We start from the raw sequence: 72,089 nt of genomic DNA, 5'->3' as shown, positions 1-72,089 counted from the left end.
CGCCCGGTGTACCTTAATTAAGGCTACGGACGTTACCTTCCCAGTCTTAGCCCTTTCCCATCCTTGCGTTGCCGAAAACCTTCGATATGTTATTGCGATAATAATAATAATAATGACGGGAGGCGTGATTAGTTCAGTGGGTTAGCTGCCGGCTTCCCACCCGGAAGGTCCGAATCCCGGTCAATCCTGGGACGAGACTTTTATCTCAGGAATCACCTGGCGTCAGGAACGGCATCCGATCTTAAACACTCGGCCAAAATCAAAATGAGCCTAGGTGGCTCCAGCGACCCCAAAAGTAACTGGGATAAGCTGAAGAAAGCTAAGGAGAAGAAGAAGAAGAAATGAAGCCTCCGTGGCTCAGGTGGCAGCGCGCCGGCCTCTCGCCGCTGGATACCGTGGTTCAAATCCTGGTCACTCCATGTGAGAATTGTGCTGGACAAAGCGGAGGCAGGACAGGCTTTTCTCCGGGTACTTCGGTTTTCCCTGTCATATTCATTCCAGCAACACTCTCCATTAACATTTTATTTCATCTGTCAGTCATTAATCATTGCCCCAGAGGAGTGCGACAGGCTTCGGCCGGCACAATTCCTATCCTCACCGTTAGATGGGGGCTTCATTCATTCCATTCCTGACGCGGTCGAATGACTGAAAACAGGCTCTAGATTATCAATAAGTGAGTTTTTTGTTTTTTGTTTTTTTAGAATTTGATAATCAGTTTAGTTCGAGCCTGCAACAAGCCTCAACTTGTATTTTTGTCACATGGCCTCTAAGATTGCATTCGGCAGATGGTTGAATTAAATTCCATCGTCGGCGGTTTTGAATTCCCATCTTGACACTATGCAAATGCTAGGGCTGTAAAACCACGACCCTTACCAATTCTATCGTCGGTGAACGCCTGGCTATGTACTTCTGTGACCCTAAACTGCTGGCAAATAAAGATTAACAATAGCGGGTAGCTATTGCATCCTTGTAGTGTAACCATAAACCTCGAGCCCGGTGATCCGAGCTAGAACGCTGACAGTTCATTTGCGGACTTAGACAGAAGATAGTATTTATGAAATGTTCTCATTCTTGATGATGATGATGATGATGATGATTGTTTTTTGTTAAAAGGGGCTAACGAGGTGCAACGAAATGAAACGATAATTAAAACTTCAAAATGTATCCACTGACTAGAATCTAAAATGAATGATGAAAAATGACTTTGAATCCAAAACAATCAGTGGATCCGATTCACAATGTCTTATTTTCTGAGATGATGCTTGTTGTCCAAATGGGTCCAAAATCCAGGTCATCGGCCAGTCATAATGGTACTAATCACTGGTAACGTACTGTAGACTCATGGTGTTCCTCGCTTGGTGGTACTAATGACAGGTAATGTAAATCCATTGTATGTCCCACATAATGGCAGCATTCAAAGGTAACACAGACCCATGGCATTCCTCACATGGGGGTACTACTCACAAGCAACCCAGACCCATGGTGTTCCTCACATTGTGGGACTAATCACGGGTGCCGGCTAGATCCGTGGTGTTCACATAGTGGTATTCATCACAGGCTACTCTTGATGTTGCTCACGTAGTGGTACTAATCATAGGCAATGTAGACCCAACTCCTCATAAAATGGGACTAATTTCAGGCAACGCAGACCCATGGTGTTCCTCACATAATGGTACTAATCACAGGGAACGCAGACCCATGGTGTTCCTCACATAATGGTACTAATCACAGGGAACGCAGACCCACGGTGTTCCTCACATAATGGTACTAATCACAGGGAACGCAGACCCACGGTGTTCCTCACATAATGGTACTAATCACAGGGAACGCAGACCCACGGTGTTCCTCAGATGGTGGTATTAATCGCAAGTAACGTCGACCTATGGTGTTCCTCACGTAATGGTACTAATCACAAGTAGTCTCATGGTTGTAAGTCCATCATCCCTTGGTCGCACCTTTTAGTCACCTCTTACGACAGGTAGGGGATACCGTGGGTGTATTCTTTGTCTGCGTCCCCCACCCGCAGGGAGCTTCATTCTTGTTCTAGTAGTTTATTCATTTTAAAGATTTAGGACATCGAGGTCGTTAGTCTTGTGTACTGCTGCAAGTAGAAATATGTTAATTGCAGGGCTAAAATATTTGAAATAGACTATAGCAATCCGGTATAATAAAGGAGACTTATCTGGAAAATGTATAAAAATGGAACTGCAGTAATCAAAGTCAGAAATGAACAAGAGAAAACGGCAGTAAGGAAAGTACAGTAGTGAGACGGATGTGTTTTGTCTCCCATACCTTATAATGCTTACATTGAAGATTCGCTGAACAGGGCCAAGGAAGAAGTGATTACGGGAGTAAAGGTAAATGAAGAAACAATAGATATGATACAATACGCAGATGGCATTGCAACAGTAGCAGAGAGTCAATAAAAATAAAAATATGGAATAAATGTTAGAAAAGACAAATATAATATATAGAAAACTAAAGTGATAATATGTGACGGAAAAGAAGACTCAAAAGTGAAAATCACTTATGAAAGGGAAAACTTTAGATGACGTGAGAGCATTTAATTACCTGGGAAGCAAGGAAACAAAAGGTGTAGAAAAAAAAGATGTAGGATCAGTCAAGCAAAAGCTATATTTAGTAAAAAAAAAAAGAAAATCTTCCTTACAATATCTTGTTTAAAACATATGTGTGGAGTGTTGCCCTCTATGGGTGGGAAACCTGGACTATAGAAAAAGAGAAGTGATTAACCGCAATCGAACAGCGGTGCTACAGAAGAATGTTAATTAAAGATCAGTTGAAGAACTTTTTTTTTTTTTGCTAGTGGCTTTACATAGCATCGACATAGATAGGTAGTAAGGCGACGATTGGACAGGAAAGAGCTAGGAGTTGGAAGGAAGTGGGCGTGGCCTTACTTAAGATACAGCCCCAGCATTTGCCAGGTGTGAAAATGGAAAACCATGGAAAACCATCTTCAGGGCTGCTAATAGTGGGATTCGAACCCACTATCTCCCGGATGTAAAGTTGAAGAACTAGGATAACAATTAACACTGAAATGAGAGGCTCAGACGGCTGAGGCGCTGGCCTTCTGACACCATCTTGGCAGGTTTGATGCTGGCTCAGTCCTGTGGTATTTCAAGGTGCTCAAATACGTCAGCTTCGTGTCGGTAGATTTACTGGCGCGTGAAAGAATTCCTGCGGGACAACATTCTGGCACCTCGGGTCTCCGAAAACCGTCAAAAGTAGTTAGTGGGATGTAAAATTAATAACTTTATTCGTCTTATTATCATTATTAGGATAACAAATGAAGATGTGTATAAGAATGTAGAGGAAAATGCTATTTAGAGGAGCATAAAAACTAGGACAAGATTAGTGGGGTATAAATAAAACATGACAGCTTACTTAAACTGATATTAGAAAGAATGATTGAAACTAAGAGGTCCGAGGAAGACCCTGTATCCAGTATACTCAGCAGATAATGGGAGATGTTCTATGCTGAACTCAAGAGGAGTGAATAAAATAGAGTCTGCTGGAGAAGTGTCGCAAACCAATCTACGGACTGAACACTTGAGAGGATTAATTGTCATTGCGGGGTCAATGGTATTGTTTGCAATTAACTTCTGTATTTAGATCTGAAATGAGGCTAGGTCCCTCAGGTATTTCACATATCGCACCCTGGGAAGAAGAGGACCACAAGTGCAAAACCGATATTTCTGTGATAATTGCAATGTAAGATTTAAATATATTTGTACATTTATTTACATTGATACAGCCAACTGTGGACTACGTTCACACAAACTACTGTACCTGCCTCTCTTGCTTGGGGTACACCTTTTGTTTTTCAACCTCGCGCACCTCTTCAGCCCTTCATTCGCCGAGATGTTCCGCGGTTTAGCAGGTTCTTTCCCTGGATCATCCCTCAACCCCGCAATTTTCTTCCTAAAGATGGTCATCTCCATTGTGTCCTCTGATCTTATATCATTTACCCGCATGTCATTGTGCACCTCCTTCAACCACCGGGAATGGGATTTCCATTTTTCCTGAAAAGTGAGCGGGGCATTGCTCTGTCCCCCAAGTGCTACTGCACACAACTACCATGATAGACGCAAAACATTCGGAAGTGTTTCTATGCTATAAATATTTGGATCCGCCTCTGTGGTGTAGTGGTTAGCGTGATTAGCTGCAACCCTCGGAGGCCCAGGTTCGATTCCCGGCTCTTCCACGAAATTTGAAAAGTGATACGAGGGCTGAAACGGGTTCACTCAGCCTCGAGAGGTCAACTGAATAGAGGGTGTTCGATTCCCACCTCAGCCATTCTCGAAGTGTTTTTCCGTGGTTTCTCACTTCTCCTCCAGGCAAAGGCCGGGATGGTATCTAACTTAAGGCACGGCCGCTTTCTTCCCTCTTCTTTGTCTATCCCTTCCCACATTCCCATCCCTCCACAAAGCCCCTGTTCAGCAGAGCAGGTGAGGCCGCCAGGGAGAGGTACTGTTCCTCCTCCTCAGTTGTATTTCCAGACTCAGTCTAACACTCCAGGACACTGTCCTTGAAGTGGCAGAGATGGGATCCCTCACTGAGTACGACGGAAAAACCAACCCTGGAGAGTAAACATATTAAGAAAGAAAGAAACAAAGAAAGAAAGAAAGAAAGAAAGAAAGAAAGAAAGAAAGATACCTACATATTTTGGTATATTTTTATATGTTTTTACTTTCTTGCGTTACAAATTATTTCAGAAGTATAATCTTTTCACTTATGACCCTCTTCTTCTCAAGGTGCGATATATTTTTGGGGGGTAGTTACAACATTTGTAGGGAGAAGTCCATCACAGGAGCGAAAGCTTCTTCTTGTATTGGTTCATCCACTCCATTCTCCATCGTCTTGCGACACAAATTGTTGGCTACTCACAGTACAACTGTTGTTGAGATAGGTAAGGGACTAGCGCAATCAGAGGTATACCGCAGAGTGCACATTTCTCCTGCCAGCATGTGCTAACGCCATGAATATCCTGGCGATTGGATCATCGAGTAGCGAGTGGCTTGAGATGCACTGCCAAGCCTAGTAGGATACAGGGAATATTTACTGCACGAATGGTTTATTATTTTCTTTGAATGCATTTACAGATACCCCTTTATACACACGCAAGTTAACTCCCATAGCATCGTTCTAGGGTTATAATACTCCGTATATGAATACCGAGTGTCGCGGGTCACTTATAAAAGGGTGAATCAAAAAGTAAGTTACACTTCCAAGTTATGGCCATTTGTGAAACCACCCACACATAGGCAACAAGGCTATGGCAACATACAATGTAAGTTCACTTTTCCACGTGTCCCCAAGTGACTGTAAACGTTTCTTGGAACGGTCAACCAAAGTTTCGATTCCGGATGAGTAGAAATCATCTCTAGTGTTATGTGACCACCTGGAGACAGCTGCTTCCACCTCCTCATCGTTTCGGAATCGTCGTCCACCGACATCCTTTCTCAGCTTACCGAACACATGATGATCGCTTGACGATAAGTCTGGACTGTATGGGGGATGTTGCCATACCTCCCATTTGTATCGCTGCAGCAGTTCGGACGTTTGGCGGGCCCTGTGAGTTGTTGCGTCATCGTGCAACAAAATCACACCGGCGCTCAATTTTCATTCCCGTTTTTCTTCAATTGCCTTAGGCAACCGGTTCAACGTTTGACAATGCGAAGCCGAGTTGATTGGCGTGCCTTTCGGCATAAATTCCACGTGCACCACACCCTCCATGTCAAAGAACACTGTCACCATTACCTTTCCTGCTGAACGTTGGAGCTTGGCCTTCTTTCATGGTGGTGATATAGTGTGCACCCATTCCATCGATATTTTCTTTGTTTCGGGGGTGAAGTGGTGGACCCACCACTTTCATTCCCTGTAATGATTCGCCGCGGAAACTCGTGGCCCTCCACAGAATACCATTGGGAAAATGCCAGTGTCGATTGGAAACGTTGTCCCTTGTGAACATCGGTGAGCAGGCGTGGGACTCATTTTTGACACAGTTTACGAAATCCAAGGTGCTGGTGAACGATGGAGAATACACTGCCATACGAAATGTTCAGCACGCTGGTAGTTTCCTGCAGAATTATGCTCCGATTCTCTCTAATGATCCCATACACACGGTCAATAATTGCAACGGTACTGGAAGTTGCGGGTCTGCCTTCGTGATATTCGTCTGTGAGATCCGTGCGTCCGTCATCAAATTGGTTACACCACTTTACATTACCTGAGGGAGAAATCGCACGCTCACCATATACATCAGTGATTTCACGATGAATGTCCGTGCAATTGAGCCGCTTATCCCATAGAAATCTGATCGTTGCACTCACCTCCGACTTGGAGTGGAGCTCGCTCTGCATACACAACACGACGGAATACCACACCAACCTTCCTATCGGACGTGTCAGCAGGTACTGTAGCTTGCTCCGCATTGGCCACGGTCACAACACACACCGTGCGCTCGCGGCTAGCTAGTGTAACATACTTTTTGATTCTCCCACGTATATTTCCATACCTTTCAATGACGGGGCTGTACCTGAATTGGGTTCACAGTCCTTACCTTCCCAGTCTTAACCGTCACCTATCCCAACGACACCGAACACCTTCTGCGATAGGGCTGATCAGTTAGCAGAGAGAAATAATACTAGAAAATCTATGACTGGATGGGAATCAATACGATGAGAGGATGAAAATCGATCATCGTTCCAATGTATGCACCTTTTCGTACGTAACCGTAAACTGTTTATAATTGCGTTCAGGTTCTCACTTTTCACGAACAGTAAGTACTACGCTTGCGGATAGCGCAGATTGTAACGCTTAATTAATTTCTCCAGAATTCATGTTTACAGGCACACGCCCCATTTCTCTTAATCATGCTTAATGGAAACTTGTCAAGATATAGTTCGTCTCTGAAGGTATTTTCGGTAGCTTCGAGTTCTTACGCCTACTTCGAACCGGTAAATCTACCGACACGAAACAAACGTTTTAAATACAATCGAACTGAGTCGGGATCAAACCCACCACCTTGAACGTTCTATAATCTGAGCCACTCAGACCCACGGGTCTACTTTAAAGTAGTAGTAGTAGTTTTATTGAACCTCACAGGTTTCCACACAATACATGATTCAAATTTGGAATAGCCTAAGCCAATTACAGGATGCAAAAGAACAGTAAATTAGAATCTAGTAAAACGACATAAAATTTAAAAAACATAAAAATAAATTAAAATAAAAATAAAAGGCAAACAATCCCCATATGCACTGCCATATAGCCCATGATCAACCCTTATTAGTGATCCACAGGCCTTGGTATGCAATGGACATAAACGGACAAATAAACAGAATAAGGGAACAAAACAATATAATAATAATAATAATAATAATAATAATAATAATAATAATAATAATAATAATAATAATAATAATAATAATAATAATAATAATAATAATCAAACGAAAGGAAACACGATTCTCCTTGGACATGCCATGAGGTCCATCGGTTACTCCGGAAACGTGACCCCCAAGGTGAGGGTCACCACAGTAGCGATCCTCAGTCCCTGGATATTCATATTGCCTATTCCACCCATTCTCCAACTCTACACTTAAATTCTGCCATTATGTATACCATACACCTCCAAAACACATTTTACCATGAACTTCACTATACAAACACATACCTCCATATACCATCAACTCCATCTCTTACTCATACATTTCAATTACAACATCAGCAATAAATAAACACACTTCATTACCTACCAAAAACTCCATCCAACTCCACAACCATTCACTTACACTTAACACTCCAAAACATTCTAAATTACCTTACTACATACCCATTACAACTTTCTCCATTAATTCACTATACCTACTATACCAACACATACCATCATCACCATTAAATTCACTCACCAATTTACTCTTCCAAATTACCGTACTTACAGAGAGTCCAATACACTCTACCCTAATCCAGATATACTCACAATCAAACTCCACATTAAATTCACTAATCATAAAATTTATATCCCTCCACATACCATTTCACCACTTACACTTAACACTCAAACAAACACCCCTTTTCAATTCTCATCCCTCTCAACACTTAAATTCGGCCATTACGTATTCCACCATTTCTCCATCTCCATACGTCAGCAATAAATAAACACACTTCATTACTTACCAAAAACTCCATCCAACTCCATAATCATTCAGTTACCCGTAACACTCCAAATCAATTCCAAATTACCTTACTACATACCAATTACAACTTACTCCATTAATTCACTATACCTATTATACGAACACATACCACCATCACCATCAAATTCACTATACAGACACCTACCTCCAACTCCACCTCATAAACACACCTCCAAGACATTACAAATAACATAAAGATCCCACTCTATTTCCTTATATCATCACCATGTCTTCGACAACCATGCCCTTACTTACTTACTTACTTACTTACTCACTTACTTACTTACCTACTTACTTACTTACTTACTTACTTACTTTATTAGAGTTTTTGCTTCTTGTTTCAATACTGTCACCATTTTTTTAACTCCCCACAGGTCCCTTAATCTTTTTTTCCTCCCTCTGCTCATACCCAGTTCGAGTCTGCCAGGTTGCCTCAGACCTTACCTTTTTATCCTGCGCTCCCATTACTTTACTGCTTTCACTTCTCTGCCTTCCCTCTTCTCTGTCCGCAGCACTTTTATTTTCACTGTTTATGATCACACTTTCACTATGCTCCTCTCCCTGCCTTTCTTCATTCAGTTTCCTGCTTCCCTTGGTATTTTCCTATTGCCCGTCTTCCCTCTAATTGATTTCTATAACTTGTCCTTCCACTCTTTTCCCCATACTCATTACCGTGCCTTCCTCCTGTTTCATATTTTCTTCTAGGTCCAGTAACTTAGTCACGGACCAGATTCTTCTCCAGATGCCATTTGTCACTATTATTTTTTGTCCCCTGATAAAGGCTCTCAGTCCTTCATCTCTAGCTCGTACCATATGTTTCTTAAGAATTTTAGCATTCCTGATCCCTTCACTTCCCATGTCTCTCTTGATCCATATTTTCTCTCTGTATATTACCCGCATTTCAATCACTATATCGGCCATCAACGTGGATAACAGTTGCACTTTAATAGGTATATTTCCTTTACCTTTCCCTATTCTCTCCACATCGTCTATGTCTACTTCACTAAAATTAATTTTCATTTTCCCCTGAATTAAGTCCACCATTTTGTAAATTGTAAGCACTTTGTCCTCCCTCTTCTCCTCTGGCACACCATATATAAACAAGCATTTCTTTCTACGGATTTGACTGCTGGTTTCTACTTCTAATTTGAGCTTCGGCACTTTCTCTTCTAATCGTTCTATTTTCTCCCTTAATGTTGCCACTTCTTCAGCGTTGTTTATCACTTTGGATGTTGTGTCTTCGGCCTTTTCCCGGAACCATTTCTTCATTTTGTCGAACTCGTTTGCTCTTGTATCATATTTTTTATTTGCTCAAAGGGACACACTTCTTCAACCACCTCTTTTACTACCCTTCTGATTACTTCTACGTCTCCCCGCCTCATGCTTCCACTGGAGGTCGGCCCGGGATTCAATTCAACACCCCCGATCCATAGCATTACTATAATCACCGCCGCTGTCAACATCATCCCTTCCTTCATTCCCATTTCCATTCTATACCCTCCTATTTTCACTTCTTTCTTCTTTCTTCCCTGCCACCTTCATATAATTGCCCTGTATTGCTCCACACCGACCGTCTTCTATAAACTCTTCACTTCTTACTTGCCCTCCATTCCGGTGCTCCTCTCTCTCTCTACCGGGACCCTCTACTCAACACTTCCGCGCTTGTCAGTCGCTCAGGCTATACTGCCTACTTTAAAGAAAATTTCAGAAAATGGATAGAAATGATGTCTCAGAGGACTGTGGGCTTTTAGAAAACAGCACTGATAAGGCTTATTCATCAATTTAAAACAAATTCGTAATAATGCCGCCTCCGTAGCTCAGGCAGCAGCGCGCCGGCCTCTCACAGCTGGGCTCCGTGGTTCAAATCTCGGTCACACCATGTGAGATTTGTGCTGGAAAAAGTGGAGGCGGGACAGGTTTTTCTCCGGATACTCCAGTTTTCCCTGTCATCCTTCATTCCAGCAACACTCTCCAATACCATTTCATCTGTTAGTCATTAATCATTGCCCCGGAAGAGTACGACAGACTTCGGCAGCCGGCACAGTTCCTTTCCTCGCCACTAGATGGGGGCTTTATTCCTTTCATTCCTGACCCGGTCGAATGACTGGAAACAGGCTGTGGACTTTCATTTCAATGAGCTAGATGGTATCAAATATTTCCTTGATGAATATTCAGAACTTCGAAAGGGGTTTATAGTTGTCAGTCCTACTGATAATGTTTAACATAATGCAGTATAGTGAGGATCATTTCACCATTTACCACTAGTCCACATATAAGGCTGTTCCCCAGGTGGCAGATTCTCTATCAAATGTTTACCCTTTTCTCAAATGATTTCAAAGAAGTTGGAAATTTATCGAACATCTCCCTCTTCATTCCAACTTTATCTGTATATCTGTATATTATTGAACATACCTCTTAATCGAGCAACTTGTCCCCTTACTCCCTAGTCTTTTCCACCCCAATTATTGCAACATTTTCGTAACATTACTCCTTCGTCGTAAAACACCCAAAACAAATCGTGCTGCAGTCTTTTGGATTTTTTCAGTTCTCTGATCAAATAACCTTTGTGAGGATTCGCATACACTGGAACCATAATTTTATTGTGGGTCTTGCCAGTGACTTATACGCCCTCTCCTTTACATTCTTGCTACAACTCTTGAATACCTTACGGGTGTTTAGGGGTTGTAGTAAAGATGTAAAGGAGAGGGCATTTAAGTCTCTGGTAAGACCCCAACTAGAGTATGGTTCCAGTGTATGGAACCCTCATCAGGATTACTTGATTCAAGAACTGGAAAAAATGCAAAGAAAAGCATCTCGATTTGTTCTCCAGACAACCTCGTTCATGTGATTACCCATTTAAGATATTTCCTTGTATTAACACCTAAGTATCAACAGTCCCCATGAGGTTCGTTCACTCCACCAACACAGTAAACAACAATGAGAGGAACTTTCCCCGTAGTGAAACTTACAACTTGCGAATGATGCCATACTAAAGAATAATGTTACAGCATCGTGAACAACTGCAATAAAGACCTCACCGTTTTCATCCCGTTTATCGGCATACCATTGTCAGCTGAACGTCCCACAGTTTCAGCAAGATTTTTTGTTGTTGTTGCAATAACGGTATTCATAGCCTGTAACTTATTTAGTACTCTATGCAGTATATTTCCATCCGCAAGAAGCCTTATCTGTGATTCTATATTGTTTATATAAAAAACATGTGTATCTTTAGTCCTCAGCCTGAAGGCTGGTTGGATCCTCAACAGCTCCACCATCAGCTGTCGCAGGTGGTCTAGGCATCACTGAAGAGGCGTACTAGGGAAATGAGGAGTGAGGTAGTTTCCCGTTGTTTTCCTCACCGAGCCAGAAGTTGCTATTACATATCAGTCTGCCAAGCCCACTGAAATGCATGCATCAACCGACCCTATGAGCGACATTTTCTTACCATTCATAGCAGGGACTGGCTGCATAAGGAATGGCATTACTAACATCGCTCATACCGCAGCCACTTTCATATTGTCAAAGCCAAGGATAAGACAGAGACAGGTCAATGAAAGTAACAAAATTGCTCTAGCCCATAACAGAATACATAGTGCACTGTAAACACTCGGTCCCACCAGCAATCACCGACATCGATAGGTCTTATGGCGACGATGAGACAGGGAAGGGCTAGGACTGGGAAGGAAGTGGCCGTGGCTTTAATTAAGGTACAGCCCCAGCATTTACCTGGTGTGAAAATGGGAAACCACGGAAAACCATCTTCAGGCCTGCCGACAGTGGGGTTTGAACCCACTATCTCCCGAATACTGTATACTGGCCGCACTTAAGCGACTGCAGCTATCGAGCTCGGTGGAAGAAGTAAAGTCTTGAGTAAATTAAAACTAATATTACGCTTTAAAATCTTCTACCGTACCTGATTCGTTTCTCTCATTTTTATTTTTATCTTTGCTTCTCGGTTCTGCGTTCTCTCCGTTCGCTCCATTATTCCCTTCTCCTTTTCGACGTCGTAAACCACGAGTTAGTACTACAGCGCCGCTATTGTATGTAGGAGTAGTTAAAAAAAGCAGGCTGAAAAAAATAAACTACGTGACTTTCTTCTCACACTACGCAATTACACAGCTAACTGCATGCGCTGTTTGACTGGCAGACGTAAAAGACTTCTGGCAAGAAAAGTCGAGTGGACTTATCTTGCAAAGATCTCCGTCTATGATGATTCATTCCCACTACCTCATTCATACAAACACAGTATGGGTTTGGACTTGTGCGGTGAAGAGGATTTAATTTTTATTTCTTAATTTTTGGAGTCAATATTAGGCCAAAAATTAAATATGTTTTCGGGAGGATTCGGAAATTCGCTCCCAGGATCCTACATAGCGAGGAAAAGAGCCAAAGTCACTACGCGTAGGAACATGTATCTACGGTTGGCAATGCTGGTAAGGCCACCCTCAAATAAATACACACATAACGAATATGTTTATTTTAGTTTTGGGACAATGACAGAAACTCATGGATCCTAAATAACTTTCTCTTCCCGGGCCTTAGGAAGAGCGTCTGTCTTATGTGTTGGTTCTTTTCCTAGTGGTTTAACGTAATATATTGAAGCTTTTCGGCGACGCAAGGATGGCGAAAGGGAAGGAAGCGGCCGTGGCCTTACTTGGCACCAGCATTTTCCTGGTGTGAAGATGGGAAACCACGGAAAACCACCTTCAGAGCTACCGACGGTGGAATTTAAACCCACCGTCTCCCGAATGCAAGCTCATAGCTATGCGGCTAGGGTTGCCAGGGTTTTTAAATGCCAACAAGGGACAGGTCCTGTCGACACGACATAACGACATTTACTCAAGAAAACTCTGAGATATAAATTACTCTACTATAATTACATTGTAGGCAAAAACTTTGCCACAGTATTTTGCTGTTTCATTTTCTACAGCCGGGCTGAGTGGCTCAGACGGTTAAGGCGCTGGCCTTCTAACCCCAACTTGGCAGGTTCGAACCTGGCTCAGTCCGGTGGTATTTGAAGGTGCTCAAATACGACAGCCTCGTGTCGGTAGATTTACTGGCACGTAAAAGAACTCCTGCGGGACTAAATTCTGGCACCTCGGCGTCTCCGAAGACCGTAAAAGTAGTTAGTGGGACGTAAAGCAAATAACGTTACGTCATTTTCTACACGAAAAGTTTTAAATCCGTACTTTTCTTCACATGGTTAGGAGTGCGCAGCTGTTAGCTCGCATCCGGGAGATAGTGGGTTCGAATCCCACTGTCGGCAGCCCTGAAGATGGTTTTCCGTGGTTTCCCATTTTCACAACAGGCAAATGCTGGAGCTGTACCTTAATTAAGGCCACGGCTGCTTCCTTCCTATTTCCTAGGACTTTCCTATCCCATTGTCTCCATAAGAGCTATCTGTGTCGGTGCGACGTGAAGTAAATAGAAAAAAAAAGCACTTTTCTTCACTTTTAGCTTGTTTTCAATAATACCGAACCTCTCTTAAACGTCAACAAATTTCCGACAACAATGATCAAACTTAAGTGAGACTTGAATTTCTGACTTTACCGCAGTTGCTGAACATCTATTTCTTTCATTATTCCATTTGTTTTTAAGAACTCAAAAAATTATTTCAGCATACACATTTGAAGCACCTGTACTTAAAACATAAGATAAGTATATTTGGAACAGCGTCTAAATTAACTTTAGAGAAGAAAAATCACCAATAGTGTAGAATCCTGCCTGCTGTCATTTCTTGATGGTTACAGTACTTTTGCATCCATCTCTTTGTACAGGCCAGAGTAAAGTGTAGCTTCCACTGAAGTCCCAGTCTCATCCACGGCTGTGACAATATGGAAGCTGCTGGGGTATGGGTGGTGCTGATTAATGACATTCAGAGCACAACCAGTGTGTCTGAGTGTCATGAAAGGTGTTGCTCATAGGGTCAGTTGTGCTGCAGTAGCACTGTCTGGCCCAGTGAGGAAAGCAATGGCAAACTACCTCACTCCTCATCATGCCTAGTACGCCTCATTTTGGTACTGCCATTGGTTTTTGTGGTTTCCCTACAACTGCATAGCCTTTGGTGATGCTATTTGAGGATCCAACCAGCCTCTGGGCTGATGACTTAACAGACAGACAGTGTAGATTCGCTAAATGAAGAATGATGATCTGAAATGCTGGATCAGTAAATGCTAGTCTACTGTAAATAGCTACGTTTAACCATGGCAGAAGTGAGTTGTTTAAACAAGATACAAAAAGGGCGTCCCGTATGCTGTTAACGGGACAGTACTTCCGACCCTCAAATACGAAAAGTCCCGTATAATATGGGACACCCGGCAACCCTATACGCAACCCTAACCGTCTGGCCAACTGGCTCGATAGAGAAGTTTTATATTCATTGTGTTGCCAATGAGAAATGATATGGATTGATGACGATACATTCCTGTGTTAAGAGTCCTAATGATTAGGATTATCTGATCTTGTCGTCTAACAATTTTTGGCATTTGAAGGCACTAGTGCAGGAGAAGAAGAAGAGTGTTGGCACGCGACCTGGAGAAAGTGCATCCCCTGATCTGTACACGAGCCACGTCTGAGCAAGCTTTATATATAAGGTTGAGTGAGTCTCCCTCATTCTGTTAGTGTTGCTTCCTTCCGCCACTGCTACACCATGGTTAAGGTGAGTACACTGCGCCTTCTTACGACGTGGTTCTGTTTTATGTTTTTTTGTTTGTTATTTTTTTACTTTTGTCTTAGCCTTACATTTATTAATTTTTCCATCTTTTTCCGTTTTCTTATTTTCTTTGCTTATATTTCCTTTTATTTTCTAAGGACGACACACACACGCAATCCCCGAGCCAATGGTAATAACCAATAAAGTTTAAAATCCCTGACCCGGCCAGGGAATCGAACCCGAGACCCCTAGAACCAAAGGCCAGTACGCTAGCCAGTTAACCATGGAGCTGGACTTATGTTCAACCATTCAATAGAAATTATCATATTTGAAAAACCATACAGAAGGATACTTCTCTCTTTTCTTCCTCCCACACCTCGGTGGGGTCACAGGTGCCAACTGTGTAACACATGCCAGTTCGGCCCTGTTTTACGGCCCGAGCCCTTTCAGACTCCAACCCTGTGTGGAAGAATTTATTCACTGTCACGTGTTTCTCTGGTGATTCGTAGTGTGTTTAAGAAGAGTGCCAGCCCGAGTAGCTCAGACGGTAGAGCGCTGGCCTTCTGGTGGGATCGATCCCGGCTCAATCCGGTGGTATTAGAAGGTGTTCAAGTAAGTCAGTCTCGGGTCGGTAGATTTACTGGTGGTACAAAATTTCAGCACTTCGGCGTCTCCGAATGCCACCAAAGCAGTTAGTGAGACGTACTGTAATACCATTATTATTATTTTTCTTCTTTTTCCACCGACACAGATAGGTCTTATGGCGACGATGGAATAGGAAAGGGCTAGGAGTGGAAAGTAAGCGACCGTGGCCTTAATTTACAGCCCCAGCATTTTCCTGGTGTGAAAATAGGAAACCGCGGCAAGCAATCTTCAGGGCTGCAGACAGTGTAGCTGAAGCTACATAACCCAAACCTCACGGTTACTCGCTTGGTCATTATTAAATAATAATAATAATAATAATAATAATAATAATAATAATAATAATAATAATAATAATAATAATAATAATAATAATAATAATAATACTTGTTCTTCTTCTTGATCTGTTTACCCTTCAGGGTTGGTTTTTCCCTCGGACCCAGCGAGGGATCCCACCTCTACTGCCTCAAGGACAGTGTCCTGGAGCGTGAGACATTGGGTAGGGGATACAACTGAGGAGAATGACCAGTACCTCGCCCAGGCGGCCTCACCTGTTATGCTGAACAGGTGCCGTGTGGGGGGATGGGAAGATCGGAAGGGATAGACAAGGAAGAGGGAAGGAAACGGCCGTGGTCTTAAGTTAGGTACCATCCCGGCATTTGACTGGTGGAAAAGTGAGAAATCACGGAAAACCACTTCCAGGATGGTTACGGTGGGAATCGAACCCACCCCTACTCAGTTGAACTCCCGAAGCTGAGTGGACCCCGTTCCAGCCCTCGTATCACTTTTCAAATTTTGTGGCAGAGCCGGGAAACGAACCCGGGCCTCCGGGGGTGGCAGCTAATCACACTAACCACTACCCCACAGAGGCGGACATAATAATGTTTAAGAAAAGAGTCAGAGGAAAAAACAAGACGCAGTTAAAATCACTGGGAATCGAACCCGATACCCTCTGACCATTCATCCAAGGAGCCAGACTAGACAGTTTTATCTTTTATCATTTCATGAATTTGTAATTTTAATGTGTTTTATTTTAAATTGTTGTACAATGTGATTTTAGGCCCGTGAGTTATACATTTTCCGTACCGAGACTTTCTTTATACATAAAAACAGAAAGCTTGGAGTTTTTGTAAATATTAATCTTAAGCCATAAGCTACGAGGCCTATAATCTTATATAGAAACGGAATATTAAAATGGACCTTTCTCTTTCTAAAATCTCACTTGGAATGACTAGAATTTGAACCAAGCTAGCTATGCATCCGGAATATTGTCCCACGGGAGTTCGTTTACGTGTCAGTTAATCTGCCGACACGAGACCAGCGTCTTTGAGGATCTTCAAATACCACCGAACTGAGCTGCGTTCGAACCCGCCAACCTGAGCTTAGAAAGCCAGCACTCTACTGTTAGCGCTATTCAGCCGGCAGTCTTATAGACATATCATGTATCTCTCGCCTCTCCTATGTGTCTTTCCGGTATTATTTTGACAGAAAGTACTAGTTCTTTTCTCAAAACAAGCTAATATTTTTCGAGGTATAGTTTAATGTTAGTTTTCAATCCCTGCTGTCTTATTCTTTCTATTACAGTTAGTCCACTTAACAGGAATGTACCTGTAGCCTGAATTTCCTTTGATTTCATTCTTGAACAGTGGGATAGCAATACCCTTTACCCAGACATCTAGGATTTTCTCTTTCTTCCGTTTGGTATCAATTATTCCAAATAATACTGAAGTGTATTATTGTTAAGAAGGGCGAGGTTTAGGAAGAAGGGACAGAGGCCGGCATGTTGTGACAACATTGCAAATATATGCCATTTTGTGAATGAATTTATAATGTACAGACAACTACTTGTAGGATGGCCGAGAATAGAATTTGAAAAGTCTTCTTTGTCAAACTATTTTCACGAGAGTAGACGTCACAGCTGAGTAGCTTAACTGCTATTTTCTCACCCAGCCGGCCGTTGTTGAAATCCCAGTCAATGCAAGTGAACCTCGATGATTAGGATTCCACGTAAATCAACCGATCCCGCAACTTACGATTTAAGTTTATTATTATTATTGATAACAGTAATGTTATTGGTTTTACATTACATTAATTATTTTTACGGGTCTTTGGAGAGGCAGAGATGCTGGAGTTCCTTTATGTCCGGTAAATATACTGACTCGAGGCTAGCGTATTTGAGCGCCTCCAAATACCACCGAAATGAGTCGGGATCGAACCCGCAATCAACATGTGCTCCGAACAGATTTACGACCGTCTGGGCCATTCACCCTTGCAACGTTATTTTGTTTCGTGTGTCTCGTATTACTATATATTTTAATAGACGCTAAGGTGACGGAATTTTGTATCGTAGTAGTTCCTGAACGTGTTCGAAACCAACTGGAACATTTTAGACGTACGTGTGCCTCGTCCTTATCCACTAGGTCCTCCACGTTAGTTTTCAGAATTTTGGCAAGTAAATATACTAATACAAACGTTATGGTCTTGTTGATTTTAAGCACCCAAATTTGGCACTGACTGCTGGTAGGATTGAATCTGTCCTCTTGTGAAATGAAAGACACGACTAACCGACTATGCCACTAACCTCGGTGATTTAGGATTGTCACGTAAGAACTTTAAACTTGGTTTCTTTTCCATTCAAAGTTGGTGCTTTTCCTTCCATTCTGAGCGTCAGTACATACGCCCCCGACTCGTTGGCTGAACGGTCAGCGTACTGGCCTTCGGTTCAGAGGGACCCGGGTTCGATTCCAGGCCGGGTCGGGGATTTTAACCTTAATTAGTTAATTCCTACGGCACGGGGGCTGGGTGTATCTGTTGTCTTCATCATCATTTCATCCTCATCACGAGGCACAGGTCGCCTACGGGCGTCAAATAGAAAGACGTGCAGCTGGCGAGCCGAACCCGTCCTGGGATATCCCGGCACTAAAAGCCATACATTTCATTGAGTCGGAAGTCGCATCCAACTCAAACGAACACAAAGTAAATACGCTAATTCCTGTACTAAATGAACGAAGAACGTAACCTATTTTTGATCGGCCATCCTCAGAAATGTTTTCCTCTACTTTCTTTTTTGCTGTCTAAAATTGTAGTATTATGGCGGTATCATGCTTTTCCGATTGTGAAAATTTTAAAAGCGGTTTGTTTACGCAAATGAGGCCCTCTAGCTCGATTTTATGTAAACTAAACTATATGCAAGCCAAGTTCATTTCCTTATTTTTTGCGCCCGTGACATTCCCTAATTTGTTTGCAGATATTGAATTCGAATACCAAAGTAGTAGTGAATGGAGTGATAACACAGAAAAATGATTTATTGAATTTGTCAAGGGAGAGATGTAACAGCATCGTAATTAGCCACATGCTTTGATGATATGAAATTTCAGAACAAGTTTTAGAAGTTCGGAATTTAAATGCCCCATGAAGCCATCCTAGTATAAAATACCGTGGAAGCTTCAACACGAAGATTTAGGCTGTTGTTTAGCATTTGTCAGACCGAGAACGTAGCTGTGTGGTTTGTGCCCTGTAGATGTTAACTTGCATTTGGGAGATGGTAGGCTCGAACCCCACTGCTGGCAGCCCTGAAGATGGTTTTCCGTGGTTTCCCATTGTCACACCAGGAAAATGCAGAGACTGTGCCATAATTAGCCGGCCCCGCGGTGTAGGGGTAGCGTGCCTGCCTCTTACCTGGAGGTCCCGGGTTCGATTCCCGGCCAGGTCAGGGAAATTTACCTGCATCTGAGGGCTGGTTCGAGGTCCACTCAACCTACGTCATTACAATTGAGGTTCTATCCGACGATGTGGTGGCAGTCCCTGTCTATAAAGCCAAGAATAACGGCCGAGAGGATCTGTCGTGCTGACCACACGACACCTCGTAATCTGCAAGGCCTTCTGACTGAGCAGCGATCGCTTGGTAGGCCGTGGCCCTTCGGGGCTGTTGCGCCATGGGATTTGGTTTGGTGCCTTAATTAAGGCCAATTACTTCCCTCCCGCTCTTAGACCTTTCCTGTTCCACTATCGCCATAAGACCTATCTGTGAAGCAGATTGTAAATAATAAAAAAAAAAAAAAGGATACGAGTGAGCTGTGCATTTCTGGTGTTTAGTTGATCGTGCTATTATAGTATTGATACCCACAATCTGTTTTCCAGTCAATGAGCGGGTCAGGGATGGGATGAATGAAGCCCCCAACTTGCGGCGAGGATAGGAATTGTGCCGGCTGCCGAGGCCTGTCGCACTTCTCTGGGGGCAATGATTAATGACTGACAGATGAAATGAAATGATAGTGGAGAGAGTTGCTCGAATGAAAGATGGCAGGGAAAACCGGAGTACCCGGAGAAAAACTTGTCCTGCCTCCGCGTTGTCCAGCACAAATCTCACATGGAGTGATCGCGATTTGAACCACGGTATCCAGTGGTGAGAGGCCGGCGCGCTGCCACCTGAGCCACGGAGGTTATCGCTATTATATTATTTTTTCTTGTTTCGTTTCGGCCAACTAAGGACCACGTCATTTCAACTGTTTCCCTTGAGCTTTAATGTTGGTCCAGTATTCCTTCATTCGTATACGGTTTTGCTCGTTTCGCTCTTTCGTCCATGCCTTTCCAGTTTTCATCTTCGGCTTTGGTTGGAAACTCTGATGTTCTTGGAGTTTTTTCTTAAGTGGGACACGCTCCTGGATATCTTCAAACGAGATCCTAGTCTCCTGCAGATCATTCTGTACCTCACTGAACCATGTCCCCTTTGCCTTTTTCTCTTGGAGGAATGTGAAAATGCGGTTGGTTAACCGTGTTGAATTCATTCGGGCCATGTGTCCATAAAAAGTAATCCTCCTTTTTCGCATCACATCGGTTATTTTCTCCACATGCGAGTACAACTCCTGGTTGTGCCGTCTCCTAAACTCGCCGTTGTCTTTGACTGGACCTAAGATTTTTCTCAAAATCTTTCTTTCCTTGGCCTCCAATTTCTCCATCATGCCTTTTTTGTTCATGGCGAGACATTCCGCTGCATACAGAGCCTCTGGCCGAATGACAGTACAATAGTGTTTGATTTTTGCATTCAGAGATATAGATCTTCTGTTATAGACATTTTTAGTCAGATGGTAAGCCATTTCCATTTTATTTTATTATTATTATTATTATTATTATTATTATTATTATTATTATTATTATTATTATTATTATTATTATTATTATTGCCGTTGTAAAAATATATATCTTACTGGAGTGAAATCCTATTTCAGTTATAATAAATGTTGATTGTGTTCAATTGTGCTTTATCTAGTATTAATAAGGTTAGTATTAATTATGATTCTAATGTAAATACTAATTGCTTGAGTGTAAAAGAAGGCCTAATGGCCTTAACTACGCCAATAAAGACGTTTTTTCCTATCTATCTATCTATCTATCTATCTATCTATGTATTAGGTAGCATTCCGGCATTCGGCCTCATTTGACGCAGAGAACCACCCAAGTCGTCTTCAATAGGAAGTCATGTTTAAATCAATTTCCTTCATAAATTATTCTCACTAGATAGAATACAGTCATCCTCCCCCAAGATTTAAATATTCCACGACAGAACCGGGAATTGGAATCTAATAGACCTACGTCATTGTCTAGACCACGATGTTAGTGTAACATCTTTCTCAATGGTAATTATGGAGTGTCCCGCTGCTACTAAGACTCGGAAGCAACATGGACACATACTGTAGAATATTACTGCATACCTCCTTATCCTCAGATCCCTGATATTGAAACTCGTTATAAATAACTGATCAATTGTACGGGTCCACGGCTAAATGTTTAGTGTGCTGGCATTTGGTCCAGAAGGTGCCGGGTTCGATTCCCGGCCGGATCTGAGATTTTAACCTTAAATAGTTAATTCCGTTGGCTCGGGGTGTTTGTGCTGTCCCGAACATCACTGCAACTCACACACCACACATAACACTACCCTCCACCATGCAGTTACCTACACATAGCAGGTGCCGCCCACCCTCATCGGAGGGTCTGCCTTACAAGGGCTGCACTCGGCTATAAATAGCTGCACGAAATTAAAATTATTATTAAACTGATCAATTTACCTTGTTCCAGATTACGTCGTTGAGTGCTGTGCTTCTTGTACTGTCACAAGCTAGCGCCCAGTTTCCAGGATCCAATCAACAAGCACCTTCTTTCAATGGACTCCAGTATTCGCAGCAAGGTGGTGCTTTCGCTCATTACCAGCAGCAGGCTAATTCTATCCCTACTTTCGGAACACCAGGTGTATACAATGGCCATTATGCTACTCCAGAAGCCTTCCCTCAACCCAGTAGCGCAGGGCAATACAGCGGCCCCAGTCCTCAGCAGGCGCAGCAACCTTACAACAATCACATCACCGTCGCTCAGCCTCAACCACAGGCTCAACCTGCCAGCATACCTCAGCAGCATCAGCAACAAATAGCATCTGCTTTCCCCAACTTTCCCAGGGAGAGTGCCAATGCCATCGCCAGCCCTCCAGCTGGAAAGTCTGGCGCCAGTCAACTGGGCATCAACTTCTCATCGGCAGCGCAAGTGTCTCAGCTGAGGTTTAGTGGGCCGGGAATTAACTTCTCTTACTAAACTTTAAGATTGCAACATTGAAACGCGTGCTTCGGAACAGTGTTGTACCTTATATCCGAGTATAACTTCCAAGTTTAAAATTACTGTATGCTTGTAGCCACGAATAGCTCCGATCCTTCCTTTATACGGATTCTGTCCAATAGAATTTCAAGCCCAAATGTATTAAATTCTGCTCTTTAAACATGTTCTCTTTTCTCATAAATTTGAACGTAAATGAATGTATCTGTGGCATCAGAAATCCTCTAATAATATTATGTACCTCTTTGAGCTTTTCTGCCTGTATCACTCTATTATTATTATTATTATTATTATTATTATTATTATTATTATTATTATTATTATTATTATTATTATTATTATTATTATTTTGACCAGAGCCAGGTTTCTCTCCAAGCCATGTGATATTACTAATCTCAGTTGTTGCACTAAATCATTCACAAATTAATTCACTTTCCCCGAAATGATTGATCTCAATTGGGCCTGCTTCTGTGTGAAGGCTCAGTCTCATGGCCCTTGGTCCATATTAGGTGTTTTGGTTTAAGGGATATGCATCGAAGTTGTATACTTAATTAATGATGGGGGGGCAAAAAGATAGCACGATACCTCTCTCGGACACATTGAATCGAGAAATAACAAGAGGGAAGGTGAAAGAAAAACTTTTCATAACCATACAGATTAACCTAAGGCCTTGTGCTTGTCACCAATTGGTAGTTAGATTCATCAAAATACACACAATAAGAAACGACAGCAAATATTATTATCATCATCATAATCATATCAGGGCCATGCCATGTCGATGCTATTTGCTTCCTGCTCTTGATAGCTTTTGCACCCTGTTATATGTTTTATTTCATCCAGCATTTTTTGTTGGTCTCCCTCTGGTTTTCTTCCTCAAGCTCTTGCCTTCAACTATGTTTGTGATAAACGCATTGTGCTCTAGCAAAAGACCAAAAATTGTTTTCTTTCCCTGAATTGTGTCTATGAAATGCCTGCATTCTCTGACTATGCTGAGACATTTTCGTTAGTTTTGCTTTCTGTCTAAGAAGTTCTGGCCAGTTTCCCCCAAATCCGCGACTCCATGGACTCTAAAAACTTGTGGTCTGTTTTTTTAATAATGCCCCGCTCTCACAGCCCTATACAAGCTCTGGAATTTAGGATGCCTCCTGGTTACTGCTTTAGCGCTTGTGGACTCACTCTTAATAGCATACGTAACGGTAAACGTCATTATCATGCATTTTGCATTCATGAAAAAACGTGAAAGCATTGAATTATATATAATCATTTTTTAAACCTTCAGCATAGTCATTGTAATAATTTCTCTCTTCTTGTTTACTTTCCAGTTTGAATCCTAAATTATTCATAATTTTAATTTATTTCTAAACATAATTCGGTTGGATATTATTTTCAAACTTCCTTCGTATTAAATATCTAACATTCCTTAATCGTAATCGAATTTATTCTTATCTTACTGTTTGTATGAAATTAATCCCAAAAATCGAGTAATTTATAATGCTATAAAGTTATCTTTATGTCCACCAACTCGAATATTAGTAATCGACAATAAGTTCTCAAACAATAACCTTAGCAGCTCACGGTACTACAGTGTTTACTTTTCTGTTATTTATATTTCAACAAAATTAGCACAAATAAGCAAATATCATAACCACTGAAGGAAAAGAGCACAGCCATCTGAGAGAATTGAAAGACCTTAGCATTTGAATTATGTACATACAGAGTGAAACAGAACTTCACCGACAATCTTTTGGAGGTTGTTCAGGGATACTTTCTGAGTATATTGATAAAAACGGACCCGTGGTCTCCGGTGGCTCATTACAGAATAACTGCATTTCGTTTGGTTTGTTGTCCCAGTTAGCTTTGTATCTGTATTGCACTGAAAATAACAGCAAAGTTTTTTTAATCCGTCCTAAATGCTAGTTCTTGACAGACGCCTGGGTGTCGGAATTTTGTCCCGCAGGAGTTGTTTAACGTGCCGGGAGCCAACGGCACGGAGTTGTTACATTTAAAACACCTTTTAGAGGCATACTACAGGCCTTTTTAACTGTTGTGAAAGTATTTTCATAGAAACAAGGATGATCGAGGTAACATATCGAACACATAATTATATTATTACCCTGTACCGAGCCAACGGTGACCACGGGTTCCTGATACCAACATACTCAGAATGTATCGATGAACAACCTCCGAAAGTTCGGTGGAGTTCAAATCCACCCTGTATAGAGGCGGTAGTCCTTTAAACAACTCCCAAGTATAATCATGGCTATAGTACAACATAAAAGTAGAAAATATCAGTAAGTTATTACACTAAATTGTTTTTGAATGTTATATTATTTTTATTTTATTTTTTTGAAACTTTCAAGCGAAATTCTTCTCGGTTGTAAGGTACTCTATGTCTTAATTTATTGTTACTTGTATTTTATTATATTATTGGATTATGTTTAATTATACCTACATTTGTATATAGTTTATGTGATCCGAATAAAATACGTTAAATGTTTTTAGAGAATATTCCTTTAATGTTCCCACAGTAATGTTAATTTTACTGTAACTGAATCTGAGTTAAAATTAATCCTTACCACTGCTTTAGGAAAATAACTCTATACGCACATGTTAAGGAGGTGCATGGTAACATAGTACCTTTATTTCCTCCTGACCCATACAGAATTCTCCCAGTTAGATCATTATCGCTGGAGATAATATTAAAAAACACAAACAAACAAGGTGTAAAGAACTAGTCTACTTCTTGCTGCACGTGTGCCTGCATGGGTGAACTCTCCATTAACCCTCCCTACCCCAGTCCCATCGCGGATAACCAACAACCTGGGTGCGAAGCCCCTCTTACAAGCCACCGATCTCCTGCCCAACAATCACCCTAGCCAGCCCTCTTCCCTTCTCTCTATGGAATCCAGTAGCATAGGAGGCTATCATAAAAAAAGCATGCTTCCTTAAGGATACGCACATATTATCGTATACATTTCGAGAAAGGATCTTGTAAAGCAACTCACTCATTAGTGTGACCAGATACACTTCGAGTTAAGTACCCTGCACTTGTATTAATTTTCATGCTGAGTTAAATTCCAGTTTCAAAGAAGCAAGTTTGTAGTTTCATATGACTTTTGATAACATTATCATAGCTATGGGACATCTAATTTAGTGCGAAATCCGATCCACAGGAATGTGGCTTTCATCTCAAATATCTCGCAGTATTGGCCGGCATTCGAACTACTGGCGCTTTGGTGAGAAGCCGATGATGATACCACTGGGCTATCACGCCCTCATTTCCTTATTTTATTGGGATTGAAAAATAAACAATGTAATATGTGTATGACGTGGAGTTATATCAAGTTTGATTGAAATCAATCATCCATAAACCATCTTTGGGACCACACAAAAGCGTATCGTGAACGGGTGTTATCGAACCCCAAACACAAAATATAGTAACCGAGCTCGATAGCTGCAGTCGCTTAAGTGCGGCCAGTATCCAGTATTCGGGAGATAGTAGGTTCGAACCCCACTGTCGGCAGCCCTGAAGGTAGTTTTCCGTGGTTTCACATTTTCACACCAGGCAAATGCTGGGGCTGTACCTTAATTAAGGCCACGGCGGCTTCCTTCCCAGTCCTAGCCCTTTCCCGTCCTATCGTCGCCATAAGACATATCTGTGTCGGTGCGACGTAAAGCCAATAGCAAAAAAAATATAGTACCTCAGTATAAAATTCACCACAATTACCACAAAATTATCGCTAAATTTACAATGATAAGAAAATATTGTATGCTTTAAATGATCATCTCTATTCGCGTTATTGCTTGCAAGATATTTGGACCAAGTGAGTTGGCTGTATGGTTAGGGTCGCAGCTGTGAGCTTCCTTTCTGGAGATGGTGGGTTCGTACTCCACTGTCGGCATCCCTGAAGTTGGTTTTTCGTGTTTTCCTATTTTCACACCAGGCAAATATTCTAGGGCACGGCCGGTTCCTTCCCATTCCTAGGCCTTTCCTATCCTATCATCGCCAAAAGACCTTTCTGTGTCGGTGCGATGTAAAGCAAATTGTAAAATTGATACCAGATGGCCCTCCAGCCCCGAACTTTCTACTTATGTGTTCAGTACGCACTAATGATGAACGGGATGCCTGCTCACTGGTTTACAAAGGAGCACTACAACATGCTATATTTCGGATCTTAAACAAATAGCAGTCATTTTACTACACACGTTCTGTAACAGGATGCGTTGGAAAATACGCAGAAGGTGCAGGAAATCAAGTATAATAACTCATATAATAATAACAGAGTGTCAAAAGGAAGGCATGGGTGGTGTACAGCTAGGTTACAAGAAAGACAACCTGAACATCGATTGTTTGGCTTTTACCGAAGATATGGTGATCTTAAGCGAAACAGCAGATCAAGGTAAGAAGATGTTACACAAGCTCGAAGAAAGGCAGTACTGAAAGTATCATATGATAAGACTCGAGTAGTGAACACACTGACAGACTGAGAAATGGAACACGGTAAGACAAAGAAAGTATCCAAATTCAAATATCCCGGTGATTGGGTACAGTTCAATATTGTTGGTGATGAAGCGAATGAGAGTAGGATCAGGAAAATGGAATTAGCTTACAAACTCACACAAAACGTATACAACAAAAAATCATTGTCGATAAGAACAAAATTAAGACACTACAATACAATAAAAAGGCCAGAAGCACTGTGTGCATCGGAATGTCTAACCCAAAACAGAAAAACAGAAGGTGAGGAGATGAGGAAGATAGAAAGGAAAATCTTACGTAAGATATTAGGTCCTAGGAAAACAGGTGACATCTAGAAGAAAAGAAGGAATGAAGAACTGTACAAAATATTCATGAACTGACTGATGAAATGAGAAAGAGACGACTGACGTTTGCTGGACTCATTCATCGGATGAGTAACGACAGATTGGCAAGAGCATATGGGAGTACACTAGGAAATTCAAGAGCATAACAACCTGGACGAAAGAAGTTATCAAAGGTCTTACTGAACTAGGTTTAAATACCGAAAGCATGTTGAATAGAAGCAAGTTCCGGAAAATAGTTGACAGACACAGGGAATTTCAGAAACCAGAGAAGCAACAACGAACATTGACAGACCAACAGAGGGAGGCTAGAAGTCAAAATATGAAGAGGTTTTGGGAGCAGAAGAGACAGGAAGCCGTGAAGCGTGGTCCATAGAAGGCAAAAACGAATGTAAAAACTCACATCTATATACACGTACAGACACTCCCCTCCATGAAAGGTACGCTTGCAGATTATGCCTTAAACGATCCACTAGCTCTTCATTGCAATTCTGTTCGCAATAATAGACCTGCATGTATAGGCAGGTGCTATTTGGAAACTGCTGCGTATAACATCTGCGACGTTCTGCTGCATTCCGACCAGATTCTCCATAGATTAAAATTATCCCTGTGTATTCGTTGTTGCTCAATACACCAGCCATTGTCGATATGTTGACGGCAACTGTAATGCTACTGTACCAAATACCAGCGTACAATGCGTTCGAAAATGAGGTTTACTAACGCAAGGGGGTGCATTAGATGGGTAGCGCTGAGGAACATGTAGCGAGAGGCTGTCCAGTTGTTATCTCGTCGTATACTGACTTCACCTACCTGCAGGCAGTAATACCCCTGTGAAAATCAGTTATTAGACATTCCATGCATCATTAGTGCATGCGGGACACTCATAAGTAGAAAGTAAGGCGCCGACGGGGCAACTGGTATATATTTTATATTTGGAAGGCTGTATATTTGAGGTAACCCTTGGCCAAGAACATCTGCCCATTCTACCCTGTTATTATTATTATTATTATTATTATTATTATTATTATTATTATTATTATTATTATTATTATTATTATTATTATTATTATTATTATTATTAAACAGCTCTTAAATAGCATATTGGCGTTGTGTGGATCTTGATTGTTTTCTTTCTTTGACTTTATTCGTGGTGATTATCAAACGTGTACTGAGCTCGAACTGTATACAATTTAGTACGCATTCCGCATTGAATATTGTGGTAGGAACAGTGCTCGAATGTAATTTCGATCACTTTATGAGGAGAAGCAGCAGAAACACCAGCGGTAAACAGACTGGTAAGATTAAGAAACAGTATAACACATGCTTGGGAAGAATCCGAGGGTATGAACTCGAGGTAAACATCCACCGCTGTTGACTAGGCATTAGCTCTTTGATTTATAACTTAGTTCTGGTTAAATTAAGTGAAGAAGAATCAACTCCCAGTAATGGATTCATTAAAATTATCACATGATTGTAAGTGGAAGGTAAAAAGTAAGTGTGTGGTTAAGTTAATTATGGAGTGAAAATAAGCGTGAAGAAAAGTAACACAGTGGTTATGACTAGGAAAGAAAGAGAAGGAAAATGTACAGTAAAATTGGAGGAAAAGAACTGGAAATTTTGGAAAGCTTCTAGAACTTGAGGAGAGAACTGATGTAGGATGTAACGTTAGACATGGAGATCATAAAAATTATACAACAGGGAAGTACATTTTACCATAGTGTGAGGAACTTAATCTTGAAGAAAGAAGTAGCAAGGAAGTGTAAAGTGCAGCAGGGACCTGTACCCTGATAAAAAGATCGGAGAGTAAAATCCAGGTCGATTTTTAAGATAATACAAAAGTCAAAAAATTACAGAGTAAGAAATGAGTGTGTCAGGAAGAAAATCGGAGTAGATAAGCTGCCAGACTAAATGAAAAGAAACAAACTGAGATGGTTTGAATATGTTAAGGGCATGGAAGAAGAAAGGATTCCCAAGCCGATGATGGAGGCTAAGATTGAAGGAAAAGAACCTACACTAGGATACTTGGACTCGATCAGGAATAGCATAATAATAAGGAACCTGGTTTGGAACAGAATTGAGAAGCAGCAATGATGGTTGGATAAAGGAAGATGGAAAGGTTCCGTAAACATCCCAACCTAGCTGGAGCTAGAAATGGAAAACATGGTGTTGATTGTTGGCAGCATTGTCATAAAACATCCTTTAATATGTAAGTAAGCAGAACTGTTTCTTCTTTTCAACCCTTTATTAATTTATTCATTTCTCACATACGTTGACATTATTCTACTGTACATAACATCTTGATATTTTGTAGATGAACACCATAAGAAGAACTAGTTTACGTTACACACCTTTAAATACACAAGCCATGTTTTATTAATTATTCAAATCTCTGTTTGTAGTTATACGTTCACAGATGAAAGCCCGCTCGGCATCGCAGTCCCAATTGTAGAGAAGGGAGTCATGGAGTGCCGTACCACAAGAACCCCTCGAGGTGCTGGGTGCTCCAAGGTACCATCTACTGCTGTTCACCCGATCACCTATTCAGACACAGAGAGGAATAAAAATGCGTAATAAATTGTAAAGTTCAACAAAGATGGTTCCTCCATATGACGAAATAGAGCACTCCGGGTATCGTCAAATGATTTCATAGTAATCCGGAACTTGCTCAATTAAATTAAATATAATTAGGTTGTTTCTTTTTCAGGTATAATACCATTATGTTTTATTTTGCAGGTCGTTTGTAAATGTATTACTCAAAATTAGTTTCTGCAGACTGAAGAACATAACAGTTATAAAATAACTGAGTCTAAACTAAAAGGAAATAGCTTCAGATAAAAAAAAAGGTAGGTTGATGGGACATATCTTGACACATTCAGTAGCTGTTCAGTCTTTTTGAGGGAAATAACATCAAATAAAAGCCAAGCAAAAAGCAAAGTCATCTCCATGCAGGCCATGAAGGCCCTTGGAGGGGTAGAAGGTAAAGGTTTCCACTATCCTTAACCTCGGCACTTACTGGGGTAGAGTGGTTAGCTCTATGCCCGGCCGCCTTTGCCGCCAGGAATTAACCTGGTACTCATTTTTGGTGTAGGCTGAGTGAACCTCAGGGCCATGTGCACCGCCGGAAGTGGAAATCTTGTTTCTTAAATTTTACCACTTCGTGACGGGGATTCGAACCCACGTCCTTCCGGGCGAACCGAGCACGCCTTTACCGCCTCGGCCAAGCAGCCCCTACATCAAATAAAAAGTGGTGTCAAATTTCCCTTCGGAAAAATAAATTATATAAATATGTATTTCAATAAATTAAACTCAAATTAATGAACACTGAATTTTCACGACCGCAACCGACGCGAAATCGGGAGATTATGAGTTCAGACAGCACTGGTGTCCGGTTGGCCACTTTTGTTCTGTAGGTAACATCTTTTCACTATTTACTATATGTACTGAACATGACCTAATGCGCGGAAGTGTATTTCTGGGACTAAAATTGATAACGATTGGTTTTCTTGCATCTAACGAATAATTTTCGAGAGACATGTGTTTGTAATTTGGAGTCAACAAGTGCATCGGTAGGGTAAAACTGAGACAGACCCTGTGGAACTACTACGAATGAAATAATTTCTCTAGAACATGATGAGATGAGATCACTTTGATAAAAAGAGGCTTGTTCATGCATCTCAGTCATGGCCATCCATCAATACTCCACATCACAGCCTGCATGGTTGCTACGTAACACCGCGTCACAGATTTTGTATCGCAAATTTCATGACGCAAATTTTCAGATGACCCCCAACCGTACGACATATTTATGTGGAAAAGTATGTTCTAGGTTAGGCACAGCGTTAGGGCACACAATGGGCACTACAAAATAAACTGACTATCCCAACAACATGCCGCGTGCTTCAGGTACATACACATCAGTAAGTAAGGTGGCCTAAGGTAGCAGGTGTTTCGGCGTGGCAGATTATCAGTCCGAACTCCCGATGTGGCTGCAACCTCCCTGCTTCATCTGCACAGCGGGACGATCTACTCTAAAGGAGAGAGCCTCAAGCAATGTAATACAAACTCGTGTCTTCATCCCGAGTGGTGCAGCTCTTGTCAGGCACACCTTCACCATTTCAACCACATACCAGCCCTCCTGCCATTCTTAAGTTTCTGTCTGTACCGGGAAACGAACCCGGGCCCCCGAGGATGGCAGCTAATAACACTAACCGTTACGCTACGGAGGCGGACGAGCAATGTAATGAATAACGTAAATAAACAGTGCTGCAATACCATTTTATTTACAAAAAAATGTTCAGATTCTCCCACCCTACTGTTCAGTACAAAGCGCCATACGCCCCACAGTGATTTCTCGCATTCTCGACGGCATGAATACGTGACACTTTCACTTGTTGCCCTAAACCTTTCCACAACATCTGCTGATGAGATTATGTTGCTTAAATTTTGTGCCTCACAACAACAACAAATCCATTTCTTTGACTTTTCCAATACAATAACAGCCCATCCACTAACTCGACTTTACCATAACGTCCCTTCATCATCCAATAACAAACAACGTGCAACCGAAGAAACATGCTCTAATATGAGCGAAGTCATAACGTTGACAAATACTGCTCACCTCGAGCTCAGTGCTTTACCCCCCATCTAATGAGCCCCAGAAAGACTCGTTTGCTTGTAGCAATGTATGGTAACGCTTTTATTTTTCATCTTTGATGTATTAATTTATTTTGTTCTTTAAATTTACATCGATCGAGTGAAAAAATCACATTCTCACCGCCAACAAGTCAGTACTGGAAAGCATGATTTCTAACCACTCAGATCACTGAGAACAGCGACGAGCTAATCATTGGTCTTGTGGACACAGGTCTTTACATTACTGAGAAAAGTGACGAGCTGATCACTGTTCTTGTGGTCACAGGTTTTTACATTATTGAGAAAAGTGACGAGCTGGTCATTGTTCTTGTAGTCACTGGTCTTCACTTACTGAGAACAGTGACGAGCTGGTCATTATTCTTTAGTCACAGGTTCTTGAGTTACTAAGAAAAGTGACGAGCTGAGCTGGTCGTTAGTAAGAAATATATTTCATCCGTATTGACACAGTATTCAGGAGAATAGGAGAGGAATTATCCACTTTTCAATACAAAATTAAATAGAAGAACTAAAAATCCCAACACTTCATATGTATGAGACCAGTTTCGACCCTTATTCTAATGAGATAACATTCACGAAATTTGACAGAGCTTTTATCGGCTCGCATTTAGTAATTTAAAGTGCTTTTAAGCCCTGTGTAAGTAGTATTTTAACGTGTTTTATGTTTTAGGGCGTTTATTTAGTTTTAAATATTTTGTATACTTTTATTAAATAGCCGATTTTGAATTACGTGGCTGAAGATGACCCTACGCAAGGGTCGAAACCGGTCCCATACATATGAATTGGTATAATTTTTAGTTATTCCATTTAGTTTTGTATTGAATGGTGGATAATTCCTCTCCTATTCTCCTGAGCAGGTCGTTGTTCTTGCTGTCACTTGTCTTCATTTACTGAGAATGGTGACGAGCTGCTCATTGCTCTTGAGGACACAGGTTCCTATGTTACTGAGAGCAGTGACAAACTGGTCGTTGTTCTTGTGGTGACAGGTTCTTACATTACTGAGAACGATGACAACCTGGTCATTGTTCACATAGTCACAGATTCATACATTACAGAGAACAGTGACAAGTTGGTCATTGTTCTTCTGGTCACAGGTTCCGAGAACAGTAACGAGCTGGTCATTGTTCTTGAGGACACAGGTTCCTATGTTACTGAGAGCAGTGACAAACTGGTCGTTGTTCTTGTGGTGACAGGTTCTTACATTACTGAGAACGATGACAACCTGGTCATTGTTCACATAGTCACAGATTCATACATTACAGAGAACAGTGACAAGTTGGTCATTGTTCTTCTGGTCACAGGTTCCGAGAACAGTAACGAGCTGGTCATTGTTCTTGCGGTCACAGGTTCCTACCTTACTGAAAGCAATAAACAGATGATCATTGTTCTTGAGGTCACAGTTTCCTACATTACTGAGAACAAGGTGGTGGCCGTTATCACAGTCATAGATACGCACACATCTTTACTTACCGAGAACGGTGACGAACTGGCCGCTGTTGTCAGGATCATAGACCCCTATCTGAACGTTGTTCCAGCCAGTGCTCTCTATCGCGTCTCTGTGATGTTCGTGTAGTTTTCTGAATATTTCTGCTTCCACTTCAGAATCGATCACCATGAGATGAGCACCTTCTTCTTCACACGTCTCCTTAGCTCTCTGCCAGGTCATCTTTTCGGTGTGCACCTTGTAGTAGCCCACGCCGGGAAGTCCAACGTAGCCACCTACCGACCCTGATGGTAACAGTAACATGATGTCATTAATCAGGAACAAAGGCTGGACACCTAGAAGCGGCTATAGGTTTAAACATGTTTTTTGTGTTGCTGTTTTACGTCGCACTGACACAGAGAGGTCTTGTGACAACGATGGATTAGGACAGAGCTAGGAATGGGAACAAGTGTAGCCTGGTGGGAAACTACGAAAAAACCCATATTCAGGGGTGTGTGATTCGAACCCACTATATTCCAAATGCAAGCTCATAGCCACGTGACCCAAACCGCTAGGCAACTCACTGGGTGTCAGTTATTAATGTTATCTCATGTTCGTACGTAAAACGAAAGACGTGAAATGAAGCAGCCGGTGATCATTGGAAGTTTAATGTACACAGAGCTGTATATTACAACAAAATTAGTGAAAGTTCAAGATTTATTTATTTATTTATTTATTTATTTATTTATTTATTTATTTATTTATTTATTTATTTATTTATTTATTTATTTATTTATTTATTGATTTATTTATGTATTTATTTATTTATTTATTTATTTTGCTGGTGGTTTCACCTCCCGCTCACAATCAAAGGTTTTCGGCGACGCAAGTATATGAAAGGGCTAGGATGGAAAGGTAACGTCCGTAGCCTTAATTAAAATACAGTACATCACCATCATTTACCTGATGTAAAAATGGGAAACTACAGAAAACAATCTTCAGGGCTGCCGACGGTAGGATTCAACCCACCAACTCCCGAATGCGAGCTCACAACTACACAACCCTAACCACACAGCCAACTCGCTCGGTAACAGTTAAAGTATATTTATTCATTCTTATTTAAGTCTACTTGCTGTATCTGTCATTGACGCGTTAGTTTCATACAATTGCAAAAACACTCCCATCTGGCGGAGATGAGTAGCAGGAGTGGAGACGCAGCATACTCCAACTAACAGCCTTCATTCACCGTAATGTTATTGTTGATTGGTTTTAGAGGATTTGAAAGACTCACTTCAACACGCAAAGGCATAATTTCTTGAGAATCATTAAAGCTGAAAAGGAAATGAAATACATGCGAGCTTTTCTGAAGAAAACTGAATTTTAAACACACAGGTTAGGCTTTGTTTTGTGAAGAACTAAATATTAGCCTTTTAGAATGTTCAGTTCAGTCCATTAAGGGCCGGTATTATAATGAGGGTTTAAACTGAAGATTCAGTTAAACTGAAACTGGAGTTTAAACCGATGTTGAGTCTTATAATGACCGGCCTAAGTTAAACTGAGGTGAAGAAGGAAATATACGATCTTGGTAACAGTGACTTGCTAGAAAAAAATGACTGTCGATAATGTTTTGCAGTGACTTGCAAGAAAAGATGACTATCGATAATGTTTTGTTTACTTCTTGTAGGTAAAATGGCGGATAAAAGCAATAGTTTTTGTCCGAATTTTACTTATAAGGAAATAGAATTGCTTGTGCAATTAGTACAGAAATATTTATATAGTCCGTGAAACAGTGGCCTTATGAATTCCTCCGAAATCTCCCATTTTAATAAACACACTGCGGGAGGCAAAAAACCGCAATGCTATTAGTAGTTGACTGAGGGGTTCTAACAGCATGATTTCTGAAATAGAAGGAAATTACTTTATTTTCTAAATTTTACATTTTTGACGTTCAAACAGTTCAAAACATTTTAACATTCTTGCCTTTTCGTTGCATATTTTATTCTAGCACCAATTTGCTGAAATAGGGTTATGAAAGTCTGTTTTGTAAGCCTAAACCTATTTAAAATTATTTTTCATTCCATATATGAAAGTGACGACCCCTTGCTTGGAAAACTCGTAGTGCCCATGGTCGTTAAATAATTTGAACCACTTCGTCATCGCGTAGTATTTCTTCAAACACCTCAAAAGTATCTTCGAGTTCCATTCGTTCTGCCATGTTGTAAGGTTATGTGTTCCTAATCTTCGGTTTAAACGGTAGATGAGTGGCAGTAAAATTAATCTCTAGTTAAACTTAAGTTTTATAATACGCCACTAACAGATAAACCGATGTTTAAACTGAACCCACAGTTTAAACCTCTATTATAATACCAGCCCTTAGTCATTCATTCACTCAGTCAATCACTCATTCATCAATGAATGCTCTCTACCCAGTTAGTGGCTATCCGTGACAACCACAATTCAACCATGGAATCATCCATTCACTAATTAATGCAGTCATTCTCTTATTCAATTCAGTCAAAAGTATGTTGTAATTGGAGGATAATTCTATAAGACCTGTGACACAAAAGTAAGCAGTACATAAGCTAAGGAAGGGGAAGATACACATGTTGTCCTAGACTATATAACATTGTTAACGCCTAGGATAAAATATTTAGTGTATTAATAGTCAAATAACTGTAAGACCGAGCGGAGTGGCTCAGACTGTTGAGGCGCTGGCCTTCTGACCTCAGACCGGTGGTATTTGAAGGTGCTCAAACACGCTTCGTGTCGATAGATTTACTGGCACATAAAATATCTCCAACGGGACTAAATTTAGGCACGTCGGCGTCTCCGAAAACCGTAAAAGTAGTTAGTGGGACGTAACGAAAATAACATTATTATTATTATTATTATTATTATTATTATTATTATTATTATTATTATTATTATTATTCATTTTTCTGCTATCCCTCTTGAGTGACTACCTCCGGAGAAGAGAAAATGATTATGCTTATGATATTGATGACGATGAATATATCCCTCGAATTATTTTCCACAACATTCAGCATCTTTCACATGATTATCATCCGGCAATACGTGTATTATTATCTATAATTGATGAGAAAAGCGAATAAATAAAATCTATGTAATAATAATTGAACGAACCCGTGGTTTGCAATATGGTTAGTAATCTCATATCATGTATCTCAACATACACAATAGTGCTTAGCTCCTTTGATATCACAAGGGAACAAGAACCAGAAAGGAACTATTACTCCAATTATGAATGATTCCTCGTATGTAATATAGGATTATATTTTATTAGTAAATATAAATCTATCGTATAGTAATCATCACATACTTTACCTTCTGTCGGTTCCGGTGAAGATATTTCAGAAATATTTGTCGATTCCTGAGCTAGGCTAACACTTACGTCTGAACGATTGGTAAAATGGGTTCCTGAAACACATGGACCATGTTGAATATATCAGACTTTCATACCGTAAAACATAACATTGCATTTCTCGAATAAATGCATACATATGTTTTCATGTTACAGGAGTTACCTGTCAGAGGTTCAACAGAAGTTATGGCCATGAGTTCCACCACATCTGAGTCTTCACCACACGAGGATGCCAGTTGAGCCGTCTCAACAGTTATCCCCCCCTGGCCACTCTGGGAAAGTGCCCTCTTCGCATCTACCTAAATAGTAAGAAAAAATAGCTTGTAAAATATTTTGAGCTATTGACAGAATTTTAAACTCAGATTATGATTATTAAACAATATTAAATGATTGTTGTTGTTTGACTCATCAGTCCATAGACTGGTTTGATGCAGCGCTCTATGCCACCCTATCCTGTGCTAACCTTTTCATTTCTACGTAACTATTGCATCCTACATCTGCTCTAATCTGCTTGTCATATTCATACCTTGGTATACCCCTACCGTTCTTACCACCTACACTTCCTTCAAAAACCAACTGAACAAGTCCTGGGTGTCTTAAGCTGTGTCCTATCATTCTATCTCTTCTCGTCAAATTTAGCCAAATCGATCTCCTCTCGCCAATTCGATCCAGTATCTCTTCATTCGTGATTCGATCTGTCCATCTCACCTTCAGTATTCTTCTGTAATACCACATTTCAAAAGCTTCTATCCTCTTTCTTTCTGAGCTCGTTATCGTCCATTATTAAAACATAATTCCTAGCAACGCCTGGGTGTACACATATACAGTACATCAGACATTCTCCAGTTCGAACTCATTGGAATTGAGAGAGAAGTATATTTACGTATTAGCCTATCGCAGTGTCGATTGTAAGGGACTAGCATATTCTTTAACAAATATTTCAGTCATATCGTACTGGAACAATATGGAGGTTCCAGAACATGTTACTTAACGCGTTCCCTGCATATCTCGTTTTCCCTGCCGTACTGCACACAGTTTCAAAGCACTTCCCATTAACAAATAGTTCTAAACGGTGTTTTTTTTGTTTGCTTTTTTTGTTTTCTTTTTGCTAGTTGCTTTACGTTGCACCGACACAGATAGGTCTTATGGCGACGATCGGACAGGAAAGGGCTAGGACTTGGAAAGAAGCGGCCGTGGCCTTAATTAAGGTACAGCCCCAGCATTTGTCTGGTGTGAAAATGGGAAACCACGAAAAACCATCTTCAGGGCTGCCGACAGTGGGATTCGAACCTACTATCTCCCGAATACTGGATACTGGCCGCACTTAAGCGACTGCAGCTATCGAGCTCGGTTCTAAACGCTTATTGTTCACGAAAATTGCAATGATATCCCGTATATGTCATCCTCGAGAAGAGCTTAAAAGTTACATCATCAGCACAATGATTGTGAATCTAGAAATACATTTTCTTTTTTCTCCAGAACTAATGATATACAGATATGCAGTACAATGTCAAGTTTACTGTAAGAAAGTACCTTAACTTCGTCACAAATTCAGGTATTGTCTACCTTAAAAACGGAGACAATATTTCTAGAAGTTAGATCTACTTCCTTTATATAAGCACTAATGGCATACCGTCAATGTCCAGTGTCCAGTGAGGTTCCGGCGGCTGGCGATCATAACACTGAAGCTTGCTGCAGGATTTATCCGACACTGGTCAGCAGTAACTCCACCCAGTGCTCCAACAAGTGTCGAAAGAATCTGTAAAGAACCCAAAAGTAATTTGCACGGACTTGTGGAAATTTCTCATGCCCCTGTATGAGATACAGAGGACTGCAGTTACTGAAAACTTACGCTGTAAATGCGGATCATATGACTTCAACTTAAAACATCACAGAACTACTGCATATACCGCACAGCGTGCCTTGGGCATTTGACTTGAGGACGTCTTTCCCTTGTTACAAGTTGGATGATTCTTCGCTCACTTACCTCGGTCAGATATGAAATCTCTCCGGACCTGTCATCAGCAAAAGCCAGACACGCTATGAGAATGAACATGGTCTCCCTTGTTTATTGGTCTCCACTTGGTACGTGAGGTGTGACTCCCATATGCAGTGTGTATATAGTATATTTATGTAAAGTTTAAATGAATCCCTGTTTGTAATTAAGTTTATTTTTCTATATTGTGATATATTGATCTGTTATATGTTAACTCAAGATAGTATCAGTGGATTTTAGCTTTCGTGTCTCGTCGAGTGGCGGACACTCTCGCAGACCGACAGTGGATCTACTGGTTGCCATAGCAACGTCTCTGCTTGCCAGCAGGTAAACACCGTAATGTCATTCTCGTCGTCATTCCTGTAAACACGTGGTTGTTCATTTGGTATAAGACGAGAGAGACGTCAAGCTGCCATTCTGCGGAACATTTGCGGAATACCGGTGGTGGTTACAATCGTCTTCGAATAGTACTAAGAGTGGCTGTCAATATTTGAACAATACCGTGGAGTGTAGCCCATCATTTCACATTTTAAGAAGGGTGGTTTTTTCGACATAATTATTACTGTATTTCTTTTTTATTTCCGTTTTCTGCTTTAACTTATTGCCTTTGCCTTGCCCCTTTAGGCTTAAATAATAACTATAAGCCGTTTTATTTTCTGAACACCTACCAATCCCTGCGCCTAAGTTTCTCCCCTTTTACCGCTTTCATAAATCGGTAATTCATACGATCATAATTTAGTGAGGGGCATTACATTTTCCAACCCATCCACATGGTATCCGGCTGTCCTCAATGATTGTCAACTTTCTTAACTGTCTTCATTCCTCCGTATGTATGGGAGTGATAATCCCGAAACCTGGACTCTCCTTCCTTTGCATTTTTTCCTTCGCATTCTATAATTTTTCTCCCGATTAATTCTCATAATGTACCGGTAACTGGAACTTATTTAAGAGTCAGTGGGCGGACTGTGATACTGTTGAGAGTTGGTGTCTTTTGCTATGGTAACTATAAACTAGCTCCCATTGGAAAATCATCGTTCAAGGCTTAAAAACACCATTCCACGTCTAGGGTGTCTGAGGATTCTTCTGAACGTGAGGCCGGTTTGAATACGGACAAATTTACGAAGACATTTGGAGAGCGATGCTGATAGCAGGCCAGGTCATCACACATCAGACCTGACTTTTAATAAAAAGGCAACTCGGCAGCACAAATCCCAAGGGGAAACAAAATGAGACATTGGGTCATGATAACCAAGTGGTATCGTCACTGATTTCTCATTAAGGCGGTCATAATCCGAATCTCGGCCAACGAATGTGGAAGGGTGAAGTTCATCCATGGTATCCCCTGCCTGCCATAAGAGATAACTGAAATGGAAACCGGCGGCTCTCAACTTGGGAGCGTAGTGCAACTGCGGTTCCCCAGCTGAGTCTGGCATTGCTTCCACTTGTCAGGCTCCTCGCTTTCGTCGTTCCTATCCGCTCTCCCTTGGTAAATTCTTGTCCTCTTCCGATCGCCACGGTATTCGGTTTGTGGAGTCTACGGGGTCTTTAATTTTTACGCTCTTTCTTTTGCTGACTCATTCATTCTTCGAAGTGTTATTTTCTCTCTTTCTTCCCTCTGATTAGTGTTAATAGAGGACAGTTATAGAGTTTTTTTTTTTTTTTTTTTTTTGCTGGTTGCTTTACGTCGCACCGAAACAGATAGGTCTTATGGCGACGAGCGGATAGGAAAGGCCTAGGAATTGGAAGGAAGCGACCGTGGCCTTAATTAAGGTACAGCCTGGTGTCAAAATGGGAAACCATGCTAAACCATCTTCAGGGCTGCCGACAGTGGGGTTCGAACCCACTATCTCCCGGATGCAAGCTCACAGCCGTGCACTTCTAACCGCACGTCCAACTCGCCCGGTGGTTGCAGCGTTAAATTCATCTTAAAAATATAATCAACTGGACCCGCGGTGTAGAGGAAGCGTATCTACCTCTTACCGGAAGGCCCCGGACTCGAATCCCAGCCAGGTCAGAGATTTTTTACCAGGATCTGAAGACTGGTTTGAGGTCCACTCAACCTATGTGATTACAATTGAGGAGCTATCTGACGGTGAGATAGCGGCCCCGGTCTAGAAAGAAAAGAATAACGGCCGAGAGGGTTCGCCGTGCTGACCACATGACACCTCGTAATCTGCAGGGATTCAGGCTGAGCAGCAGTCGCTGGGTAGGCCATGGCCTTTCGGAGCTGCTGCACCATAGGGGATTGATTTGGTTTAAAACAATAACCACCTCCACCAATGCCCGCGGAATTTTTTAAATAAAAATGTAAGTGCCTGTGAGGCGAATTCCGTGTAAAACTGGAGGTACCGACACTATTATCACATCAGCAGTCAAGTTTGCTTATGCATAAAACGAGATTCTATAGACTGCATACAGTGTACGCCAAAACAAACACTGAAAATGGGCCAATGGCCTAGATGTTAGGTTTCTTTAAATAACAAGCATCAACAAACATTAAAGTTGTTGCTGATCTGCTGTCCACGCTTCCCTAGCAACGAAGTATTTATTAATTGTATATAATAGTTTGACCCGCCCACGATGTTGTGTTGCAATTATATTTCTTACAACAAAGAAGAAGACAGAAACTTTCAAGCACTTAAGGCCTTTTCAATCGTGAAATTACCGGCGTTTCGCCCCAGTGTGGCAGTGGGCTCATTAGTTAGACGACGCTGGCGGCGAGTGAGCCGTGAGATACCACTGTAAGGCTTCTTGTGACGGTGTTCTAGGGGAAGTACACATGTACTTCCACTTTTATAAATACCTGCCTTCAGCAGAGAAGGTGTTTATTTTAACTTCGTTTCTTTTTCTTGTTTGTTTGTTTAACGTCGCACTAGCACATCGAAGGTTTTCGGCGACGCAAGGAGGGAAGGGTAAGGATTGGGAAGGTGGCGCCCGAGGTCTTAATTAAGGTACAGATTCAGCTTTTGCATGGCGTGAAAATGGGAAACCACGGAAACCTATCTTCAGGACTGCCGACGATGGGATTCCAACGTGCTATCTCCCGAATGCAAGCTCAAGGCTACGCGACCCTAACCGCACGACCAACTCACTTTGTAACGTTCCAGACGTTACAGTGTAATTATATTAATTTTATTACGTGTAATTAATTCAGGAATTTAACGTCATGATATTTATCTTAGTATGTAATGGTATTATAATTCATGTTTAATCATTTGCTCATTATCATTTCATTACTTTGTAACTACGACTTATAAACGAGGGCTGAATATCCTAATATTCACTTAGATTCTTGCGACAGTCGGTTAAAATTAACTTGCAGTAGATTTCCTCTATCTTGCCACATCACCGAGGAGGAAGAAAGGACAAATTTAGACATCAAGTTCTGAGAAAAGCGAGCACGTGTTCAAGCGTGGTAACGTAAGCTACCGTATTTCGACCAGAATTATTCAAACTGATCAACGCCTATATTTTCAAAGGAGCGTCATGTTGCCATGGATACTGAGTGAAAGGACGAATAGAAGAACAGTTGATATCTTGGTTATGGCCCGTCAACTCTAATATCTGGAGTGGGGAGAGACGTATCATCTGATTGGACCACGTGTAGCGACCTGTAATTAGCGCGAGTGAAGGTTATAAAAGGGCGTGTTGGAGCTCGTGGCTTCATCTTCTTATGATCTTATGATCTTCTACTGATCTTCTGATCTTCTACGTATTCATTCGCTACTTGATCTTCTACGTGATAATCTACTTGATTCTTCGTCTCGATACTTAGAAATTCTGAATGAGGGGTGTATAGCCACTCTCATCAGGAATTACGTACAGCACGGCTACAAGACCGGTTTGAACCAGTCTAAGTCAATAGATAGTTTTAATCTAGATAGAAATGAAACTTCAGAGAACATTTTCAGTAAAGTTGGAAGGATTCTTAATTGAGTATCCTCTCCATATAACCCAAGGTGGTTCTTCTAACTATGACTTAGGGCTTATCTCCAATATATGGGATAAAGCATAATAGGGAGTGTCAGTTTTGAAGTCATTTTCCAATTAGTGGTGGGTGCAATTGGCAAGGCAGGAATGGTACTTAGCTGCAGATGAAGAGATCTCAAAGACGACCGATGATGTTCCCGCTACGAGGATGGAAACTTTCCCAGGACCAGCAGAACAAGACTACATGGTGAGCAAGCGAGTTAAAGATATTGCAAGTTTTCGTGAAGTAGAGTCATTCAATTTTTTGTTAAATTCATTTTCTATTTTAAATTCAGTTCTCGTTAAACCGTCGTCATTTATATTAAATATAATAAATAGTATTTTTCTAGTTCATTTTAATCAATCTGCCTTAATTAGCCTTTTGATTTTTAATTCTCCTGCTTAATGATTAGTGCACTATCACCCCACCCCTGTGATAAGAGTCCGTCCAAGCTTGATTATAAATTTTTATCTTTAAGTCCTCAACTTAAAGATTGGCGCCCTTTGCTTGCTTGGTTGCATTTCTCGTTTGATGATTGTTCTCCGAGAGGGGAAGTCACAACTTGGTGTGCGTATCTAAACGAAACCACAGATTCAGTTGCAAGCAAGTAAAAATGTTGCTACTTAAATTCAAATGGAAATAATAATTCTCGTTATGCATGAAGCATCCCAGCAGGTGTATAGAAATTTGTAATTTACTGCACAAATTATTTTCTTGTCATTTCCATTCTAAAATTGTTTTTGGAAGACCGAAACAAAGTGCTAGTTCTAGTCGCACCAGCATTTCTAAACAGCATGTACTTAGCATTTTGTTATTTCTAACACTGAACCCCAATTTGCAATTAAATACTTAGGCCATTTAACTCTATTCGAACGTATTCCTGTCATCCCTCATAAATTTTTTTACAATATCCATGATTTCTGTATTAGCGTTGCAAATTATTGACTAAGGGAACGCCAACCATTACCTTGGCTTCACTAAGAATTTCAAACTAATTGGAAAGAAGTTCGTGTAGTCTCAAGACGACAATTGACGAGTTATCGTGAATACCTTGGGAATCTTTATGCAAACCGCAGAACATCCCGTTCGGAAGCCGGCCAATAGGCAAAAGGCTCGTAAGAGTCGCAGTGTGCTGTATTTTCTACATATCATACTGAGACTGAAAATAATTTATAATATCGAATAAGTGTACTCTTCCATAGATTCCTGAATAATATAACAGAGTGAGTTCGCCGTGCGGTTCGGTTCGCCTAGCTGTGAGCTTGGATTCGGGAGATGGTGGCTCGAATTCCACAGTCGGTAGCCCTGAAGATGGTTTTCTGTGGTTTTCCATTTACACGCCAGGTGCAGGGGCTGTATCTGAATTAAGGCCACGGCCGCTTCCTTCCAAATATGTTCTTTCCCATCTTTCCGTCACCGAAAACCTTCGATGTGTGTTTTTTTTTGTTTGCTTTTTTTTTGCTAGCGGCTTTACGTCGCACCGACACAGATAGGTCTTATGGCGACAATGGGATAGGAAAGGCCTAGGAATTGGAAGGAAGCGGCCGTGGCCTTAATTAAGGTACAGCCCCAGCATTTGCCTGGTGTGAAAATGGGAATCCACGGAAAACTATATTCAGGGCTGCCGATAGTGGGATTCGAACGTACTATCTCCCGAATGCAAGCTCACAGCCGCACCTCTACGCGCACGGCCAACTCGCCCGATGTGTGTTAGTGCGACGTTAAACCACTAGCAAAAGTAAAGTAAAAGAATAATATGGCAACTTGAAAGATATATTTTAACTTGGTTTAGGCTGAGGCAAGGTTGAGTACGGTGCGAGGCTGTGCTGCTCTCTGGCCATCAACCAACAGTACTTCTTCCTCAGTCAAGTGACTATCAATAACGAAGAATGCACATTATGCCATCTATGGTTGAAAGACTGAACTTACTGGAATCTAGATTCATTCAGCACCCACTGCAGGTGTTTGGCGGTACTGCTCGGGTTCTTCATAGAGAGCGGGCATTATAAATTTCATTTAAAGAACAGGGCCGCATCCGGTCCACCAAGTCCTTTTCTGTGACCCACCTGAACTGAAGTTATTTTACTACTATGCATTTTGCGGGGTGGGGGGGCGGGTATTTCGAGTGACTATAATAAACAACTTCAATTCAAGTTCAACTTTAACTTCACCATCGATAAGTTTGTCTTTACCTTATAATACTAGGTTCAAGTCATGTTGGTCACTTCACCCAGAAAGGCTAGGCTGGCCGAACAGTCGAGGTCTTCTAACAATTCAAGTGGGTAAATTTTCTCCTTTAGAAATCTGCGGATTTTCTCTCGCAGAACAAAAATATCGAGCTTATTAAGTTCAGAACACCAGTTCCACACTTCTCAACGGATGTGTAATTTTGATTACGCTTGTATTCATCGATTGCACCATCCTTTGTAAAACTGGATAAAATAGGCCTATTTTATAAAATCAATAAATTTTAATAATTAAAACCTCTCGTCACTTTGAACGTCAGTGACCCTGCATGTAAAAAAAATGTTTAGGCGGCCCTAATGTACGGTAGAAACTGGAAAATGTTCTGACAATGGTAGGAAACTGTAGTATAACGATAATTGAATAATAATAATAATAATAATAATAATAATAATAATAATAATAATAATAATAATAATAATAATAATAATAAGTCCGCCTCTGTGGTGTAGTGGTTAGCGTGATTAGCTGCCACCCCCGGAGGCCCGGGTTCGATTCCCGGCTCTGCCACGAAATTTGAAAAGTGGTACGAGGGCTGGAACGGGGTCCACTCAGCCTCGGAAGGTCAACTGAGTAGAGGTGGGTTCGATTCCCACCTCAGCCATCCTGGAAGTGGTTTTCCGTGGTTTCCCACTTCTCCTCCAGGCGAATGCCGGGATGGTACCTAACTTAAGGCCACGGCCGCTTCCTTCCCTCTTCCTTGCCTATCCCTTCCAATCTTCCCATCCCTCCACAAGGCCCCTGTTCAGCATAGCAGGTGAGGTCGCCTGGGCGAGGTACTGGTCATACTCCCCAGTTGTATCCCCCGACCAAGAGTCTGAAGCTCCAGGACACTGCCCTTGAGGCGGTAGAGGTGGGATCCCTCGCTAAGTCCGAGGTAAAAACCGAACCTGGAGGGTAAACAGATGAATAATAATAATAATAATAATAATAATAATAATAATAATAATAATAATAATAATAATAATAATAATAATAATAATAATAATAATAATAATAATCTTAGATGAGATATAGTATTTACAGAACATTCTGGCTTTTGGCAGGTGGCAAATATATTTTTACTTTCATCAACTTGCCTTAGTCTGATTTTAGTCTGATGCTAGTTATATCGCTCCTTATGCAGCCAGTCCCTGTTATAAATGGTGAGAAGTTATGGGTTGTAGGGTCGGTTGCGGTTTTGGTGTATATCTCACGATTCAGTGGGCTTAGCAGGTTGGTATGTGGTAAAACTGCCGGTTAAGTGAGTAAAGCAACGGGAAATTATATCACTCCTCCTTTCCCTGGAGGTACCTGGACTTTCTATGACAGCTGATGGTGGAACTGTTGGAGAACCGACCAGCCTTCGGGCTGAGGACTCAATATACTACAATCTTCTTCATCTTCTTCTCCTTATTATTCTTCTTCTCCTTCTTCTTCTTCGACTCTCCTCACACTTTGGTAGGTTCGCGGGTGTGAACTGTGTCGCACATTTGGACTTGGCCAACCTGACGCCAATCGTATATGTAATGTAATTGGTTTTTACGTCCCGCTAACTACTTTTTTAAGTTTTTCGGAGACACCGAGGTGCCGGAATTTAGTTCTTTTACGTTCCAGTAAATCTACTGTCACGAGGCTCACGTATTTGAGCACCCTCAAATACCACCGAACTGAGCCAGGATTGAACCTGCCAAGTTGGGGTCAGAAGGCCAGCGCCTCAACCGTCTGAGCCACTCAGTCCGGCAAACAACCGTATATGAAGGGATACATTCACATTGCGTGTTTCTATGGTGTTTGGTAGTGTGATGTGGAATGTGAATATGAAGAGAACTGTGTTGGAAAAAACATGAACACACAGACCCCAAAACGGAGGAATTAACCAGATGTGATTAAAATTCCTCACCCGGCCGGGAATCGAACCTGGGTTCCTCTCAAGCTGACCATTCAGCCAAGACGCCGGACTCAGCATATAATAATACTCTTCATTCAGTTCCGTCTATCTCAATGAGACTTCACTCTCTTCAGGTGTTCCCTGTCTCTACGGAGAGGCCTTAATAATGGTACAATTATTATTATTATTATTATTATTATTATTATTATTATTATTATTATTATTATTATTATTATTATTATTATTATTATTGTTGTTGTTGTTGTTGTTGTTGTACCGGCGGTACACCTCCTCCGTCCAATTAAAATGCTCGCCTCCTATCAGGCCATCTATGTAATTGAACTTGAACTAATTTTATGCAAGGTACTTGAATTCTCGACCGCTAGGTGTCTCTATCATCGGTTCGATTGCTCCTCCTAGCGGGTCGAACTCTAATTAATTTATTAAAAACACGGCCGACTGGATCCCTCGCTGCGCTTCTTATACCGGCCTTGACAATCGCTTGTGAAGCCCAGCATAAAGCTGTAATTGGAAAGTTTCACCGTAATGCCGCTGGAGCGCTGGCCTACTACCCACTGACAGGAAGCTGCATATCGCAAATTGCCGCATTTCCAATTTTATTTATATGGTTTTGCTGTCGTAAATGTTGGCAATGTGTTTGCAATGAGGTGCTTGTTGGCTTGATGTTGAGATCTGTTAGTTATGCGCTAGTGAGTTTATTTTTTATTGTGTAGTGTGATGATTATAGTTTTTAAATTGTGTTTACAAATCTTGGAATTTGTGACATTCTTGTGCACCTTTTCGTACTTCGAGCAGAAATGTTATGGAAACAAGAACAAAGTGATTTCTCGCTGTAACTTCGTCCTGAACAAGGATTTTAATTTATGCGCTAATTCGTTTTTTAATGGTGTGGTGATTTGCTTGTCTTAAACTGTGTTAGGAAATATTCGAATATATATTGCTGTGTGCCTTTTTGTATTCCGAACAGGAAAAAAGAGCAAAGGGACACTATCATTTCACGAATTCTCTGTAGACCAGGACAAAACTACGGAGTGGCTAAAAGCAGGTAGCACTCTCATCTTAGTTTTCCTTTTCTATATCGGGTATTTATCTTCTTTCTTTCTTTCTTTCTTTTTCTTTCTTTCTTTCTTTCTTTCTTTCTTTCTTTCTTGCTCTCTTTACCCCTCCAGGGTTGGCTTTTCTCTCGGACTCAGTGAGGGATTCCACCTCAAGGGTAGTGTCCTGGAGCGTGAAACTGCGGGTCGGGGATACAACTGGGAAGGATGACCAGTACCTCGCCCAGGCGGCCGCAACTTCTATGCTGAACAGGGGCCTTGTGTTGGGGATGGGAAGATTTGAAGACATAGACAAGGAAGAGGGAAGGAAGCAGCCGTGGCCTTAAGTTAGTTACCATCCCGGCATTTGCTTGGAGGAGAAGTGGGAAGCTATGGAAAACCACTTCGAGGATATCTGAGGTGGGAATCGATACCCCTCTCTACACAGTTGACCTCCCAAGGCTGAGTGGACCCCGTTCCAGCCGTCGTACCACTTTTGAAATTTCGTGGCAGGGTCAGGAATCGAACCCGGGCCTTCGGGAGTGGCAGCTAATCACGCCTGTCAGGTATTTTTATCCATGAATTTTCTTTTATAGAATAATCCTTTAGGCGGTGTCGTATTTGCCATATGACAGCAACACAACACTTTTTTAATCCAAGATAATCTGAACTTTAACATTTAAACATCGACTCACTACTGGGTTCGAACCCACTATCTCCCGGATGCAAGTTCACAGCTCACAGCTGCACGCCGCGCGGCCAACTTGCCCGGTATTTAATATTCTAGTGAAAGGTATGAATGAAATGTAATCTGAAACTATATATATTGAAATTAAAATTTAAACATGTTTGAGTCAAAATATTTATGTTATGCATACAACGAGTATGGAAAAAGTAATACTTTTATGTTTTGTCCAGCCCCCTTCCTGAGAGGAGCGCTTGAAGAATTTTAAAACTCTAATTGAACACTGACTCAGTATTAACATCAGAAGACAAAAGTATTGTGGTAAGTTCTGCTATGTATCTAAATGCCATGATAATAAAAACGATTACTATTATTCCTCACAATTAAGGAACGTCAGTTGGACTACTCCATCCTCCGCAGTTTCATTTCACGACGTTATTTTGGCACATATCAATGAAAGTAGCCTTTATTTTTTTATTTTTTTTTTGCTAGTTGTTTTACGTCGCACCGACACAGATAGGTCTTACGGCGACGATGGGACAGGAAAGGGCTAGGAGTGGGAAGGAAGCGGCCGTGGCCTTAATTAAGGTACAGCCCCAGCATTTGCCTGGTGTGAAAATGGGAAACCACGGAAAACCATTTTTAGGGCTGCCGACAGTGGGGTTCGAACCTACTATCTCCCGAATACTGGATAGAAAGTAGCCTTTAGGTTTAATCATTCTAACAATATTAGTCAATATAACATACTATTTTATTCCCTAAATTAAGATACATCGGCAATCATAGACAATATCAGAACGTCAGCTGGACTAAGTCATCTCCCCGCAGTTTCATTTCACGACATCATTTTGGCAAATATCAAAGAAAGTAACCTTTAGGATTAATCATTTTAACAGTATTAACCTATGTAACCTTCTTCATAACTCTAAATTACGATAAATCGGCAATCAAAGTCAATTTATTTTCCATAAAGAAGTATGCATTTCTACTGCAAATAGGTCGGCCGCCAGCGCCACATGTCGAGCTGTGTAACTACTCCGATTACAGTGCGTGGACCCCGATTGTCAAGGCCGGTAAGGAGCTAGCTAGAGCGACGCATCAAGTCGGCCATGTTAAAAAATATATATTTCCACAGCTGGCTAACCTTAGTTTTTGAAGATTGTTTCGTTCTTGTGTCAAGGTTGTCAATACTTCTGCCCTCTCAATCTCCTGTATCTAGCAACCAATCAGAAATTATGTGAATATTTTCTCTAGCCAATGAAAATTGGGGCTGTGTACAGGCATCCAGCTTATCTGTAAAGAGTTCTGGAAACTTCCCCTCGAAATGCTATAAAAGCTGGGCACCTTAGGGTTGTATCGTGATCTTCATCGCTCCAGTTTAGTGAGTGCAGCGTGTTCTTCGGGGATAGGGGCTGCAGATCGGCGTTCGGAAGGCCCAGCAACTCAAAGTAATGACAGAATTTTCTTAATATGTGATAGCTCCAGGCAGAAAGCTTGATGGAAAGGTTTCAGACTTCTTTTATTCATGTAAAGTTCTAATTTCCTGGTTTGAAAGTAGGTTTTTGGCAAGTCTGAGGACTCTGTTCAAATCCCTGCTGGGAAATATGTACTGTAAGGGAACAAAGAGTGATTACCCTCTGTTGATTCCCATTCAGTTTGGTGTGGGGTGACTAAAGTTTTCTGAACCTCTAAATTCTTAACACTTTTAGCATGTAACATTTCTCGTTTTGTCACCCCTTTGTAGAATATGCTTAACCTCTGTAACTTCGGGCCATAAGCCCACTTAGGGTTTTAAGAGTTTTCTAGAGGGAGTGCAGGTTTCGCCACCTTGCATTTTGTTTATGGACAATCATAATCAACCTTTTTTCTTTTTGCATTAAGGCCATTTGGTATGGGCCCTCATTGGTCCTGTTGATGTTTCTGGAAAAGGAAGTGAAAAACTCTTGAGCAGTAAATAAGCCAAACCAGGGCTGCGTGACGGTAAATATATTTTAAGTTTGTCAGGTATAACCTTGTGCGCTGTAAGAAAACTTGTACCTCTGAGAGGCTGGAATATATTAACTTTTGGAGCTCAGACTCCTAGGCTATGTAAATTGTGGAGCAAACATGCTGCTATAAAATAGTGTACCTGTTCAGAGCTACAATGCTCATCCCCTTGTATAGTCTCTCTCTCCAGTCGTTCCACTCATGACTGAGTATCGTGACCTAAGGACTTTGTTGTTTCTTTTATAAGCTGATACCATTCTGTACGTACTTGAGTTTTCGGGACAGTAACTCTCCATGGTAAGCCCATGATCTCTCTTGATCAATCCATCCTTTTGCGACCCGTCCTCGTGTCCTTGTACCAGAAACTTTTCCTTGGACAGTTCATTTTTCCAGGTTGTCATCCTCTCTTCTCATAATGTGACCAAAGAATTGCAGGATTCTCTGGTACACAGCTTGGCATAAACTTTCTTGTATTCCAATTTCCCGGATGACAGAATCACTTGTTCGCCTGGCTGTCCACGGTATTCGCAACATCCTTCTCCAACACCACATTTCAAAGGCGTTGATTCGGTTCCTGTCCTTAGCTTTTATGGTCCAAGCTTCGCATCCATACAGGAAGATCGAGAACACAAGCGAATGGACTAATCTTTTCTTCGTATTCATAGATATTGCTCTATCTTGCCAGATCTTCTTTAATTTTGCCATAGCTGTACGTCCTAGAATGATGCGACGTTTGATTTCTTTTTCGCAGCTACTTTTATCCTCGATTATTGAACCAAGATAAGGAAACTGACAGACTCTTTGGAGATTGTTAAGGTGCTGTGGCAGCTGAATCTCTGCACCTTTGTTGACAATCATTAGTTTTGTCTTGCTCCTTGTATAGTATCATGTTGATAATTTTCTAAAGTTTCGTACCTGATGTTTTGGACTTTAAGTCATTGTTGTTGGAGCTGACGAGCACATTATAAGTTGTTATTGTTCATTCAAATCTTCTATTTATAAAAAAATTAAATTCAAAAAGGGAAAGAAATAAAATTTCAAAATATAGTGCATTAACTTAAGCTCTGGTCAATTCCTTGTACGCCCATTCACCCCATCATCTTCTTACACCTCTGTGATCTTCAAAAATCCCGCAACAATTATTTTAGTTGGAGTTGTAGTAGTAGCATTATCAGAGCTTCCGTGACTCAGGTGGGAACGCGCCGCCCTCTCATCGCTGTGTTCCGTGGTTCAAATCCCTGTCACTCCACGTGAGATTTGTGCTGGCCAAAGCGAGGACAGGACAAGTTTTTCTTCAGATATTCCGGTTTTCTCTGTCATCTTTTTTTTTTTCAGCAACACTCTCCAGTATAATTTTATTTCATCTGTCAGTCATTAATCATCGCCCCAGGGGAGAGCGACAAGCTTTGACAGTCGGCACAAAACATATACTCGCAGCTTCAAAATGAAAAGAGGCTGTGGATTTTCATTTTATTATTATTATTATTATTGTTATTATTATTTCTTCAACATCATCATCATCATCATCATCTGTTTACCCTCCAGGTTCGGTTTTTCCCTTGCACTTCGCGAGGGATCCCACCTCTACCGCCTCAAGGGCAGTGTCCTGGAGCTTCAGACTCTTGATCGGGGGGTACAACTGGGGAGTATGACCAGTACCTCGCCCAGGCGGCCTCACCTGCTATGCTGAACAGGGGCCTTGTGGAGGGATGGGAAGAATGGAAGGGATAGGCAAGGAAGAGGGAAGGAAGCGGCCGTGGCCTTAAGTTAGGTACCATCCCGGCATTCGCCTGGAGGAGAAGTGGGAAACCACGGAAAACCACTTCCAGGATGGCTGAGATGGGAATCGAACCCACCTCTACTCAGTTGACCTCCCGAGGCTGAGTGGACCCCGTTCCAGCCCTCGTACCACTTTTCAAATTTCGTGGCAGAGCCGGGAATCGAACCCGGGCCTCCGGGGGTGGCAGCTAATCACGCTAACCACTACACCACAGAGGCGGCTTTCTTCAACATACTCAGCGTAACACCTCGTAGAGAGGTTCATAACGCTATAGTAGTCTACTGTACTATAAGACAAATAACATTTACCGACACAGTGTACTCTCCATGCCGGACCACGGCAGCTTAATATTTAATTACTCCTCTGTGGATGCAGTCAGGCGATGGAACACATTACCTGAGTTGCCAGTACCTTCTGCGTTGGGTCGTTCAGATTAATTAAAGTTTTCAAAGGAAATTCTCAGCCGCTTGGGAAATTAAATATGATATTACTTACTGACCTTAAAGTTAATAACTCAGCCACCTTCCAAATTAATAATAATAATAATAATAATAATAATAATAATAATAATAATAATAATAATAATGGCTTCCTCTATAGATCAGTGGTAATGCCGATCTCCAGATCCCCAGGTAGCGTGTTCAGATCTGGTAGAACTGATCTGTTTCTTTTTAAGAGTGGGGGAAAAGGCCATTTGGCCTTTCGACAAAGTTAACTGAAACTTCTAAATCGTCTGACAGAGATCCGTTTCATCTCGTAGAGTAAAGAGAAACGTCGAAATTAGCATGCAGCAGCCTAAGCTAGTTAATTTATTTTAGCCTTATATTTGAATAAGTTTTTCCTTAAGCTAGTTGTAGATATATTCTTTAGGTTATAAGTTGATATATTTTTTTGTTATTATCCACTCTCTATTTATCCTATAATTTTTCATCAGTAGTAACCTTAATTAATTGTATTATTGTAATTCCTTATCTGACATACATATCTCAATAACAGTGATTGATTACAATGATGCTTTAGATGAATACTGTAAAAATAAAAAAATTGTATGTGGTTAAGTGTAAGAGAGGGCCAAGAGCCCTAACTTCGCCACTTAATAAAGACACAAATAAATAAATAAATAGCGTCAAATCAGATTCCCTGTTGCGGCCAAACAATTATTATTATTATTATTATTATTATTATTATTATTATTATTATTATTATTATTATTATTATTATTATTATTATGTTGTTGTTGTTTCTGCTGATTTTATTTTTGTATGGGTCATTTGTTCATGAACAGCTCACCGTCACTCTGTCCTGTGCTAACCTATTAATTTCTACGTAACTACTGCATCTTACCTCTTCTCTAATCTACTTGTCATACTCATGTCTTGGACTCTCCTTATCATGTACCAAACGTTGGTCCCTCGATATGTGTCTTCTCTATCTTTATCCTGGTCATAATTCTTCTTCTTCTTAATCTGTTTACCCTCCAGGGTCGGTTTTTCCCTCGGACTCAGCAGCGAGGGATCCCACCTCTACCGCCTCAAGGGCAGTGTCCTGGAGCTTCAGACTTTGGGTCAGGGGATACAACTGGGGAGAATGACCAGTAACTCGCCCAGGCTGCCTCACCTGCTATGCTGAACAGGGGCCTTGTGGCGGGATGGGAAGATTGGATGGGGCAGGCAAGGAACAGGGAAGGAAGCGGCCGTGGCCTTAAGTTAGGTACCATCCCGGCATTTGTCTGGAGGAGAAGTGATAAACCACGGAAAACCACTTCCAGGATGGCTGAGGTGGGAATCGAACCCACCTCTACTCAGTTGACCTCCCGAGGCTGAGTGGACCCGTTCCAGCCCTCGTACCACTTTTCAAATTTCGTGGCAAAGCCGGGAATCGAAGTCGGACCTCCGGGGGTGGCAGCTAATCACTACACCAAAGAGGCGGACGGTCATAATTCTACTAAGTCAATTTCAATAAGTATCTCTTCATTTGCGATTTGGTCTACCTTCCACACAGTCTTGTGTAACACCACATCTCAAAGGCTTCTTTCTTCCTGTGCCAGTTATTGTGTATCGTTCCCTTCATTACAAATTCACGTTCGATACCATAATCTTCAACTTCTTTCTGGTACGCATATGTAGAGCATGGTTGAGGTGAGCAATTTTATTTTCTGATGAATAACCTTCCTAGTTTCGGTTAGTCTACATTTTATACCATTGTTTCTGCCAACGTAGGTTCCTTTACGACCCTGATAGCAATATTTAAGACTAACTACCTGTTACCCGCGGCTTCGCTCACATGGAATTCGTAATTTGATAAAAGTAATCGTTCGTCGGTACTGCACCAAGATGTTATACAAAAATTTCTGAGGTATAAAAACTACCGAAAAATTGAGTTTACGAGCTAACTCTGTAACATGGGACATAGAACTGTCAATGTAAGAAAAAAATCGAAAAAATACGTGTTTTCATTTCAAAGGAGATTCCAAATACCAATTTTCACGTCTGTAACACTTCAGTCTTTTTAAATATAAGTATCCTCACAAACAGAATTAAACTCTTTTCTTCACTTATTTGACCCCACCCCGTGTCTTAAGTCGATTTTCCGAAAACGAAAAATACGTGTTTCTTATTTCTAAATGAGTTACCAAGTATCAATTTCCATGTCTGTAACATGTATCCTCATAAAATTATTCAACCGCATTTTTTGGTCTTTTGCAATCCCTTAAATGGATTTTCCGAAAATAGGAAATTACATGTTTCTTTATTTTTAAAGGAGATTCCAAATACCAATCTTCACGTCTATACCATACTCAGTTTTTGAGATGTAAGTATCCCAATTAAAGGATTTAATCACTTTTCTAGTCCTTTTCACTCCCTTTAGTGGATTTCCAATTACAAAAGATACGTGTTTCTCTATTTTCACGTCTGCAACATGTTAAATATTCATCCCCTTTTTCATTTGTTTCAAATCCCCCTTACGTGTTTTTCCCTAAAAACAAAAAATACGTGCTTCTTTATTTTTAAAGGAGATACAATGTACCAATTTTCACGCCTGTAACCTATTCAATTTTTGAGATATAAGTATCCTCACGAAAAGGATTCAACCCCCTTTTCACTTATTTTAAATCCCCATAAGTGGATATTCCGAAATCAAAAAATACCTGTTTGTTCATTTTTAAAGGAGATTCCAAATACGAATTTTTATGTCTTTAAATTGTTATGTTTTTCAGATATTTGACAGAACAATTGGTGCCTCGAAAAGCTGGATCGGACTGACGTTTAAAGAAAGTGAGTGAGTGGAGCAAATATGCTCTTTGAAATACTGTAACTGAAAAGCTAGCATGCTCATTCATTTGTAAAATATTGTATCATAAACCTTCTCCATTCTACCTGATTTTTGACTTTAAGTCATTGTTGTGGTCAGAGCTAACGAGATCATCGTTATTCCGTTTAACTGTTAGTTGTTGTTGTTCATTCAGATTATTTATGAAATTTTAAAGTCAGAAAAAAGGAAAGAAATAAAATTTCAAAATTTAGTGTTTTAAATTATGCTCTTATGTTTTCTGTGTCCATCCATTCACGCCCGCACCTTCTTAAACCTCTGCGTTCCACAAAATCCCCGGAACAATCAGTATGACCAACTATCTAATGGTTCACGTTGTTTCCGACCACCCTCACATACAGTATATAAAATTCATATCTTAGCGGTTTCCGTGGTTTTCTTTTCTTTTTATGTGGCCTAGTCCAGACACTCCGACGAGAGTAGGTGGTATCTGCCAAATATGCCGTGTTGGAGGATAGTGTTCTGTGTGGTGAATAAGTTGCACGGATGGTGGGAACAGCACAAATGCTAGTCCCCGAGCCAGAGGAATTCAATATTTCAGATTAAAATCCCCGATCCGGCCGGGAATCGAACATGGGCTTTCTAAACCGGAGGCTACTACACTGATCATTCAACCAAGTATTAAAGGGACGATTTTTTGCCAAGTTATTAAAACAAAACAGTTCTTTCATCCTAATCCTTCTATTGTTCCCGGAAACCAGAAATGGAAGGGGGCAACTCCTATGTTTAGTAACAACGCTGGGCTTGGTAATCCGAGCAGATCTTCGACAACCAGGTTATCTAATTGGTGATGACCACATTTATAACGTAATTATCACAGCCCACGCATTCGTGCCGCACTTTTACATGGTAAAGAATCATTATCAATTATTATTAGTGGCTGTGGCACTGGAGAAATGTTTTGATTCGAAAGATACCACTCATATCGCATCAAATCTGACCTTGCAGTTACAAACGCCTGTAATTGGCTTTGACGCTTTCCTTCACCGTGACAGTAAATGACTCACAAGGTCAGTGCTGAAGGTGACACAAATTGACTTACACTGTCCTCAATTTACACTGTATGTTACATGTTCACGCGATAGTTCCGGTAGCAGCCTCATATTCTAACTGCAATGTCAAAACCAAGAATGTTTTCTTTTTTTGCTAGTTGTTTTACGTCGCACCGACACAGATAGGTCTTATGGTGCCGATGGGACAGGAAAGGCCTAGGAATGGGAAGGAAGCGGCCGTGGCCTTAATTAAGGTACAGCCCCAGCATTTGCCTGGTGTGAAAATGGGAAACCACAGGAAACCATCTTCAGAGCTACCGACAGTGGGGCTCGAACCCACTATCTCCCGGATGCGAGCTCACAGCTGCGCGCTCCTAACCGCATGGCCAACTCGCCCGGTGACCAAGAATGTTGTGTAGAAAGAAGTTCTCTGTTAAAATAAATAAAAAAAATATTTTTTAAAACTAGCACTCCTAATGCCCGTGACATTTCACAGCTGACCACGACTGTCGTCTGCTCATGTTCTGGAGAGATCCGTCATATTTTACCTGCTATTAGTGATGGGTAGAGGCATGATTTTTTCTCATTAAAGATAAACGCGACAAAAAATATTTTGAAGCGATTTTGCGATATATTTACGAATCATATGTTTCTGTTTAAGAAAATATGGATATTATGTTCGCGAATTAAAGCGAATTAAAGCGATAAGGCCATTATAAAGCAAAATTCAATTATTTCGCGATAAACGCGATATTACAGCGAAATCTGTAGTGAATAACGAACTTGACATTTTGTTCCAAGATTATGTGTGAAAAGAAAAGGAAGAGCGAAAAAAGATTCATCAACAGATTAATGTTCTGGAAAATCTCTTTAAGACATGGCATCAAAGAAAAGGGGTTGGCTCCAGGTTTCTTCATCATCATCTGTTTACCTTCCAGGTTCGGCTTCTCCCTCGGACTCAGCGAGGGATCCCACCTCTACCGCCTCAAGGGCAGTGTCCTGGAGTTTCAGACACTTGGTCGGGGATACAACTGGGGAGAATGACCAGTACCTCGCCCAGGCGGCCTCACCTGCTATGCTGAACAGGGGAGGGATGGGATGACTGGAAGGGATAGGCAAGGAAGAGGGAAGGAAGCGGCCGTGGCCTTAAGTTAGGTACCATCCCGGCATTCGCCTGGAGGAGAAGTGGGAAACCACGGAAAACCACTTCCAGGATGGCTGAGGTGGGAATCGAACCCACCTCTACTCAGTTGACCTCCCGAGGCTGAGTGGACCCCGTTCCAGCCCTCATACCACTTTTCAAATTTCGTGGCAGAGCCGGAAATCGAACCCGGACCTCCGGGGGTGGCAGCTAATCACACTAACCACTACACCACAGAGGCGGACTCCAGGTTTCTTACCAAACGAAATGTTTGGAATGTTGTTCTTGTGTTGGCTGGTAATCCACCCCAGCCTGTCTCCTCACGGCATTGTGCAATCCTAATGACGTCTACAAGCAGCACAACTGGCTTCGACTTCGTGGTCAGGTAAAATTAAGAAAGTCATCACACACAGTAGTGAAGATGGGTCGCTCGACAAGTGTTACGGTGCACAGCAGAGCTAAACAGTTCGCGGGTGAAGGTTTATACGTTTCGGAAAGCAATATTTTAATGTGTAAATTTTGTAATGTTCGTATCGAGTGGAAGAAAGAAGATACTGTCTCAAAACATTGTTTCAAAAATAAGGAACATTCAGAACGTAAATTTAGCACTCCAACAGTGAAAGGGTAGGCACCAATAGAACTCTCATTAGATATGCAAAGGAAAGCTAAGAGTGAAAAAAATAGAATTTATTCACGAAACAACAGCGATGCTACTCAAAGCCAACATCCCGCTGGAGAAGTCCGGAAATGGCTTCAAAAGTATGTACCAGGTATGTACAGTCTATCAATTAAACCTCCACAATCAACGATCAGTGATAGTAATTAAACCTTTAATGATTAATTTTAAAATTTCATTAAATCGAAATTAAAGCGATACAGCAATATCTATTTCGCGAAATAACGCGAAAATTAGTATCCTTCTCGCGAAATCGTTCAAAAATTAATGCGAAAAAATCATGCCTCTAGTGATGGGCAAAGCAATTGATTTTACACAACGGTTGTCGCTGAAACAGTTATATGTTTGGCATTCATCCCGAAGGCTGGTTTGATCCTCTGCAGCTCCACCAACAGCTGTCATAGTTAGCCTAGGTGCCATTGAAGAGGCATACTACGGAAATGAGAAGTGAGGTAGTTTCCCGTTGCTTCCCTCACCGAGCCAGAAGTTGCTATTACATGACAGTCTGCCAACCCCACAGAAATGCATGCAAGGTGACCCTGCGAGCAATATTTTCACACCATTCATAACCAGGACCGGCTGCATAAGGAATAGTGTTCCTAGCATCGCTCATACCTCGGTCACTTCCATATTGTCAAAGCCAGGGATGAGACTGAGGCAGGGCAATCAAAGTAACAAATTTGTTCTAGCCCATACTAAAAGACATAGTGAACGGTAAACGCTGCATCTCGTCAGCAAAGGCATTCGAATCAGTTTCGGTTGCAAAAATAACTATTTCTCTTACCGATACAGGAAGTTCTGTTTGGACAATTTATTCTTTTCATCCCCTATACATCGTTCCATATTGGGACAACCTGTAAGCATGGTTTAGAGGAATTTAAAATTAAAATGTGCTTTAAACATAACGTCTTTTATTTTATAGTGCGCACACATTGCACATTTATCGGCAAGGTCTGCCTCTGTGTTGTAGCGGTTATCTCGGGAGGTCAACTGAGTAGAAGGGGATTCGATTCCTACCTCAGTCATCCTTGAAGAGGTTTTCCGTGGTTTCCCACTTCTCCACCAAATAAATGCCGGGATGGTACCTAAGTTAAGGCCATGGCCACTTCCTTCCCTCTTCCTTGTCTATCCCATCCAATCTTCCCATCCCCTACAAGGCTTCTGTTCAGCATAGCAAGTGAGGCCGCCTGGGCGAGGTACTGGTCATCTTCCCCCGTTGTATCTCTCGATCCAATGTCTCACGCTCCAGGACATTGCCCTTGAGGCGGTAGAGGTGGGATCCCTCGCTGAGTCCGAGGGAGAAACCAAACCTGGAGGGTAAACGGATTGAGAAAGAAAGAAAGAAAACATGACTCAATGGCGTGTGGCCTCCGAAGAGGCCTGGTGCAGGTCTTTCAAGTTGACGCCGTGTAGGTGACCTGCGCGTCTATGAGGATGGGGTCTATCTGTGATGAATTCTAATGATGAAAATGGCACGCACACTCGACCCCCGAGCCATCGGAAGTAACCAATGAAGGTTAAAATCCCCGACCCGGCCGGGAATCGAACTCAGGACCCTCTGGACCAAAGGCTAATACGCTAACCATTTAGCCATGGAGCCGGCCAAAGAAAACATAGAACACTAGTTTAAGAGAATCTTACTAGTGCAGTGTATGTCTACCCCCTCATACCCGTTTCCTGATACGGGGTCGGGGATGAACTGAGATGGAATTATTTGGTACATTTTACGGCCGGATGCCCTTTCTGTCGCCAGCATCAGTTGAGGAGCTAATGATGGTGAATGGTTCTGGGTAAGGACGTGGAAGAAATCGGCTGTGGCCTATGAATAGGAACCGGCGCGGAATTTGCCTGGAAGTGTAAATGGGAAAAATTATTCTCAGTACAGCTGACGGTGGGGTTCGAACCCACTCGTCTCCTGAATGTAGAGCTTGGCTCCATAACCATTCCACTCGGCCCCTCTCGTATAAGAAACATGCGTTAATTTGATAAAATCATCCTTCCAATGTTAACACACAACAGCCAGCAACGCGATAGCAACAGTGGTAACTGCATGCAGCTGTAAAAAATATCGGTTTCATCCCGCTAGTGCAGCTATAAGCTGATGAAAAGTCCAGTGTCAAGAAATGTAACGAATACGAACGACGATTTGTATACGCACAGATTTTGAATTGGAAAACATCACTTCACTCAGTGAAGAATGCAACAGCAGAGCAGCACAGGAACAACTAAACCTGTTATTTTCTTGAAACTGCTATTTTCTTGCAACGGTTTCATTATACAACGGTTGTGTTCCTGAAACGGTTGCATTGTATCTCTGTCAGCTCTATCTGCTGTCACACGCGGAATTCCTGCATATGAGACGGGTTCGAGTCTGAATTGATCGTACGTGTACGTACGGCGTTGTAAAGCTTTCACTAACCTTTGATATGCGCACTAATCCGCTCAAAGATAACAAAGTGAGAGAATTCGATTTCGTGCTAAAACTTGGAAAAGGAGGCTGAAAGAAACCTCAGTTGATACTGAACACCTCGCGGTTTTGTACGTTCTTTTGTATTATAGCCTACCGCTTTTCCCACATCTCAGGGGTTTTGGATGCGCACTGTGTCGCACATGTGGATTTGGCCCTGTTTTACGGCTGGATGCCCATCCTGACTTCAACCCTATGTGGAGGGATGTAATCACTATTGCGTGTGTTATGGTGGTTGTTAGTGAGGTGTGTTCTCTGAATAGGAAGAGTAGAGTATTGGGACAAACGCAAACTTCTAGTCCCCGAGCTAGAAGAATTAATCAGAAATGATTAAAATCCCCGACCCGGCTGAGAATCGAACCTGGGACCTTCTGATCTGAAAGTCTCAGCGCAAGGGTCGGAAGAGAATGAAGACGTCAGTTTCAACGAGGGCGTTCGCTGTTGTTGGAAGTCTGTAGAACATGGAGCGTTGCTGGAGAGTTAGGTGTACTCGAGGAGTATGGACTAGTGGTCTGTTTCGGGTTCTACATGGATGAACATGCAACGGGAAATGAGGTAACAGAGATATGCATTTAAAAGTACCGTTAACAATATTGTTTGAAGAAAGCAGAGATCTGTGTACTAAAGAAATTTACTCCAAGATGTTGAATGCGACAGAATTTCTTTGATAATGTCAATGTGCGCAAATAATGAGAATACGTGGTTAGTTTTATTGACATTTGTGGGGACAGTTGATGGGCAAATGGGGCAGCAGAAATCAATGATAGGAAGAACATACTATCTGAGTGTGTCGAGAAGTCGCGGCAGGTTGTAGTACGGCAGGAGTTACAGATACTACACTAAGCTACAAACATCAGTCGTCATAGACATTGTTTATTTATTCTGAGAACTTACATCAATCAAACCCATAGATCCGTACATAGCGATAAACTAACATAAAAAAACAAAATTAAGCTCTTATTCGGAGACCTCGGCAAAACTGCAACGCTGCCTACGAGTTCTTTGAAACTGATGCTTGTTCATTATTGAACTATACATTGTGCGGTACATACAGTAAATCTGTAACTAAAGCCCAATTGAACTACCACTTTGAAACATCACAACAACACCTCAGTTCGCAAGAATCACCGCGGACGGAGAAGATGTTTATTGTCAGGTCTTGAGACTTGAGATTGGCGCATGCGCATCTACGGGATTTCTCATCAGACGACCATAGTAAGTACCGAGAAGTATAATTTAAGAGCGTTTAACCCTCAAAGGGTGGTGTCGTATATGGCACCATTCTGACTATGTACACACCTACCACGTTTCTCGCTTTATTCCCAGTTTTTTTTTTAATTACCCTCAACCGAAGGCTAATTCTTTCCTGAAGCGGCTGTTCACTAATACTGTCTTTCTTTGTTTTAGCCAATGTTAAAATCATAGTGGTGCCATTATTGACCCAACACTACCATTTTTGCGTAAATGTAGTGTTTTTTAATTTTTTTAAATGTATTTTTCAAATTTGGCGCCCTAAACTTCATTTCCTGGTGCAAACAATGAAGTTCACATGTTTCTGCTCATCTTTAGTATACCCTCCAGCTCTCGGGGGAAGGTTTTTATCCTTGATCCCGCTTATTCAGACTTCATGAACACTGTACTAAATGGTGATTACCATAGAAGTAATGAGTGGATAATGATCATGAGTTTCAATCTGAAAATTTTGAAGCAGAAATGGACTAACCAATATTGTACTGTGTGGCTTACAGACGTCCAGTTTGTCAAAATTGCCGTTCCTTTGCCGCGAGTCTCCATAGAACACATTGTGAAGTACTTCACCGCTTGCGAAATCAAACGATAGTCGAAAAAATGTTTCTTATTTCTGTATTTTTTGACTCTGACAGGGCTTGATATTGAATTCTCACTATAAATTTAGGGACCATGTGTTTCTTTAAAGTCTGGCTGAGTACCTCAGATGGTTAAGGCACTGGCCTTCTTATCCCAACTTGGCAGGTTCTATCCTGGCTCAGTCCGGTGGTACTGGGTGCTCAAATACGTCAGCCTCGTGTAGGTAGGCTTAATGGCACGTAAAGGAACTCCTGCGGGGCTAAATTCCAGCCCCTCGGCTTCTCCGAAAGCCGTACAAGGAGTTAGTGGGACGTAAAGCAAAAATAACATAGTCTCTTTTAAAGATGAAAATAAGTTTTATTTTTTTTACAAACTGCTTTACTTCGCACAGACACAGATACGTCTTATGGCGACGATGGGATAGGAAAGGGCTAAGAGTGGGAAGGAAGCGTCCGTGCCCTTAATTAAGGTACAGCCCCGGCATTTGCCTGGTGTGAAAATGGGAAACCATGGAAAACCATCTGCAGAACTGCCGACAGCGGGGTTCGAACCCACTATGTCCCGGATGCAAGCACACAGCTGCGCGCCCCTACCCGCACGGCCATCTCGCCCGGTTTAGTATGTCCTGTCGAAGACAGGTACGGTAATGAGTGGAAGACCATGGCAAAAAAAAAAAAAAAAAAGGCACAAGGCCGAGTTACAATTTGCGCGCCCTTTTTTTAATGTGTACTAGCAGTGCCGCCCACCTTCAAGTGAGATTTAGAAGTCAGTATGAACGCAATGGTAGATTTCAATATAGACGTCAACATTTATGTTGTGACCCTCAAATGGTGAAGTGAAATTTTATGTACGTAAAGGGTGAGGTGGGTTCAAAAGTGGCACAACATAAAAATACTCATCTAAATGTATGTGAAAACACCAAAGAAACATTCACAGCGACACTTTCGAATGTTGCGGTTAGAAGCAACTCTACCGGGAGAGTTGGCCGTGCGGTTAGGGGCGCGCAGCTGTAAGCTTGCGTCCGGGAGATAGTGCGTTCGAACCCCACTGTCGGCAGCCCTGAAGATGGTTTTCCGTTGTTTCCCATTTTCACACCAGGCAAATGCTGGGGCAGGGGCTGCCTGGCCGAGGCAGTCCCTGGCGTACTCGGTTCGCCCGGAAGGACGTGGGTTAGAATCCCCGCCAGGAAGTCGTAAAATTTAAGAAACGAGATTTCCACTTCCGGAGGTGCATATGGCCCTGAGGTTCAGTTAGCCTACACCAAAAATGAGTACCAGGTTATTTCCTGGGGGCAAAGGCGGCAGGGCGTAGAGCTAACCACTATACCTCATCAAGTGACGAGGTTACGGATAGTGGAAGCCTTTACCTTCCACCCCTCCAAGGGCCTTCATGACCTGTAGGAGATGACTTTGCTTTTGATATGCTTGGGCTGTACCTTAATTAAGGCCACGGCCGCTTCCTTCCAACTCCTAGGCCTTTCCTATCCCATCGTCGCCATAAGACCTATCTGTGTCGGTGCGACGTAAAGCCCATAGCAAATAATAAATAATTAAGGCCACGGCCGCTTCCTTCACATTCCTAGGCCTTTCCTATCTCATCGTCACCATAAGACCTATCTGTGTCGGTGTGACGTAAAGCAAATAGAAAAACAAAAGCAATTCTACGAATGAAATGCTCGACCAAATGAAAAAAGAAGAGACTTTTGTTAATAGCCAGTAGTTAGCCAAGTGTTGTAATTCGAGTGGGTACAGATTAGTGTAGAATAAAGTAGTTATTTTACAACTTGAGAGGAAGGGACGTCTCAGTACATACTGACCTACCTAAACCCTTACCACCTGTTCTATGATGATGATGATAATAATAATAATAATTTTAATAATATACGTGGATTCCGAACCAGAGGGATTCGAACAATGGCCATCTGGGTAATAAATAATAATGAATTATTATTATCATGGTCATCATGATATACTATGTAAATATTAATACGCCATCATTTCCACATCTAAAATCTTACACAGACGGCCACTGTTCGAATCCGTATGGTTCGGAATCTACGTAAATTTGTACGTCCCATGCCTATGGTCACGATATCAACAGTCACGCAAGACCACAAACTTGCTTACACACATGACTTACCCAGAAAAAATACATTTCGACTGCACTGGACGAAAAATTGAAACAACAAATCGGTGTTGGTAGATGTCATTTTTGTAGTGAAACGAGCTGCACGAGGGGGATCTTCGCTGTGATTTTCGTGGACCGTTATTGAGAGCCAGAAAGCTAGATTATGATGTCAGAGGTTAAGCTGCGATAAGAGATATCCTACGTGCGTCTCATCGACATCACTCTTGGCGGACGGTGACTCTTGGTTGTAGTAGAGCTCATAACAATTTCATCTACACCTGGATGGCTTAGAAACTCACAGAGAATGTTTGCATCGTAATCGTCTTTATTTTTAAATGTTTTTTTTACTATTTGCTTTACGTCGCACCGATACAGATAGGTATTATGGCTACGATGGGATAGAAAGGGCTAGGAATGGGAAGGAAGCGGCCGTGGCCTTAATTTTTTTTTTTTGCTAGGGGCTTTTACGTCGCACCGACACAGATAGGTCTTATGGCGACGATGGGATAGGAAAGGCCTAGGAGTTGGAAGGAAGCGGCCGTGGCCTTAATTAAGGTACAGCCCCAGCATTTGCCTGGTGTGAAAATGGGAAACCACGGAAAACCATCTTCAGGGCTGCCGATAGTGGGATTCGAACCTACTATCTCCCGGATGCAAGCTCACAGCCGCGCGCCTCTACGCGCACGGCCAACTCGCCCGGTGTGGCCTTAATTAAGGTAAAGCCCCAGCATTTTCATTAAGTGAAAATGGGAAACCACAGAAAATCATCTTCAGTGCTGCCGACAGTGGGGTTCGAACCCACTACCTCCCGAATGCAAGCACACAGGTTATGTTGAAGGTAAATGCTTATTCTCAACGTGAGTCTGGCACTGAACTTATTTACTTTAGGCCATCTCCTTTGATTTTTTGTCGGAACTCTTCTATGTCGCGTATTGACCCCGAAATGGTGTAAAATTCTGAAGGAAGGTAAAGTATACTGCATATTTAAGTGAATATCATACTCCTCTTCTTGCTGGCATTTTTCTCAATTTATTGGATTGAGCAGGTGATATGATTCGGCCAAGTTTTACGGTCGGATGCCCTTCCTGACGCCAACCCTATGTAGTGGGGTGTACTCACTATTGCGTGTTTCTGTAATAGTTGATAGTGTGATTGCACCTAGATTAAGAGAGGTGTCTTAATACAGAGGAATTAACCGTACGCAGGTAAAATCTTCGACTCAGCCAGTTATTGAATCCAGGGCCCTCTGAACCGAAGGCCAGTACACGGAGCATTTAGTTACGTAGCCGAACAAAATTGTATCATTAAATATTGACATCGCCTCTGTGGTGTAGTGGTTAGTGTGATTTGCTGCCACCCCCGGAGACGCATGTTCGATTCCCGGCTCTGCCACGAAATTTGAAAATTGGTACGAGGGCTGGAAAGTGGTCCACTTAGCCTCGGAAGGTCAACTGAGTAGAGGTGGGTTCGATTCCCACCTCAGCCATCCTGGAAGTGGTTTTTCGTGGTTTCTCACTTCTCCTCCAGGCAAATGCTGGGATGGTACCTAGCTTAAGGCCACGGCCGCTTCCTTCCCTCTTCCTTGTCTATCCCTTCCAATCTTCCCATCCCCCACCAAGGCTCCTGTTCAGCATAGCAGGTGAGGCCGCCTGGGCGAGGTATTGGTCATCCTACCCCGTTGTATCCCACGACCCAATGTCTCACGCTCCAGGACACTGCCCTTGAGGCGGTAGAGGTGGGATCCCTCGCTGAGTCCGAGGGAGAAACCAACACTGGAGGGTAAGCAGATTAAGAAAGAAAGAAAGAAAGAAATGTTGACATAAGTTGCACATGACATTTAACAGAATGAACTGGTACGTGGTACAGGTCGTGTAGCTATAAGCTTGCGTTTGGGAGACAGAGGGTTCAAACCGATCCGTGGTTTTCCGTGGCTTTCCCAACTTTACCCAGATAAATGTCAGGGCTCTTCTACAATCAAAATTACGCTGCTTCCTTCTCATTCCTAGCTCCCTTCTCATTCCAGCATCATAGAAGTCCGGCTCCATTGCTAAATGGTTAGCGTGCTGGCCTTTGGTCATAGGGATCCCGGTTCGATTCCCGGTAGGGTCGGGAATTTTAACCATAATTGGTTAATTTCGGTGACACGGGGGCTGGGTTTATGTGTTTCTTCATCATCATTTCATCCTCATCACGACGCGCAGGTCGCCTACGGGAGTCAAATCACAAGACCTGCATCTGGCGAGCCGAACATGTCCTCGGACACTCCCGGTAATAAAAGCCATACGCCGATTCATTTCATCATCGAAAACTATAATTTGTTAGTGCTGCTTCCGTGGTTGGTTTATCCGTAAGCACGTCAGAAGCTGATAAGTTTTGAAACGCGACTTGCACTTTCGGAGGTGGGTTTCACTCCGCCTACACCAAAAAACGACTAAGGTGACCGAGCTACTTGGCTAACCACTGTACCAAACTTGATAACGAGGTTACACATACTGAAAAACCTTACATTTCTGCAGGGGACTTCATGATCTGTAGTAGAGCTTCCTTTACTTTGCTACGAAAGCATTTCAAATATCCTGGTAGCGTCAAATATGACGAAGTAAATATGACAATGAAATTAATGTTGATGGACTTTTTTAACTAAGTGGTTTCAGTGTATTCTTCGTCTAAGGCAGACTCCCAGTAGAGGAATATTTTGATGATGATGATGATGATGATAATAATAATAATAACAATAATAATAATAATAATAATAATAATAATAATAATAATAATAATAATAATTGTACCGGGAGGTACACCTCTACGCCGCACATTTAAATCTTGCGCCAATTAAATCTCCTCTACGGGAGAAACACTGAACTTGAAACTAGACCTATTTAAACGTTTCCTCTGAAGATGTCACTGCCGTAATTTTGTGATTATGAAGTTGCCAGTACTGTGTGAATTTCAACTTGTTTTTGTTTTCCGTTCATCAAGAAATGTGAACATTCTCTCATAGATGTCACTACAAAAACTATGATCATGCACCCTGGTGCGAAGTGAAAGAACCTTTTCTGAAGAAATTTTGTATTCATAAGTTTTTTCTTTACTAAATTTTGTTCATTTCATCTTTGGGTTGGCAATACTTAACTTTTCTTTCCGCCAGTTTTGAATTTAGCCAATACCTAATTTCTGAAATTAATTTTCAGCCCATCACGTATTTCTTCTTCGATTTTGAGTGTAAACTTTGTATCCTCCAATAAAATTTTGTGGGTGTGTCTTGATTATTCATGGAAGGTCTCGAACCTTCCCCGAGGGTTTATAAACTGCGGATTTTCACGGCTCTTAGCCACTTGATCAACATTTAACTGTGTATGTGAAGCAGGAGGCGGGAGGTGCCTCTTTCATCAGGCAGCAGTATTTCGACAAGGTATGGCCACTTAACATCTTCACCTTTTGCTAGCTCCGCAGTTTAACCCGAGGGATAGGTCCGAAACTTTTCCATGTAACCTACTTTTCTAAATATATAACTTTTTGCCGGCTTATGTGAAACTTCATAAAATCTTTAACTGTAAATCGGGGATAGAGAGTGCTGTACCCTCTCGAACTCCCCTTCATATTGGTTTGAGGTGACTACGTTTCGTAACTGGTTTTCTTCCTTTCTGTAATGTCTTAAATAATTCTTATACGAGTCACATCCATAGTTTGGGAAAAGCCCCTGTTTCATCGGCCTAGTGCCTTTTAGGTTTTAGAATGAGTATTCATTCATTCATTTTGGTATTTCAGGCCATTTACTTAACCTGTTCTTTTTCTGCCGAGGCCCAGTAGGTTGGGTACAAGATACCCCCGTGTCATTTTTGTAAGTTGTACCTTGTTGACAATTAATTGGAAAGTCTGGTATTGCCTTTAAGATGCTTGAAAAACTGAGAGCGTGTCAACTCTTTTCAAGTGTTGTAAAGGTGCCTCTGGGAGGTTTGACATTGACATTTTGGGAGCATGTGCTCCAGGCAGTAGGGGATTTCTGCCCTTAAGTAAGGTTATTAGGTTGAGCGTGTAGCTCAGGAAGTGTAAAGTGAGGGCTTGAAGCCCAAGTTCTGTTTATACCACCAATGTTGTCTTTCCTAGACTCGTTTTGTTACCTTGTTACTTGTTTTTTTTTAAATGAGGGAGAAAAAATATAACCTTGTTACAGTTTTAAATTAATTTTGATTTGGTAGTTGGACCCATTCATCCCGGCACCTTCTTTCACATCTGCTGATCCACCAACCACGGTATCAATAATAATACTAATAATAACTAGGAGTTTCCCGCTGGTTCCGCCCGCAATGTACAAAGTATGGTGTTGTTCGTTACTATCCTCACGGAAGTATTTGCAAAGTTTCGAGTTAATGAAATAAAGCACATGATCTGCTGTGGTAATAGAATGTAATATTATGCCAACACTTGAAAATACATCACACAAAGAAATTGAATTAAACTTTCCTTGAAACAACACTACGCGCCTAAATGTTAACAGTCCTTTAAAGAACTTCGTCATGGAGACGTACTCATAATTTTTCTCAGAATCAACCAATTTAAATAGTTATTACCTGAAAAGAAAGCGCTTGATCCACTGAGTGTTTTTAGACCAAAACAAAAACTGCGTACCTCAATTATAACGAAAGATATGATTGCTTCAATGAGAAAAAATGTTGAAGAAATGAGACGTCAAATTGAATGTGCACTCATAACTTTCCTCCGAATCAACCAGTTTGAATAGTTAAGTGCTGAAATGAAATGAGTGTTCATAGGCCAAAACCAACCCCGTACCTCAATTAGAACCAAAGATATGATTGCTTCAAATAGACAAAAAATTGAAAAAATTAATAATTTGAGGAAGGTGGAAGTTAAGTGATTTATAGTACTTGATCACAAATCTGTACATGAATACCTTTGAGTTAAAAAAAAGAATGAAATCGACCGGATAGAATGGCCGGACTGACTGACTTTAGTTTTCATAATTTTTTTTATATATAGGTTATGTCAACAAAACACTTGAAAATACATCACACAAAGAAATTGAATTAAACGTTCCTTGGAACAACACTACGCGCTGAATTGTCGAAAAGTCCTTGAAAGATCTTCGTCATGGAGACAAATGTACTCATAACTTTTCTCAGAATCTACCAATTTAAGTAGCTATTACCTCAAAAGAAAGCACTTGATTCAATGAGTGTTTTCAGACCAAAACGAACTGCGTACCTCAATTAGAACGAAAGATTTAATTGCTTCAATGAGAAAAAAAAATGTTGAAGAAATGGGACGTCAAATTGAATGTGCACTCATAACTTTCCTCAGAATAAACCAATTTGAATAGTTAAGAGCTGAAATGAAAGATCTTGATCCACTGAGTGTTCTTAGGTCAAAACGAACTCCGTACCTCAATTAAAGCCAAAGATATGATAGCTTCAAAGAGACAAAAAATTGAAAAATCAAATAATTTGAGGAAGGCGAAAGTTAAATGATTTATAGTGCCTGATGACAAATCTGTGCATGAATACCTTTCAGTTAAAAAAATGAAGGAAATCTGCCGGATAGAATGGCCTTACTGACTGACTTTAGTTTTCATCAATTTTTTAATATATAGGTAATAATAATAATAATAATAATAATAATAATAATAATAATAATAATAATAATAATAATCATGGATTCTTTGGTTTAATTGTAAGTAAAGTGACCTTCTGTTCACGGCCCCGATTTCGATTCCCAGCCGAGTCGGGGATTTTAACCGCGCATGGTTAATTCCCTGAAAACGGACTGAGTGTTATTGTTCCTCATAATACACGTCTCCTCATCTGCATACAGCACACCACATCACCAGCTACCACTAAAACATACATCCCTCCATGTCGGGTTGGCGTCATGAAAAGTATCCGACCGTAAAACAGGATCGAATCCACTTGTGCGACGCAGTTCGCACCAATGACCCCACAGATGTGGGAAAAGCGATAGAAAAAGAAGATTTAACGTATATATTTTAGTACCGGGAGTGTCCGAGGACATGTGCGGCTCGCCTGGTGCAAGTCTTTTAATTTGACTCCCATGGGGACATGCTCTTCTGGATGTGAGATGAAAACGATGATAATGAGGAAGTTATAGCGTGAAACCCGATGTTAGCACATAGCATACTCCTGTCCAATAACACAGAGCGCTCTGTTCAAACTCAAAACTCGGAAACTCAAAATTGTCGTTTTGAAACATGACCTTGTTTGGTAACATTGGAAAGAGGAATTCGAATCGGATTGAACATTGTCACAAATTTTAACCGCACGGAATCACACGACTTACATAAGCGCGCACGCCACCTGACACAGAATGATACAGAGTGTTATGGTTCGCGATAGTTCTTCATTTCATCTAAAATCGGACTTGTAACGCGCAACGTTGCCACAAAATCCCAGCGGGACACGCCCTCACATTTTTCATCCGCATTTTTTAATCTTTCATCACATCTACTGTATGATACTTTCAAATTCTGGTTCAAATTAATCGAATTATCGAAACACCGGTGAGCGAATCGGTACATGTTTCGATTTAATATGGGTAAGAGAAAGGACAGGGTAGATCGAATGAATGGCCGCAAGGATTATGGCGCAGAATAGGTCTTTCTGACAAAAATGAAGTAGATCAAATTCGATGAAACAACAATATTTATCGAATATGATTTCAAAATTACCATGATTATAGATTATCCATTACTGAGTAGCAAGGTTCCCGGTCGCCAGACGCGCCTCCTGCACTCGGGCCTGGTCATCCACCGTGAGCTGTTGGTGGTCAGAGATGGTCTGCGAGAGGTGCCCAGCAACTACTTGGTAATCTATAGCCGACCACCAGTTCACAGGTTCCACAGGTACGCTATAAGTGCTGGCGTGTACGTGCGTTGCGCAGACGTTTCCATTTTCTTGCGCTCTCTTGTATGTTCTGCTGCAGACTTCTTGGTTATACTCGATTCCTCCTGAACACGTTCCTGATCCATTTGTCAAATATCTTTTAACATTTTGCAAATTGGTCATAACTGCGTCTCGACAATCTCTACTTCAACACAAAATGGCGGACGACCCCACAACAATTTAGATATCATTCGTCAGGCTGAGTGGCTCAGACAGTTGCAGCGCTGGCCTTCTGACCCCAACTTGGAAGGTTCGATCCTGGTTCAGTCCGGTGGTATTTGATAATGCTCAAATACGTCAGCCTCGTGTAGGTAGATTTACTGGCACGTAGAAGAACTCCTACAGAACAAAATTCCGGCACCTCAGCGTCTCCGAAAATCTTCAAAAGTAGTTGTTGTTGTTGTTGTTTGAGTCATCAGACCATAGACTGGTTCGATGCAGCTCTCCATACCACCCTACCCTGTGCTAATCTTTTCATTTCTACGTAACTACTGCATCCTACATCTGCTCTAATCTGCTTGTCATATTCATACGTTGAACTACCCCTACCGTTCTTACAACCTACACTTCCTTCAAAAGCCAACTGAACAAGTCCTGGGTGTCTTAAGATGTGTCCTTTCATTCTATCCCTTCTTCTCGT

At 41.5% G+C, this 72,089-nt stretch overlaps 1 protein-coding gene across 1 annotated transcript; it reads right to left on the bottom strand.

The window, feature by feature from the left end:
- Positions 1–29,184: 29,184 nt before the first annotated feature.
- Positions 29,185–64,588, bottom strand: LOC136869837 (hemolymph lipopolysaccharide-binding protein). Its single transcript, XM_067144879.2, has 6 exons — positions 64,548–64,588; positions 38,023–38,148; positions 36,553–36,688; positions 36,353–36,445; positions 33,055–33,312; positions 29,185–29,471 (listed from the first exon to the last, which is right to left on the bottom strand). The coding sequence occupies exons 1-6, from the start codon at positions 64,560–64,562 to the stop codon at positions 29,308–29,310; spliced, it is 792 nt and encodes a 263-aa protein (XP_067000980.2). The 5' UTR covers positions 64,563–64,588; the 3' UTR covers positions 29,185–29,307.
- Between the last annotated feature and the right edge of the window lie 7,501 nt (positions 64,589–72,089).

This window comes from Anabrus simplex, chromosome 1, assembly GCF_040414725.1.
Source record: "Anabrus simplex isolate iqAnaSimp1 chromosome 1, ASM4041472v1, whole genome shotgun sequence".
In the NCBI taxonomy this organism is placed as follows: domain Eukaryota; kingdom Metazoa; phylum Arthropoda; class Insecta; order Orthoptera; family Tettigoniidae; genus Anabrus; species Anabrus simplex.
This window is presented reverse-complemented; position numbering and strand designations above follow the sequence as displayed.

Excerpts from the sequence above, each read along its gene's own strand:
- LOC136869837 (XM_067144879.2), bottom strand. Across the intron at positions 36,689-38,022 it reads CTGGACACTGGACATTGACG|GTAGATGCGAAGAGGGCACT; the intron begins GTATGCCATTAG and ends CTTACTATTTAG. Across the intron at positions 29,472-33,054 it reads CCAGTTCGTCACCGTTCTCG|GTGATCGGGTGAACAGCAGT; the intron begins GTAAGTAAAGAT and ends GTGTCTGAATAG.